The sequence below is a fragment of the Quercus robur genome, chromosome 8, assembly GCF_932294415.1.
Source record: "Quercus robur chromosome 8, dhQueRobu3.1, whole genome shotgun sequence".
Lineage (NCBI taxonomy): Eukaryota > Viridiplantae > Streptophyta > Magnoliopsida > Fagales > Fagaceae > Quercus > Quercus robur.
Window position 1 is genome coordinate 64612931 of NC_065541.1, and position 60948 is coordinate 64673878.

A 60948-nucleotide genomic window follows, 5' to 3' on the forward strand; every position below is an offset into this window, starting at 1 on the left:
CACTATTTTTTACCCTAAAAAAAATCTGATTGATTTTTTTTCCTAGCTAGCCTGGAGTCTTTATGTTAATACTTACTTACATATCATTTATGTTGGGCTGGCTGTGTTTGGTTTCTAAAATACTGGAGTAATGTAATATTGGATTGGTTTTGATTAAGGTATTTGGGTTAGAATTCATTTTTTTTTGTTTTTTTGGTTATTAACCAAATCCAAGTTAGTTTAGGTTGTAATGAAACTGTAAGTGGTATGTCAGTATAGACTTTTTTAATATTAAATAATCACATAAGAACTATTAATTATTGTTATTAAAATTCTATTAGATATCTCCTCATTATCAATAATTTAACTTGCTTTGTTCATTGAACCAAATTTTTTTTTTTCAAAAATTCTGCTTATTAGTTATTGATGCAGTTCATAAAAATACTATAATCCAATCATTTATAAATTTGATTGTGATAGTTATCTATGTATATAATTTGAAATTCATACCATGTTCTTTTCATTTCATTGTTTACAAGTTCTTTGAGGGCTTCTTTTTTTAATTATTTTTCCTGGGGTTGTGATGTAAAAGTCAAAGAGTTCACAAATCACAATGATTGAGGCATGTAATTGCGTTACAATGAATATCATAATTTAATGGTAAGTTTAGGGATTTTCCCCTTTATTTCTATTGTGTCATACTATGTGCTTGATATTTTGTTTCTAGATGGACACATTGTAACATATGATATATATTTTTTAAATTCTATAAAAGATAATTGGAGTTGATTTTAAATGGAGTGATATTGTATTTTATACATAGCATTCCTGCAAGTAGGACAAATGAGGGGTTGTACAACACACCCTTGCACTAATATATATTTTACTGTGAAGGATACTTTGATGAACATTTTCTTTCATTCTTTTTTTTTTTTTTTTTTTTTTTCCCTCTTTTTTATATAGGTTTGGGTAGAGTTTTAGACTTCCATTTTCTTTTCTTTTTTTTCTAGCTAAAAGTACTTGCCTCTTTGTAGTAAAAAAATTTCAGCTAAGGTTTTGGACTTTCTTTCATCAAGCCAGTGAGTTAGGTAGCTTAGATTGGTGCAAATGCGAGTTGGGTGTTTTGTCATTTGATGAATTGCCTTGAATGTGTTTGATTATTGTTGTCAATTAGAATCACATTAGAGTTTTGAATGAGATTTACACTACTTTGACTCAAAAGAACAAAAAACTAAGCCCTCTCACAATAGAGTTTGATTATTTCAATGAATTATGTAGACTGCTTAATCTATCCTTTGGAATTGTTTTCCCAGTTTCAGGCTTCTTTTTTTTTCTTCTTTCTTGGGTAAACAATATTGAACTTCTTCTTTTCTTCATTTGCAGCTTCATCTTGATGCCAAACTTAGGATTTAATGTCAAAATCAAAGTTTGAGAGGGAATTTGCAGCTTGAAAGTGGATGGATTAATTGCATTTTGTACGTTAATAGCAATTTCCCATTTTGATTTGCAAGGACATTCTCACAAATTTAGAGACTACTATATGTCCCTCTTGGCAAATATGTTCTGAGTAACCTACTTACAATGAACATAAAGCATAATATTATATTTGTATCAACAAAAATGGTGTCCTCACACACTTTATATATAAACGAAACTGAGGAAACATGAATTTTTATAGTTATATTTTTTTCAACTTCTTTCATTCCTGTTGTAACAGAGAGACGAAACTAAGTTAAACATGCAAAAGGTTAAATTTTATTTGAATATTCATGTTTTATCAATAATTTTGTTGTGTCTATTGCTATGAAACAAATTGGAGAGCTTGAAAAGGGTACTCTTTTCATCTTTGATCATTATGTTTTTAGTTATTTTAATTTTTCGACCAAGTCAATATAGTGTATATAATTGTATTGTGGCTGTTTGGATCAGTTATATATCTGCTTGAATGCATAAAAATTTTCCTTATAATGTCTATTGAATTTTGCATAAGAATTTGTATCATGACTATAATATAGTGATGTCAAATAGGCTATTGTTTTCTTCTCATCATCTATTAAAGTTTTTTTTTTTTTTTTTTAATCTTTTGAGTAGTTGAATGCATGCTCAGCTGCTTAATAGAACACTATGGAGTTTTACCCAAGAAATATGATAAGTTAAAACATGTTTTCTGAAATAGTATGCCATGGTTTAGATATATAGATCTAACAATCTAAATTTTTTTATAAAATTCTTCTCCTCTCTTCCCTTTTTTTTTAAGAACCATAATGATATCAAATTCTTATAACTTTATTACTTCTAATGAAACCATTTTTATAGCTATACACGTGATCATTTTCACCTCTTATCTTTTGAAAAATATTCATATCCAAAAACAAACAAAAAAGGAGGAAAATTCTTTCAGCAGAACAAATTATAGATGGAACATATATACTTGAATGCATGCAGTGGAAACATGAGAACTAAGTTTATATAAACAGTAAGCTCATTCATACATAAAATGATCCCGCGTGTTGCGTGGGTTAAAAGCTAGTTTAAATAAGCTTTATATTTCTTTAATCATCTATTACAGTTGATCTTTTTAAATAATAAAATTTAGATCATGCTTACTATGTAATTTGGAAATTATGTGTTCTTGTCATGTAGTTTATCATAATTTATTACAAACAAAATGAAAATTCAATGATCTTGACCAACTTTGGCATCATAATTCATAACAAAGGAAATGAAAATTCAATAATCTTGACCAACTTTACAAGTATATTTTTGTAGGTTTCCAAATTGAGGACGGTGATCTTGCAAATAATTTCCTAAGAAACAAACAAGGGCGGCAAAATTATTCACAACATTTACATTTATAGATTAATATGGTAATCTATTAATGTGAATCACACATATAATATATTTGATGGTATAACTCAAAAAATGTGGCACCCATTTCCCATTCTATATAAACTCCACCCCTCAACAGTTTTGCATTATTGGTGCTTGTTCATCCGTAAGTCTGAAGACAGACCTTTCATCATAAACTGAAAGTACAACGAGGCCATAAGAGAATGGCCTTTTGCCCAGCTTCGCAAGAAGGGCAGCCTAGGAAGACCCAACCTTGTCACCCTTCTTAATCAGCTCTGCGAGGGTGATGATTTTAACAGTACCCTTACTGATTTTGGTGCTGAACATCCCCCAATATCAATAAGGAAATTATTAATGACATCAGGACAAAATGTTTCATACAAATAGAAAACTCAAATCCATGTAATAATTGTTAAATAACTATTTGGTTTTAATAACTATGTCAAAGTATGAGAGTAAACTCGATCAAATCGAGTCGAGTTAAGCGTAAGGGTCGATGAAACCGAGTTCTAAGGTAGAGAATTGAATAATAGTTATCCATGCCTATTCAAGGGAAAAAGAGAGTAACAATCCAAGACTTCTTTGGTAACTTATGGCGTGTTGCGAATTGTATGATATTTTGTATAAGATTTTATTCTCTTTTAGAATTCTTTAAAAAAATAAATAATTTACTTTAGCCTGATGGGTATTAATTATTCATTTAAACAAATTATAAATGGGTTATGGGTAATTTTTTTATAAGTAAAAAAATCATTAACTTTCAAGAAAACCAAAACAGCCCTCATTGCTTTGTCGAAAAAAAAAAAAAAAAAAAAAAAAAAAAAAAAAAAAAAAAAAAAAAAAAATCAACCAATCAATCAAGCACCAAGTAGACCCTTGAAGGATGTATGGTGTGGATAGAGTTCTCTTTAGGTAATGTTTCCCAGAACCATCTAGGATTAGTCATGATAAGCCTCAGGGCAGATCTCATAAAATACTTTTTCCACTTTTTGACAGTACAAGCATATTTCTTTTCTAGTACAGTGTCTACATATTTTGCATTCTATTGAAAATCAATCCTATTACAAAAAACCGAATGTAACTGTAATTCTTTCATTTGAATATAACTATGATTCTTTCATTTGAATGTTTATTAAAGATTTGACACAGTATCCAAAATTCTCAGAATATTTAAGGAAGGGCCACTGAGAATTTTGAATCCAATCCTGAATTAGAGGACCACTTTTTTTGTTATTATTATTTAGTATTACTACAAGACAGATATCATATCATCCTATTTCCGTTGTTCGGGTGTGTAAAATAATGGGCGAGTTAAAAACGCTACATTCCTATTATAGAGGGCCTTCTTCATTTGGGCACCTTCAGGTTATTTGCTCTGTCTACCAATCCGATTGGGAAATAAACAGATTTTTCCAATAAACAGATGCGGAAAATTCTGGGTTCACAGGGGTGGCATAGATGGAAAATAACTCAAATAGATCAATAACCACTACAAACTCAGGAAACACTAAAATAAAACCAACTAAGCACATCCATGAAAAAAAAAAACTGCAAAACAACATCAAAATTAATAGTTCTCTCAACTGGAGGAAATATTTTGCAAGTCCAAGTAAAATGGCATATTAAACATAAAAATTATCCATAAAACAAAACATTTCTAAAGTAAACCATCAAGGAATTATCACCACTGAAACAAGGTTTAGTCAAATAAACTAAAACCCATGTCATCATCCGACTCCTCAGCCGGCTCTTCCTTCTTGTCTTCCTCCTTGGCAGCAGCAGCAGCTGGGGCACCACCAGAAGCAGCTGCTGCAACAGGGGCAGCAGCAACAGCAAACTTGCTAGGATCCTGCATTTATTCTCAAAACAATTAATCTATTGAACTAAGGATGGGACTTGACTATATGTGAAAGAGTGAGAGCCTAACTAATGCTGAAGAATCAAATACCTTTAGGTACTCCTTAACTTTCTCTGCCTGAGGGAAGGAATACTCAGTAGCAACAGCAACTGCAAGAACGTTCTTGTAGGCATTGGCGAACATGTGTGGTGCAGCAGCTAGGGTTGGATATGAGATAGCAAGCGACAGTGATGTCACCATAGAGACACCAGCAAAGAACTTCCCAATCAGGTCCTCATCAGTAAGATCAAGGACTTCAGGGCTGAAGACAGACCCGTCATCATAAACTTGAAGAACAACGAGGCCATAAGAGAATGGCCTTATGCCAAGCTTTGCAAGGAGGGCAGCCTCAGAGGACCCAACCTTGTCACCCTTCTTAATAAGCTCAACAGGGGTTATAATTTCGACAGTTCCTTTATTAATCTTTGTTGGTATATTCAACACCTGAAAGATAATGAGATAATGGTGTAAGGACAAATGTTTCATACAAATAGAAAACCAAATGAATTTTAAGACAAGATTACAAACTTGGAAAAAGGACGTCTGCGATGGATCCAGACCGGTGTTGCCCGGAGGGACAACAACATCAATTGGTGCTACCAAACCAACACGAGCAGGAGCCCCAACCTGTTTAGTTCAAAATTGTTACAACCAAGTTAGTTAAACTTCAGAATAGGATAAGGCATTTAGAACATGATTTTAAGACATCCTCAGCCTCAAAAAGAATGATTCAGATTTCAAAAATAACAAAAACAAAACAATCACCTTGCTCACTAAGCAAATGGTTAAATGGAACAACCAATAACTTAAGCTCATTCAAGTGTTACTTGATTAATTTATTCTTTTCTGTATATAGTAAATAAAGACCACGATTCACAAGTTGTTAGTTCTTCTCACATCTATGCTTAATATAGATAACTACCTTATAGTTAAAATTACACTATTTGAATAGATTAGATAAAAAAAAAAGTTTCATTTATAGAATTTTTAACAGGTTATAGCTTATCAACAAAATGGGCTATTAATATTATCAATAAATTATAAATATTAATTTGATATCTTATCTACAAAATAAGCAATCCCCTATCAATTCTATTAATCATTGATATGTAGAACTCGGCTTGTTTAATATTACAAGCATATATAGTTAAATATATGTCATTCACAAGGGCTTGCTCATAAATTAATTTTCTCCTCAAATAAATAAAACTAAGGAACCAAACATCTGATTAAAAGTAAAAAAATTTACCTTGTACTTGGCGACCTCTTCACTGACCTCCTTCAAATCACCCTTGGTGAAAATCAGACCCACGTTGCCCTAATAAAAATAAAAAAACCAAACAAAACAGAATTTTTAACTATGAATGAAACAAACAAAAAAAATGAGAAAGAGAGAGAGAGAGAGAGAGAGAGAAACTTACGACAAGGAGAGGAATGAGATTGAGGAAGGCATTGTTGCCAGTGTTATCAGCATGGATCCTGATAGACCTCTTCATCATGGTGTTTTTACCCATGAGAACCACCGAGTCGCCACGTAGACCCTTGCGAATATTCTGTAGCTGGGTGGATCCGACGTTGTCGGCCGCCACAATAAGGATCTGGTTGTACTCGTCCAGCAGCTGGCATAGCTTGGAGTCGTATGCGATCTTCTTCTCGGCTTTTGATGGCTTGTGCACCATTGTTACGATGGAGATGAAGAAAGATGTTTTGGGTTTTCTAAGGCTAAAATGAAAAAACCTGCGAGAAAATGAGCAAAATCGAGGGCCAAGACGAAGCTCTGTGCTCGGTCAAGGCGGACAGCGAAGCGGCGCCGTCTCTTTAACCTCTGATTCTAGTAAGAGCTTTAGGGTTTGGGGAGGTTTTCTGAAGTAAAAGAAGCTCGTAGAAAATGAAGAGTAGAGAGGTTGGGATTATATATGTGGTGGGAAGTGAGATGAGGATTAGGGTTTTTGAGGATGATTTGGATCTGACGGTTACGATGTTTTCTTTGTTTGGATCTGACGGTGATTAAATGGGGTCTTAATTTGGGAATTTTAGTGGGCTTGTGGTGTAAATTGGGCCTGCAGAGTGGCTCAGTGGGTCTAGCATTATTGAGAAATTACGTCTGGCTTGACCAAGCATTAGGCCCAATCTCAAGACAGAAAATGATTAGGTTTTGAACTAATGCTGTAGCACTCAGTTTTGTTATCGAACCTTTTTTTTTTTTTTTTTGGGAGTCGATTTTTTTGTTATTGAATTTTTAATCTTGTGTCAATTTAGTGGGCTTCATTTAAATATCGAGTGGTTGAAAATAATAAATATTTTTATTGTATTGTGAATAGTTATTAACATGTAGCTAATTTTTATAGTTAATAATAAAAAAATATCAATGGGTTTGAAGAAGGAACAACGTATTTAATTGTAATAGTTAAATTTGCGGTATTCAATCAGATCTAGTGAAAATCTCTTGATCTCCAACGAAATATACTGAAAGTATTCTTCGTCGTCATTTTTATTAGGTTTTGATTAGATCCAACAGTCACTTGTGAATAACTAAATGGTTGAACAATTGCTTCTCTTTAATCGACAGCAGGTCTTGTCCTTTACCTCCCAATGTGATTGAGTCTACTCCAAGTTCAGTCCAAAACTAATTCAAATCAACTCGTGAACACCTCTAGAGAAATCACTTGTGAGTTTCCTATATGTTACATTTAAAATTTTGCTTTGGGTTCATATCACATTACACTAGTTATTAACAAATTTATTAGAGTAATGAAAGATGAAATCATAAGTGAATACTCTTTATTGGCAATATAGTTTTAGTGAATGAAATTAGACATAGAGCCAATACATAGATGGATGCTCTAGAATTTAAAGACTTTTGGCTAAGTATGTATAAAACACAATAGATGAAATTGAAGTTTAGTAAATTGAGAGAAAATAATAAAGGAGCTATAAACTTGATGATCAATAGATAACAAATAGAAATTATTTTTGATATCTTACTTCAATAATTTACAAAGATCGAATAATATATGAATCATATGTTAAGAACATGGTAGGCAACATAGAGAAATGCATCGAAAGTATTATATGATGAATACTTGTTAATTTAAATGGAAATAATTACAAAATTACGATGTTTTGATTCAAGAAAGATAAGCGATAATAGGTATAAGAAGATCTAAAACAGCACACAAAAAGTTTTTTATTTTTTTAAAGAAAAATAAAAAGAAAAACATAATGCTAACTATTGAAGCAATGAACAATATAATTTTGGGGGACAAGATCTTTTCCTTTTGAATTTTTCATTTCCATCCCAATCTTATTTAGATATAAGACGTGTGGAATTTAAAAATTAAATGTGAGGATGTGCGACGCGTGATTATTATTAACTTATTAAGGGTGTATTTGTTTACCAAAATCTAGTTTTTTAAACCCTTAATTCTTCATAAGTCATAACTTTTTGAAAACAAGATTTATGAAAATAAAATAAAATAATAAATTGGGCCTAATAAACATAATTAGGTTGTTAAAATGTTGTTCCTCAAAAAAAAAAAAAAAAAAAAAAAAAAAGAAGAAAAAAAAAAAAGAGAAAGAAGTTGTTAAAATGTAATTTTACCAAGTAGGTGTTGAGGGGTCCATTCTCCATTCCAACCCGTTTAGGTTGTTATGTAAAAAGAAATCGAAGTAGTTAGATGAACAGGGCCACGAAGCCCAAATCCCACACCATCACCAATCCAACACTGCGAAAATTTCACACGAGTAGCTCCGGTCAGCTCGCGATACCAACACCCACTCACCGACACCAAGCGCTAATCACGTGCATATATATATATATATTGTTCTATTGCGTCCGACAACAGTTTCATTTCCGACCAATACAAGAAATGGCGTCCACGTACAGAGATCGGACGGCGGAGTTCAGATCACTATCGGAGACTCTGAAGAAGATCGGAGGAATCACAGCCGTTCATCATCAACAACCCGAAAACGACCTAGCTTCATCGAAACCATTGACAACACCACTACCACCACCAGCAGTAGCAGCAGCAGCAAACTCTTCTAGATCCGAATTCAAGAAGAAGGCCTCGCGGATCGGGTTGGGGATCCAAGAGACCTCACACAAGATCACAAGGCTCGCCCAATGTAAGCTTATCTGTATTGTATTCTATACTGCAATAGTTTATCTGGTTGCTGCCAAAATTAGTTGGTTAAAGTTAAAATAACAAAATAACAACCAAAAAAAAAATGTAAACGACATGTCGTAGAAGGTATAACCTCTCTGGTTCAAACTTAGTCTTATTGGTTTATGCTAGAGATAGATCAAATTTTAGTACATATGTTCTTATGTTTTGTAAATCGATGTGTTATGTTATCCATTACAAGAAAGTAAGCCAGCTTGTTGTAATAAAATTGATAATAGCTTTAGCATTTTCCATAGGAGAAAGTATCTTACGCAATAGGTGTGAAACCACTTCATGAAAGAGATCTTATAAAACTAGAAACATAAGTTGTATAAAATGTTGTGTCAACTTTGTTCTCCGATGTAGTCGAGGGGTTGGCAAAAATAAAAAAAACGTTTCAATGAAGCCTTGACAGGGCAATGGTTATGGTGATTTGGGAACGAGAGAGATATGCTTTGGAGGAGGGTGATAGAAGTTAAGTATGGATGTGATTGGGGGAGCTGTTGCTCTAATTCAGTACCTGGCCCGTATGGAGTGAGTGTGTGGAAGACCATTAGGTAGGGTTGGCCTATGTTTTTGCATTATATTCAGTATGAGGTAGGTGATGGGTTTAGAGTGAAGTTTTGGCAGGATGTGTGGTGTGGGAGGAGTTCTCTTTAGGTATGTTTCCCAGATATCTAGGATTAGTCATGATAAGGAGGCTTATGTGGCGGATCTCATGAAATTCTCTAATGCGGTTCTCTGTTGGGATTTGTCTTTTATGAGAGTTGTTCAAGACTAGGGACTGGAGTCGTTGTCGAATGTTACGGATGTTATTTATAGTGCTCCTTTGCGTGGGGGTTGGGATGATAAGATGTGTTGGAGACTATCCAAGAGTAGAGTAGGGGCTTTGAGGTTGAAGGCTATTACTGGGTTTGACCCATTCTATTGTTCATTCATTTCCTTGGAGGAGCATTAGGAAGCCGAAGGTCCCTTCTAGAGTTGCATTCTTTGTGTGGATTGCGGCATTGGGGAGAATTTTGACAATTGACTATTTACGCAAAAGGCATATTTGGATTTGGATTGGTGTTTTATTTGCAAATGTAATGGGGAGAAAGTGGATCATTTGTTGCTTCGCTGCCCTATTGCAATGGAGTTATGGTCAATGATGCTTGGATTGTTTGCAGGTTCTTTGGTGATTCCGAAGTCTGTTGTTGATTTACTAGCATGTTGGCAAGGGAGGTTTGGCTGACATCACTGGTGTTGTTTGGAGGGCTGCTCCTCATTGTATGATACTATGATGTGGTGCCTTTGGAGGGAGAGTAACAACTGGTGCTTTGAGGATTCTGGTGCTTGGATTGTTTGCAGTTTCTTTGGTGATTCCAAAGTCTGTTTTTTGATTTACTAGCGTGTTGGCAAGGGAGGTTTGGCTGACATCACTAGTGTTGTTTGGAGGTTTGCTCCTCATTGTATGATACCATGATGTGGTGCCTTTGGAGGGAGAGTAACAACTGGTGCTTTGAGGATTCTGAGTGGCCTTTACCAATTCTAAATTTATTTTTCTTCCAAACATTGTTAGACTGAATGTATATTGTGGGAACTATGTCTCTATGTTTGGTTTGTGATTTGTTTGATCATTGTAATTTGCATGATTGATTGTACCGTTCCCCAATTTGCATGATTGATTGTACTTGGGTGACTTTTTTTTTTTTTTTTTTGGTTTCAATAAAATTTATTACCAAAAAAAAAACACAGTTGTGTCAACTTTTGAACATATCAGAAAAAAGTAGTTAAATTATTTATCTATTTTATTGTTGACATGGCACTAACCACATTTATCGTTACGTCAGATTGTAAACTTTTTGTAGTAAACTTGGTAGTAAATTTTAAGTATTTTCCCTTGAAATGTAGTCCTATGATTTTTGGACTAAACACTTTGTGTAATTCACCGTTGTTGGGTTGACCATAATGCTTTATGATTATAACATTTCATTCCTTGTTTCTGCCCCTTTATAACTGTACTGAGTTATCTAACTTTGCTCAAAAGAAAGAGGATGCTAAAGAAAAGAAAACTTTATAGTGTCTAGTTTGGCGAATGCTTATTTTCCAGTTGGATCCAAAAGCAATTAAGATCTTATAGAGCTGGATGATACTATGCTGACCCTAGGTTTTGCTTTGTATGTTTATATTGATGTGCAGTGGCGAAAAGGTCAACAATGTTTGATGATCCAATTGTGGAAATACAGGAATTAACTTCTCTGATAAAGAATGATATTACGACGCTGAATGTAGCTCTTTCAGATTTACAAACCATTCAAAACATTGAAATAGCGGATGGGAAGTATTCTGAGGATAGAGTCGGACATTCCACGGCAGTTTTTGATGACTTGAAGAGCAAACTTATGGGGGCTACAAAACAGCTACAAAATGTTTTGACAACAAGAACAGAGGTTTATTTCAATAAGCACCTACCTTTATCGTTTACTCTTTTTTTATTTTTTGTTTTATTTTAAACATTTGCAACTCTTAATTATTTGAAAATTGCCCCCTACAGCATATCAAGGCTCATGAAAATAGGAAACAAATGTTTTCCAAGAATGCATTAAGAGAGAACCCTTTTCAGCATCATGCAAAAACTGTGACTGAGCCACCCCCTTGGTCCAATTCATCAAATGGAGATGCAAATGCACAACCATCAGCGTAAGTATATACTATTTAAATTTAAGGTGCACATCAATTATTATATTGATTTACCACTTTCCCTTTGCCTATCTGCTATAAAGAATTCTCACATAGGCTCAGATACTACCCTTTTGAAAAATACTAGTTCAGCGTAAGTATATACTATTTAAATTTAAGGTGCACATCAATGATTATATTGATTTACCACTTTCCTTTTGCCTACGTGCTATAAAGAATTCTCACATAGGCTCAAATACCACCCTTTTGAAAAATACTAGTTCAGCGTAAGTGCATACTATTTAAATTTAGGGTGCACATCAATGATTATATTGATTTACCACTTTCCCTTTCCTATGTGCTATAAAGAATTCTCACTTAGGCTCAGATACCACCCTTTTGAAAAATAATAGTTTCTAGTGTACTAGAATCTGGTATTTTGGTAGTGTAGAAGCTTCCCTGAACACTATATTTATCAGCCATTGGATGGGCTAACAATCTAAACAAGTATAAAAATACATGTAGTTGCATTGCTGACCAGTTTAGAAGCTCTAGGTTTATAATTTTCTAGTAAAGTATTTAATGATATCTAGGAGGAACTCAGCTGGGACAGAAGATATGAAGAAGATATTAGTCAAGATGAAATTTCGTCTTTAAGATGGATTGTCATCACTTAGCAGTGCTGAATACTAAAAGTTTACTGTCCAAAGGAATTGTCATGTATTAATTGGAATTTAGGATGTAATAATATTCTTTCTGTTAGGCTAGATTTAGGCTGAAGACTTTTCCAATCTCATCCCAGCTCATCCCTTTACTACTTCTGTCAATGCCAAGGGCAAGTGTACAACCATTTTGTTTTGACATTTATTTGTTTTGAAATTTTGAATCCTGTCAAGACACAAACTTGTTGCTTGATAATTAAAACTAGCATAACACCTCAAACCATCTTACTGATCCTCATCTTCATGTGCTTTTGAAGCTGTCCTAGTTTATGTTTACAGATGCTGCTTCAGTAGATTTGCTCAGGGTATAGTTGAACAATAATTTAATTGTATGCTAGTCATATCATAAAGGTTTAATACAAAAAAGTATTTAAGCATAATTTACGTGTCTGATATGGCAGCAGATCCAAATTAGAAGGGTGTCATAATGAACCATATATAATCCGGTCATTGTAATTCTGTTTTAGGTTGAAGGTTTTAGATTAGACTTAATCACAGAAGTCTTAGCCGTTAGAAATGATAAATCTATCTGTGTAGAAGTCTACGAGTGTAACTGTCTTTCTTAATGCTTGATATTCCATTTATTTATGAAACCTTAATTGATGTCAAACAAATTTACCATTTCTAGAATAATAGGGCTTCCACAGGTTATTGCTGATAAATGATACTTGTTATATCTCTCTCTCTTCAATCAGATTGCCACAAAATGGAGTTCAAGTTGGCAGCCAGCTGAGGTGTGTTTCATGTGACTCTACCACCCTAGATCAAGTTTGACCTTTTTACATTTTGTGTAGAGCATGTATTTTTGTGTTTGACCATGTTATTTGATATTTGTGATCTCCACTCACGGACACATTATAACGTTCTTTTTGTCATTGGTCTTGCATTTTTTTTTTTTTTTTACTTATCAAAAAAATCCATGTAGAGAGCACTTTCTGGAGCCATTTAAGCTGGCTTTGAATGGCTTGCTTCTGGTTTTTCTACTCTTAGTTTCTTTGTTAATAGTTGAGCAGTCCCCCCCCCCCCCCCCCCCAACCTCACATTTGTCTTTTCTCTCCCTTTCTCCCTGGGAGTTCCCCTGCTTTCATCAGCCATCCTGGTGCTGTCTAACTTCTGCCTTTTTTTACTGATACTATTGAAAAGGCTCTATGTAGGGCCTTCATTATTTTGTACAACTTCCCCACTTCCAAGCTCGCTTGATTATCAAAATGGCAACCACCAAAATCATATTCAATAATTTTGCATATTTAGTTTTTTTTTTTTTTTAATTCAATAGTTACAATGACCCACTAGGAGATTTCAATTGAGCTACAAGGCTCTTGGCAATTTGCATATTTAGTTTCATGATTTATCTGTTTCCCTACCATGGCAATAACTTGAGTTTGCTTTTGTAATGTAACTGATTTTACATATATGATATAATATTGCCAAATCAGACGAAGGTTAGCTGTTGAGAATACTCCATCCCAGCATATGGAAATGTCAATGTTACAGCAGGTGGTTCCAAGGCAGGAAAATTATGCACAAAACCGGGCAGTTGCTCTTCACAATGTGGAATCCACTATTTCAGAACTCAGTGGGATCTTTACACATTTGGCTACAATGGTTGCACAGCAAGGGGAACTAGCAATCAGGTTCGCCTTTTTGCTTCAATGTGTGATGTCTTGACTAGTTGCCTTATAGTTTGGAATTTATCTGTTTTAGATGTATTAAATTGGAAAAAAAAAAATGAAAACCATGGAAAGTATTTAATTTGGTTAGATTTCAAACTTCAAGTCCTGTAGCATTTGACCATCCCTGATTGTTATGAGCAGGATTGATGATAACATGGATGAGTCACTGGCAAATGTTGAAGGTGCTCGCAGTTCTCTTTTGAGGCATCTTAACCAAATATCATCAAATAGGTTGCTTATGATAAAGATATTTGCCATTTTGATATTTTTCCTTGTGTTATTCATTTTCTTTGTGGCATAAATGTCATTATGGGAACCAACATACAATTCTTGCTGCATGGGGTTTCCAGGCTTTCTCCATGTCCATCTATTGGCTAACTTGTCAGGAATAGGTTACCTTTATGTGGGAATGAGTAGGCTCACTTATTGTGTATATTTACTTGGCATTTCCATTTTACAATTTTTTGCTATATCTTGTAAAAGCTTCTAGCTATCTCTAGAGAAGCATATATATAGCAGTATTTGTTTTTGAGTTGTGTGCATTCATCAAGTGATTGAGCTTGGAAATGTATATGTGATTGCATATTAATATTGATACGAAATTTTGACAACATTATGTGATATTGTCTTCAATCCTTATAAATACCAGTGAGCATCACTTTTTTATTTCCTTCTTGAGATCATGGGGGTTGTCTCTACTATACTCCTTCGATAAAAATGATTGGGTCTGAATTTAACTCTCTCCTTCTGACGATTGTATCATTATGCAAGCTGATATATGCAAAATACAATGACTTCAGGGTAGTTTAGTGGTTAGATGTTTCAAGCTTGCTTGAGGAATAGTCTGTGAGTTTGGATCTTCTTTGTGCTCATTCGCAGTGGGCAGTGACCTGGCAGTGCAAGATGAAACTTTTGCATCTCAATTTTCAAATTTAAACCAAGGATAGCAGGAAGAACCTTTCAGTCCTCAAGTAGTTAGATAGATGGTTCTCATGTAGATAACTTCAGTGACTTGTTTTATTTTAATCTTATAGCCAAGTGAGCAGATTACCGCAGCATTCACAAAGCTCTTTTGAGAGTTTTGAATCTGCATCTTAGGCATAAGATATAGATTTGGATTTTCTGACACAATACATTTATACGCGTTTTTAATACATTTTTTGTACTTGAATATACCAGAAAATATCATTTGACGTAAACATCATTGGCGTATGACTTATGAGCAACCTAAAGCACACATGATTTCTTCTTCTTCAGATGCAAAAACTTTTGAGCAGTTTTGTATTTGTAATTAGTAATCATGTAGTACATTTGTCTTTATTATAGAAACTGATATTTTTTTTTTTTTTTTTTGAGAAACAGAAACTGATGTATTTTGAGCCTAAGATTGGCTTCGATCTCTCTCTAACCTAATTCTTTTGTTACCTAAGCTGAGGCCATCCAGGGTCTCAAGCCAAGTTTGGCCAGTCAGAGAACTTTATAAAACATATTAAGGAACCTAGTGCATAGTAGTATTGAAGAACTGAGAAACATGTTTGTGGAGCAATTCTGGGTCATCAGACAGCTATATCCCTACACACATCTACTTTTTTTATTTTTGCACTGTTTCAGGAATGAGTTAAACTGTTTGAGGTGGAGTTGTCTAATCCTTTAAATTTTGTAATTATCACAATTTCATAAAATAGTGTGCCTTGTGTGTGGGGAACAACTTGGACGGGCATGCTCACCCATGGACTAACATGTTGAGTCACTTCTTAGATGTCTCCTCCATTAAAAAGCCTTGGAATCAATCAACTCCTGAATGGGCTTTTTTACCTAGTGCTAGCAATTACTTTCGGTGGGCTAGTGACTTCTGAGTCCTTGAGTCCTCTTGTCATCATTTCATCATTTGGGCACGTGAGTAGGATTTGGCAAGTTACTGAACTTGAGCAAATAGAAGAGTGTGTTTGGAGGAAGCAAGAGCTTTACAGTTTATAGCTCAACTTATTGGCATTTTTTGGTGTTTCAAAATATTCAGAGTTTAAAAACCCTTGACCCCCATATCAAATGACCAAGAAAAAGTGTTTGTTTTGAGTAGTTTATTTTTGATGACTTATTTTGTTTAAAAAATAAGCTCTATTTAGGAGGGAACGGCAGAAGGTGAAATTTAAGAACTCATTCTTAGCAAAATTAGCTAAAAGATAGGCTTTGGTGAACACACCTTAAATGCTTTTGGATTAAATGCTCTCTAACCAGCTTCTTGTGCACATAAAAAACCCCAAGGTATGGCTGATTATAATGTGAGATTTTAAGATATTATATTTGAAATAGACTCAAGTTGTGATTGGCAAGTGCTTTTGGAAAACCGGGTTGCTAATTGCTATTAGTACCTCAAGGTTATGTCTTATTGCTTAACATCCTAGTACTAGTTTCATGCTTCACTAAGCAGCTATAGTAGGCTTATATTCCTATTCTTTTTTATTATTAAATTAAAAAAACAAAATGAAATTGGAATTTTTTGGTCCTGTTAATATATTTATGCAAATCATTTTTTTTTTTTTTTTTTTTACAGAAACTAGAATATCAAATTCAAAAAAAAAAAAAAAAAACTATATATACTGTATAGTATTTAGGTAGCCGCCAAATCACATTTTCGTGTGGTATCATTTGAGCACAGCATTCTAAACAGATGGTGGAGGAATCCACTCACATCCTTTTTGGCAAAGAATATTCTTTTCCATTTGAATGCTTTGCCAGTTTCTTAATGTCTATTATTGTTTGCCACATCTAATAGTGGAGAAATGAAAGAGGAAAAGAACGTGCTAGACAAGCCAACATTCAAAACTGTGACTAGCTTTTCTTACGCATATCCAAAGGAAAACTCTATTTTACATGATTAAAGAAATAACATTTTGTTTTGGTAATCAAACAGGCTTTGGCAATTATGAATTCATGAATTACATATTGGGAGAGATATATATTAGGGACTTCCTTTTCCGAGCAACTATCTTTTTTGCTCATGAAAAGGATAATAATCTTTACCAAAGCCTTCAAATATAGAGAAAGAGATGAAGTAAAAAGCTGGATATAAAGGTGAAAGTTGATTTTATACGTAAAGAGCAGAAAAGGAAAAAGACCCAACTTTTCTTTCTTTTGCAGTGTATAAGATAAGGCTTTTCCATGTTACTAAGAATCTTTATTTTTACGAAATTTCTGAAAGAGTTTAAAAAGTATTGTGGCCCTTAAGTTCTTCTGTCTCATAAAGCGTTTCCAATAATCTTATTATCTTACATTATTGTTGATGACTCAATTTTTTAGTCTCCTAATCCTAAGTCCCAACAAAGTCGCGGCTAACCTGCAAAAAAAAAAACAAAGTCGCGGCTAAACAATGATGGTATGAAATGGAAACGGATTAATCAAACTTCTTTCCAATTATTGTGAAATGGAGATTTTACATTTTATTTTTCATCTTTTTAAAGTTATCACTTAAAATCTTATTAAACTTTGAGAGATAGTTTCAACTTTTTTTTTTTTTTGGTAAACAGACGATTCAATTAACAACTAAGAAAAAACAAAAGGATCAGGACACAGCCTGTCAAAATACATCCCATTGAGGTCATCCTCAAAAACACTAAAAATGTCCACAGGCGGACTAAGAAAGGAGGAAAAATCAGCATCAAGAGTAAAGCTCAGCCTAGCAAGACTATCAGCACATCTGTTCACTTCTCTATAGCGTCTGCTCTTGCTAATTGTTTTTTATCATCAAATCAAGATACCCATTGGTTTTTAGTGTAGTTGATGGTTAAGTTATAAATTCAAATACAAAAGACTTTACCAGATGAACTTACTAGAATCCACAAAATCCTATTAAATAATGTAATTCTATATTTACATTATAATTTATAAAATTTTAAATATTTATAATGAAATAGTCAATCTCCAATCTCCATTTAAAAATATCCTAATACCTTTCTTAAAAAGGCTATTTTGGATCACCCACGGCATAAAAATGTGGACACTGGACACTGGTAAAGCCGAAGCCGACGTGGGATAAGATTACAGTATTTATTTGGAGCTGAAAAGACAAAATAGGAAGCTGGGCTTGGAAATTGGGTCGGTTTGGTATCAGACTATTGGTGTTTGTTTAAGCCTGAGTTGAGATTGAGACAACTAAAGTTAAGTCCAATTATCTGTGACTGTGAGGTAACTAGCTCCCCATGCCAGACCCAGGAGGAGGATAAAGGAGAAAACCACAGCAACATAGAACATTTACTTAGGTAATTATATAAATAAAATAAAATAACCAAACCTAGGTAGGCTAGGTTGTAAGTTTCCAAGGGTTTGAACTTCATGTTGTCTTCCTTCCAAAGGGAGTTAGGGTTGTAAATGAACCAGGTATTAAAAGTTTAAGGTTGTTTATTTAGTTTTGTTTCAAACACGAATTAAGGTTGAGTTCATCACCTAATTAGTTATATGATCAACCTTATTTCAATTTCTTGCTAAACAAATTCTAGCTTGTTTTTTGAACAACTTGTTTAACTTATTTATTTCCCATATATGTTGAATACCACAACAATCATTTTTTTTTAATCCATTCACAAACCTACACTAATAATTAACAAATAAATTATTGTTGAAATTATATTATTTGAGTTAAAGAAATAGAATCACTTTTGTTACCAACTTATAAAATTTACATTCACGAATTTTTTATGGTATAAATTTACAACAAAATAGGCTATTTATATGATCAATAAATTTAAAATAATAGATAGAATCATATAAAAAATGACTTGATTTATTTACATTCTTAAAGGAAATCATTTTGTGAATATATTCTTTCAAATTCTTCGAGATTTAGTCTACTTAGTGTAATATCTTGAAACCCAAACCCCCACCCCTCGTCCTCCAAAAACAAAAAACAAAACAACAAAAAAACAGGACTAGTGTTTTTTTTATTTCATATAAGAAGACTAGTTATGGCATCCCCAACTCCAAATTAAAAAAAAAAAAAAAAAAAGAATCCTTTTAGATTTTTTTATTGTAACTCCAATCAATTTTTTTTCGTAATGAAAAAGTAGTCGTATCAATTTATTAAAAACTAGAGAAGTGATATGTTAAAGTAGAAATAATAAAAATATGGAAGGAACCACGCCAAAAAGCACGGTCCTTCATATGCAAAGCAGGCTTTGCCAAAACGTCCGCAATTCTATTGCCTTCATGATCCACGCGTTTAACATCTAAACCTGGAGTTTTTTCAGGTTACTCTACACTTTACATATGAACTATCCTACCTACAAGCGAATGTTGTAGGTTACTCTATAATTTCACGGTGAAGCTACCTTAAAAATATTGGAGGATTTTGATACACCAACCGAAAAAGAAAAAGAAAAAAGAAAGATCATTATTTGGGATTAATCATTTCTAGCATAGGAATGACATTATCATAGCCTTTCCTGATTACACTTTTTTCCATCTTCTGGTGGTAGGTAAAGGACCCCAATTAATTATTAATTAAACTTATGCCAAAATGGAAGTAAAAGATTTGAGTTTGGCATCAATCATTTCCAGTATAGGAAAGAGATTACCTTCCCGGATCATTCCACTTTTTCCGTTTTCTGGTAGTAGGTTAGGATCCTAATTAATTATTAAACTTATGCTGAAATTGAAGTAGTGAAGTAAAATAAAAGTTAAAATTTACTGTTTTTTTATTATAAAAAAAATAAACTTCTGTTGAAATGGACGCAGTGAAGTAAAATAAAAGTTAAAATTTACTGTTTAAGGAAAAAAAAAACATTTTCAGATACCATAAACTTAGCCTAAAATCATTGAGGTTAGATACTAAAAGATTAAGTGTTAGTTTGGCATGAGTTTAATGTACAATTTTGTTAATTTTCAATTTTGTCTAAAAATAATTACACGGGATCTTATATCTTGTCTAATATGAAAAATTATTGTGAACTCTTGGAATATGTCGCAATCCCTCCTCTCACATGAACGATAAGTTTCATGTGTATTTAATTATTGGGGCTTGCTATTTATACCATAGGAGGGAGTGCACCATTATTGTACTCCCAAAGATTTGTATAATTATTGGTTGTTCAGGCATATTAGACGAGTAATTCATAATATGACTTACTATTTATATGAAAAGAATGAGTAAGTTATTGTTGTACCAAAATGTATAAATTTTCAATACACAAGATTACTAAACGAAAATCTTGCTTAAACATAATGGATTTTTTTTTTTTTTAATGAAAGAAAAAGATAGGGGAGCAATCAAGGTGACTTCCCTATCTAGCCGTTATTATAGTAGTATTTTACTTACTGGGTCCAAGTGCACACATACGTTACGTGAATTGATATTTCTTTTATTTATATTTATTTATTGGTATGGTAAACTCAAATGCAAGTAAAGTCACCAAATGTTAGACGTAAGTCCATAAATCAAGTCCTTATATCCATGATAGATGGTGGAAGATGCCCATTGAAAAGACTAATGGATACTGATACCATGGAATTTTATCCCACTATGCCTAAAAGAAGCACAGCCTTGTGCAGTGTTTGATAATGATGCATTAGATACCCACTATAATAATAAGTAGACATATCGGAGACAAGCCCTTCAATTTTAGAATGCTAGTACAACAAAGAAAGAGGCAGAGCTGTTTGTTGTGGTCGCCATGTGTGAATGGTGGGATGAGATTTTGTTATGACTTTGTATCATTTGATGGTCCTTGCCTGCTTTGTTTTCTCTGTGCATATCAAATTTGATGTTACATTTCCTTGATTTTTGTGCAATAATGATGCCGCATTTGAGTTTCTTGCTAAGAAAATTTTGCTCCATAATGTCTGCTCATTAATCTTCTCAGAAGAAAAATCTTCAAAATGTGATTATTTCATGAATTCTCACACCTCTTAGATTAGGACGTGACTCACATTAAATTGTCTTCCAAAGGTTTATGAAAATCATTATCAAAGATATTACGAGATACCCAAATGCAATGAGCTCATCAACAACTAAGTTTGTGAAAAAAAATCTAATCACAAACATGTATGGTGCAAAATATTAATGTGTAATGTACTATCAACAAGACAACTGAATTATAAGAGGCGGTTTAGTTGGTTTGGATTTTCTTTTTACTTTAGTTAGATTTATGTGACCTACAAGTAACTTTTTTTTTTTTTTTTTAGTGTTAGTCTGTTTAGTTCAACTTATTTTCATTTTAAAAGAAAGAATACATTTTTTTTTTTAATTTTCATGAAAAACTATTATAAATTACAGGATACCAAAAAAATATGAACCAATTTTATACCAAACAAGAACTTTTCCATTAATTCCTAATGACTTTGTTAATTTTCTTCCCTAAGTATAATAATACCCCATGTCTAAATCATACTCTAGATCTAAAACCTACAGAAGCTAGTGGATGCCAGTAGGCCACACAGGCATTAGACTCCATCCCTGCTGGTTTTATATTTCTTGTCAATATATTCAAATAATTTTTTTTTTGGTAACGAAATAATGTAAATTAACTATTGTGCACTTCCATACTTCAACTTTTTAAAAAATCTTTCCATTTTCTTTTTACTCTTGAAATTTTCCCAAACAAGAGTCTAAATAGAGGAAAAGCTCTCCGACAACAACAAAGTTTTTTTCCAAAGGAATCTCCTTCAACTTATCATATGGTGAATAAAATAACTATCTACGTGTATTATTTAAACAAATCATATAAATCATTTAAAAAGCTATATGACTAAAAGTACACATGGATGGTCATTTCAATTACCACATAATGAGTTGAAGAAATTTTCTTTCAAATCGGTTTGGAGGTAAACTCTACCCCTCCGATAATGTCATCAAGATCTCTACATGACATTATTTGTTTCTCAAATATCCTCAAGTTTCTTGAGCTTAAGCTATATGACTCTACACCAGTTTCTTCTTCCTCAAGCTTATTATTATTATTATTATTATTATTATTATTATTATTATAATATATCAGTAATACTAATTATACAAGGTATGATAAGTTGTAAATTTAATTTGGAGAAATATTGCTTTTATAAAAATCCACTACTGATATACATATTTATTCACATCAATAACCCCCTCAATAATTATGGGGAAAAAAGTTTTAAACATTTGTATTCTAAGTATCTATTTTTTGATAGATAGGTTAATATCAATATATGGTGCCCATTCAATGAAAAAGTGTTCTCAATTACCATGTCAAAACACCTCTTTGGTGTAGGCAGTATGCATTTTAGATTTATTTGACTATAAGAGACACCAGTTAAATAAAGTGAAACCCACTTGTTTCTAAATATATTGATGATATATTTTCGATAACTCTATAATATATTATATGCAGTCATATCCCTTTTCTTTCTTTTCATGTGTCTCCTATTTCATTATTTCATTAGAATGCTCTCTATTTGTTTTTAAACAAAAATATCTATGTTTTAAGGATTACAAGTTAATTACAACAACTACAATAATTAAGAATGGGCCCCTAGCCCAAAATTTTCATAAGCTTAATCCTCGGCCCCATACCATACCAGTGATTAGTGATTACTAGTTAGTCATGCTGGTAAAAATTAATGATAACCTGTGACCGGAAAAAAAGAAAAAAGAAAAAGGAAATTAATGATAGCCCATTCTCTTATAAAAAAAAATGATAGCCCTATTCCACATGAATATGAACGGCCAGTGCTTTAAATCCAACCTATTTTTCTGTTTGATTACTAGACAATACAGTGTAATAAGAACGTGCCTCTTAACGTCCTTTTTTTTTTTGGGATTTTTTAATCCATAGAAATGTTTCTATTTTTCGTGTTTATTTATGACTATAAAATGATATCGAAAACCCATTTTCACCATTTGATTGTTACAAAAAAATCATTAAGTTTTCATGTTAGCATGGTGGCCATAGTGAGAGCTGTGGAAAAATTAGAACTGTAAAAGTAATTGCAGTGATAATTCAATAGTTATAATTTGAACTGTGAACATTTCTATTAAAAAATCCAAAAAAAAAAAAAAAACTGTTACAAGATTCATAACAATGAAAGAGTGACACATTAGAGAAATATATATATATATATATATATATATGTGTGTATATATATATATATTAACTCTTTTGGATTTTTTTTGTTGCTTCGGACAAGTTTTCTCTTGTCAAAATGGTCACTCTGATCACTCGCACCAACCACACCATAAAATATGAAAGACATTTAATTTTTTTGGAAAACAACTTGCGGTAGCTTAGCTATGAACAGAGATCATGTCAACGTAGACATCGCCAATCGCACAGTGCCACCACCAATAATCTATTATGCCAATGATTATTACGATAAATAAAAAGTGTATTACACACCTTTAAATTTGATAAATTGATGAAGCACTTTATTTTTTTAAAAATGGCCATGATAAAAGTTTCACGTCCAACCCAATACATCCTCTTGTCCTGTGTTCATAATTGTCCCAATGCGAGTGTGTATTTATAAACCAAAATTTGGGGGCATTGGAAATGGTATGAATAATAAAAATTGAATAGAATTATGACACTGCTACATGATGATTTATTTCGCAGCATTAGATACATAATTGAACCTTTAAATAAATCAACTTTGTGGGGACTTGGAACTAAAGCATGCCCTAGGATGCTTGTTCAGTGACTCCAATCAAAACAGATTCTGGGTGGGACAAGTGACTGAAAATACCAAACAGTGAAGCTTGCAGCTCACATTTATTTATTTATTTATTTATTTATTTAATTCTAAATCCAAAGCTTTTTGTAGAGTAGAAAAGGCAAAATAAATCCTATCTTTTTCTTTTCCAATGGTATTTCAAGTAATATTCTCTCTCTTGTGGGTACCCCAAAAAAAAAAAAAAAAAAAAAATTCCTTCTAATCATTATGGTATGTTTAGACCATTTTTCTTTCGTATGAAAACCGAAACAAAAACACCCCACCCGCCAATTTGTCATGCAGAAATGATTAGAGATATAGTGGTAGTTGCAATTTGCTGAGATGGTAGAATTGGAAGCGTCTAATCCTTTAATTAAGACCAAACAATTATAAATACGCAAACAGAAAAGAAATTGGGTTTGTTGCCCATGGATTTGAATCTAAACACGCTGTTCTCCGCATTAATTATTATTTATATGCGTGGAGTTCAAATTTTACTATGAGATAATCATCTTGGTAAGACGAGCGAGTTAATTCATATTTTAAAAGGAATCTCATACAATCTCACGCGACTATAAAGAAAGAACGTATGATAGAGGTTTCATATCCCACATATGATATTTTGTAGCTCAATTAGCATTTCTGGTAAACGCTTAGGGTTTAATTCTTCTTTTTTACGCCATAACTATTGAATATTTTTTTCAGCGCTATACAAGTTACCATTATTTATAACTTTTTTATGAAGAATAGGGCCTAGTAACTCATCCCATTAATCATTACTATCCCACCAATCCCGAAGTTAATTGTTTATTGTTGGCATGTTTAGGAATAGTCGATCATAGTGCTTTAGAAAAAGGAAAAAAATGGGGCTTAATTTTTGAATGAAATGCTGCATCACCTTCCTTTTTATGATGTTTAAAATTGCATTGAGAAGCGCATTGGATGGTGAAATGGGATTTGATAGGTGCATTAAGATTAGGATATATAAAATGGTCCTGTAAAATCACCAAGATGGGGAGCCATGCAAATTACCATATAGTATTATTTATTAGTCAACAGTCAGAGAAAAAGGGAGACAAGGAGCATATTAAGGAAAAGTTAAATAAAGAGTAGGAACCGAGTGAGAAGTTGGACCCTCCACCCACTAAAAGCATGTTTATTTTAGCTCATGATAAGGGGAAAATAGACGTTAATGGAGGTTTTAATAAAGATCAATTCACCAATTAAATGTTTTGCTGAAAAACTTTTGACTAATTAAGACCCCTTGGTCACTAAAGAGCGGTTCAACCAAATTCTTCTAAGCTTAGTGTTATATGTTTTTTTTTTGGGGTCAAAGTTCAAATCCAACAAATCCCTCGTATTTTCACAACATGTGTTATTCCTTTTGTTATTTGGCCCTCCATTATGTTCATGTGAATGCACACCATGATAATTAATGCTAAAGAATTAGGGAGAAGAAAAGAAATGAAATCAAAAGGACGCCGCATATTGCACCTTGTTTTACTTTATCAAATGATACAAATGTGAACATTATTGGTGATGGGTACTATCTAAGGTTGATGATATCCAAATAGAAAAGAAAAATAAAATAGTGTTTAAGAGAAAAAGTGGAAGAAATAAAAATACCATGATTCGGCTGGGTGACAACCAAAAAGAAAAGAAAAAAAAGCCCAAACATTTACATTTTAATTATTTTAATTTGTGTTACAATAAACTCGAAATAGAACATATTTAGAATTTTCTCCAAAAAAAAAAATGAAGAAGTATATAAGATTTATATTTAGTTTGTGAAAATAGTTTTTCTTATTAAATTTAACTTGGTAGAAGATAGAGTTGTTTTCTACTAAAATTTTATGGAAAACAACTCAATCTTACATGAAACCAAAAAAGAAAATTAACTTTATCTCATGCTAAATTAAATAAGGAAAATAGCTCTATTCCATGCAAAACTAAATAAGAGAAGTCAAAAGATAGCCTCTTAATTCATTTTAAGGTTACTAACAAATATAGAAAAATGATATGGTTTTCTATTAAATGATTTTTGAAAAATGATTCAATTTATGAAAAATGTTAATGTTAAAACAAATGGAGTGTTAGTATAATAACCCTTTAAAACTAGGGTAAGTTGTGGTTTTCTAAAACAATAACTCAAGGAGTCTCAACTTTTTTCACATAATATTTCACAATTATCAAGTTGAAGTTAATAAAGAGATGTCCGTGTTGATCTAGATAAAAATCAATAAAACCCATATAAGTATTTATAAGAATATCTTAATATAGTAGAACCTCTTACTGTCATCTTTTTTTTGTTTGGTTTTGTGCATGCATTCAAATATTAGCAACACTACTTAAAGGCCTATTTTTGTTCATTAAAGTGGCAGAATGTTGTTTTGTTTTATTTTTTATATAATAAATTGATAATACATGGAAAATCTTGATGGAGTAGCACTAATATTTGTTATTTTTGATAGAGTGGCAAATTGACATGGTTTACAAACTTTAATTAGCACCAAAGTGTTTTCTTTTTTTGAAAGAAATTGAAAATGATTTTGATCAACCATCACAAAATTATAAGGCAATTATATAATCTACTTTTTTAAGGGCCAGTGGATTGAACTTTAATTCATCTCTTTGAGGGGGAATTAGAAGTACCACTGAACCAAGAGGCCTCTGACAACATATCACTCTCTCTTGAATATTTGAAAAAATAAAAGGTTAGAAGCTTTAAAATGTTATATTTCTCCTTAATAAAAATCTTATATTCTAATTTCGTGTTTCAATTTAATGTTTCACTACCTTAACATGATACATTTTCCCCTTTTATAAAGTAATCAAATTTTAAAATAGAAATAAATCAAACATAATAATTAGATACATTTTCCCTTTTATAAAGTAATGAAAGTTTAAAATAAAAATAAATCAAACATAATAATTGGTGGAACGTAAATATTAAGAGGGAGACAGAATTTTGATTCCATTCCTCATAAGTCAAAACTACCAAGGCAGATTGTAGGGTACCCAAGAAACAAAAAAGCAACTAAAGAAACTAGTTGAAGCTGAAGCTGTAATCTTCAACAGAGACAGCCCAATCTTCAAACAAAATTTTGTTGTTTCCTCTGCGGTGGATTTTCATTTTATCACGACTCAAACTTTCTAACTTTTGTGAGTTCGAATGCTCATTCAGTCTGGGGTTAGTGACTCGCAACTAGACAGTATGTCTGTGCCGAAAGCATAGTGGTCACTAAAGAATAAAGATTGGAATTACATAGTTTTCACTTTTCATTTTCCATGTGTTTATATTTTAACCTTTATTATTATTATTTTACTGGTTGAGGTGGGTCGGATTTCTAACTTCATTTTGTACGAGCTGTCCTGTTATTAAGCATCACAGTCCTAGAATAATTGGACACGACTTACAAGGATTGGAATTGTGAATAGAGTAATACTTGGGGTTTAATTATTTTTTTCACGGTTACCTATCTGAATGATTGAGACACAATAAAATAGACATAAATGAGACATCCAGGTAAATATGTTCTTGATTCTCGTTAAAAACAAAAGGGGTTAATATGATTTTGTAAATGGTAAAAAATGTTAAGACTGAATGACAGGAGGATAAAATCACTATGTCATGGATTGCGACACAACATTTTTTACGATTATTAATAGGATGGGTCGAGATCATTTTACCTTTTTTTTTTAGAATCTAGATCATATTTATCTGGATGAGCACAAATTCTTTGTATATTTTTGTGCTTCACTTTGTATAGACGGCATGATTGGTAGAACCAAAAAAAAAAAAAAAAAACAACAACAACAATAATGGAATTGATTTATATTCTAACTTTTTTACAAGTTTTAATAGGGAAATGTTAACCAATCCCTTTTAGAAGCTATTTTTAGAAACATTTTTTTAGGAGAATGATAAAAAAAAAATGTTGTTGATAATTTTTTAGATTTTTCATAAAAGTTATGTCTAAACTTTCCTTTTATGTTTTATTAACAATTGTGCTAAGGACATCCGTTAACATGACCCGTTTTAATATAATATGATGCTATTGATGTATAATAAAAGTAATAAAAATGAAATAGACATATGCCCACATCATGTCGTATTCAGTGCATTGAAACACTAGATGCAAACCAAACCCTAAGAGCACTTACATCAATAAGTGCAAAATGGAAAAAAGTGCAAAAATTTACACAATATAGCCTATAACTCACACGCATTAGATAATGTATTATTGTGTAAATATCCAAACTTACTACAGTAACCGTGTATATTTACATGGTTACTGTCACTTTGCAAATCAATATATCATAACACTATAAATGTATTTGATTAAAATATACTACTTTTTTATCATTTAATTTATAAATAAAATAATTTAACATGTATTTGGTTGTAGTTTATTAGATTTTTTTAATGTATTAAAATTTGAATGATTGTTTTTCTTTTGTTTAGAAATCTTTAAATTATTAGTATTTTAGTCATTATATTTAATGGGTGATAAATTAATTTGAAAAATTTAGGTTTATGGACAAGTTTAAGACTATTGACTCGTTCTTTAAATAAATAAAAAAGATAGTAATTTAGAAATAGTTCACTTTTGGGTTCTTATTATTAAATTGTATGTATATTACTATTAGTATGGATATAATTAATATATACATAGAGAAAAAAAAATTATTGTCTAATATTATGTTTGACCCCCTATAAATTCCTGGTTCCGCCATTGATTTGTGATAATTGAATATATATATATAAACAGTGAAAAATGTGGAAAGATTTGGGAAATTGAATTCTCATAATTATTTTAAAATAAAATTACAACTTACCCACATGTGATTTGATTGAAATTTAAGTTGTAAATTCCTGGTTCCGCCATTGATTTGTGATAATTGAATAAAAAAAAAAAAAAAAAAAAAAAAAAAAAAAAAAAAAAGCAGTGAAAAATGTGGAAAGATTTGGGAAATTGAATTCTCATAATTATTTTAGGATAAAATTACAACTTACCCACCTGTGGTTTGATTGAAATTTAAATTGTCCATCTGTAGTTTGAAATTCCATGATACAAGTGTTCCGCTCGTTTATTTTTGATCTTGTATTTTTATGTTTTTTGAGAAGAGAGACATAAAAGTGAAACAAAATTACATTATTTAGCTATGTTTTTAACATAAATGAGTAATGAAAATCTAACTAAATTACCCTCAAGTGAATAAAGTGTTAAATTCAAACCATAACCAGCTAATCAAATCATATAGGAATAAGATGTAATTTGCCAATTATTTTACTAAGATTTGGATCTGCCCCTGTACATAGAGCCACAGGGTAATCTAACCATTTTATATAGCATACTCTCCGAGACAAAGTGACAGAGGGAGAGAGAGAAAACAGAAAAGAAAATAGTAGAACAAGTACATTGATAGAAGCTAAGCCAAAGATCTCTGCTAGCAACTGCTAACAGAAGACACAGTGAGACAGAGTTAAAGAGAGAAAGAAATATAAAGATTTCGTGCTGTGTGGTATTCACTTTGTATTCTCGGTTTCTTAAAGACTAGCATCAACGGTTGCTCTCTGTACTGCAAAAGTACCTCTCTCCCTAATTCACTCTTTCAGGTGCTCCTTTTTTGTCAGATCCCGCTTCTCAAAGCCCAGGAATCAAGCTTCAAGAACCAACTACCTTGGCTCACTCTTCCTTCGTTGTATCCAACTCAAAGTTTCCCTTTTGAGATAGTGGCACTATTTTCTTTATTAGGTTCTTTCTGTGTGTTGCCTATTCCTACGGATAAAGCCACATTTAATAAGTTGTTTAGGTGAGCGAGTGAGAGAGAGAGAGATAAGATTGTGTGACAATTAAGGCACTGACTGACAATATTGGAATTGTGTGTGACTTTTACGAGTCCAATGCACTACAACTCTACACAGATTGTAACTTACTTGGCAAAGCTGTAACAGACGGCCAAGCCAATAAAAGAGTCGTAGTTCTATTACCCTTCACTCATTTTTGTTTCTTCAAAAGGCGAAAAAACGAGATAAAGCCCAATTTCTATGCTGCTCGAGCAGTTAAAGAAGGCAGCTGATTGCGGACTGTCACACATTTGTCATTAAAGTGTTGCTGGCTCACTCTTCTTTTCACAGTATAAATTACCTACTAGTTGTGACTGACCTCTCAAGCACAAAGCCACAAAGACTGAGATTTGGGGTATCTTCTAGTCTTCAACATAGCAAGAAATGTTATTTTTTTAAAGAAATATTCTTGGGTTTCAAGTTTTGAGCTTTGTCTGATTTTACTTTTAATATATGTTGCAGATCTATTTGTTGAGTCTGTAAAAAATGTTGCCTCAGAAGCAAGCAGAGGAAGCCATGGTCTCAAGCTCCAACTTGACTCAACATGATGACAGGGACGAAGAGATGCCAAATGAGTCTGGTTTGGGGCTCAAAAGCCTTCTCTGGCATGGTGGTTCTGTCTATGATGCCTGGTTCAGCTGTGCATCCAATCAAGTAATACAAAAAAAAAAAAAAAAAACCCAAATCATAATTTGGATTCATAACACAATTTTCCTTTAGTTTGTCATGAAAAGATTGGCTTTTGATTGGTTTTTTGGTTATTGGTTATACAGGTTGCTCAGGTTCTGTTAACACTGCCATACTCTTTCTCTCAAATGGGTATGCTTTCAGGGATTTTACTGCAAATCTTCTATGGTATGATGGGAAGCTGGACTGCTTACCTGATCAGTATCCTATACGTTGAGTACCGGAGCCGAAAGGAAAAAGAGAATGTCAGCTTCAAGAACCATGTTATCCAGGTAAGTTTTTCAACACCACCACCATCAATCACCAAAAGCAATACAATTTCCACACAAGTCAAATTTACAGTCTGAATTTCAATGCAGAAAATGACCTCTTCTTTTTTTTAATAACCTTTTGAATATTTGGACAGTGGTTTGAAGTGCTTGATGGTTTATTGGGTCCGTACTGGAAAGCCGTTGGGTTGGCCTTCAACTGTACCTTTCTCCTATTTGGTTCTGTTATTCAGCTTATAGCTTGTGCAAGGTCTTCTTTTTATTTATTTCTTTTCCTTCAATTTATTTAACTCCAAAGGGATAATAAGAAATGGGTTGTGCTTAAATTACTTAAAATTTTTGTTTTGTTTTTTTGGCAGTAACATATACTACATAGATGACCATTTAGACAAGAGGACATGGACTTATATCTTTGGAGCCTGCTGTGCCACCACAGTGTTCATACCCTCATTCCACAACTACAGGATTTGGTCCTTTCTTGGGCTTGGAATGACCACCTATACAGCTTGGTATATCACTGTTGCAGCCCTTGCTAATGGCCAGGTAATTAGGACTTGACTAGTTTCTGGGTACTGTTTATTATGTGTTATACTTAGATTTCTCAATTAAATTCAACCAAAAGTTATAATTATATGGAATTGCATTGACTAATAAGTCAATAAAATATGTGGTTGTACTGAATTAACCTAATAATACACATGATTGAATTAATTTAATTGAAAAGTTTAAAACACAACACCTATGGCTATGCCTATTCCTAAGTTTTGACATTTTATTTTTTATTTGTGCGCTTGATTTAATCATAAGCTCCTCATTTTTATTCATATATGTTTTTATTTTTTAATCTGGTTTACAGGTTGAGGGTGTAACACACTCTGGCCCAAAAAAGTTGGTTTTGTATTTCACAGGCGCTACCAATATACTGTACACTTTCGGCGGGCACGCCGTCACTGTGTGAGTTTGATACCTTGATTCAATTTTTTTTTTTTTAATTTATTTTAAGAGATCATATATAATGCTATTTTCTTTTTCAAAAAATCAGAGAAAATGTAAGGTAGAAATTCATTGCATGGCGGTTCCTTTTAGAAGCTAGCAGGCCATTAATGGGTTATGAGAAAAAACTCAAAAAGGACAAAATTATGAAATAAACTATTTATTTGAGCCATTAATGATCTCTATGTAGTAAAATCTTAAATGCACGTTTGGAGGCTAAGTTATACTAAAAGAGTTGTTTTTTCACAAAAATAAAAAAGAGTGACATTAATTTTTACAAATTGATATATTCATTTTAAAACACAATAGAAAATATAATTTTTAAAAATTCATTGCATGGCGATTCCTTTTAGAAGCTAGCAGGGCATTAATGGGTTTTAAGAAAAAACTCAAAAAGACAAAATTATGAAACAAACTATTTGTTGGACCCATTAATGATCTCTACTCTACGTAGGTTTTTTTTTTTTTTTTGGGGAGATAGAATGATCTCACTTTAGGGATAAATTTAGTTTTACAAATTGATGTATTGATCTTTAAACATATTACAAAAATATAATTAATTTTCTTTATTAATATTATTAATATGATATTCTTCGTATGAATCGTTACATCAATTTGTATATTTATTTTTTTAAAGAAAGTTAGTAGTAATTTTAATATTTGTTTAATCTTAAAAAAAGAAAAAAAGAAAAGAGAGATCTTGATTGACTTAAACCCTATGCTTTGTCGTTTATAATAGGTAGTGAAAGTCAGGTTCCATCAATAAAATAAAGGTTAGCATAGCATAGGATCTGGTCTTACTGCCATCAGTTAATACTGATGACTGATCTCAAAAGCTTTGTCAGTAGGCTTTCATTAAAAATTGCTATGCCATTATAAATGGGAATTCGATGTTTATGGGGTTCATTTAATGGGTGTAGCAAGAATCGCGCGTTAAATATTTCCAAGTGGGTGGTTATGTATAGTTCATTCAATTAATGGGGTTTCTTAATAAAATAGTGAATCTTTCTCTCTATTTCTTTATGAGGACTTGATACGATTTTATTGAAATCCATAATATTTGTAAAATTTATTAAGTGTTCCACACTTAATTCATTGTATCCGGATCAAGTCAGGTCAAGTGCTTAAGATTTGGCATTAACTCAGTCCTCTGTCTCTCTACCTTTTTTTTTATCTTTCTAATCCTAGTCAAATTCAAAGTATTAATATATATATATATATATATATTATATTCCCTTATCATCTCAAATATATATATATATATATATATATATATTATATTCCCTTATCATCTCAAATTAGATATCACTTTTTACTACTCTCAAGTGTTGCCCCTTCTCATTGATTCTTATCTCTCGTTCTTATAATAAAGGTTAAATGATTAAATAAACTACTTTCTAACAAATTAAGTTTTTGGGATCAAGTGCTAGTTTATCATGGTATTATATCAAGTAATAGTTTTAATCATATCTTCATTTTACCTTCCATTTAATCCCTCACAGTTTATTCATTTATTTGATGGGTGGATCCGTAAGTTACTTTACCTAAGGAAAAAAAAAAGTCTTCATCAATCTTTTGGGGGAAAATAAAAGGAAGAGGGAATTTATATATGATAACTGGCATGTGCGATGGGTGGAACTAAACTTTCTAGGATCATGTTATTTACAGGGAAATCATGCATGCAATGTGGAAGCCTCAGAAATTCAAGTACATATATCTCATTGCCACTCTCTATGTATTCACCCTTACTCTTCCATCTTCTGCTGCTATGTATTGGGCCTATGGTGACCAACTCCTCACCCATGCCAACGCCTTCGCTCTCCTTCCCCGGAATGCATGGCGTGATGCTGCAGTCATTTTGATGCTCATTCACCAGGTCCATACATCTTCCCTATATGACTAAATTGTTGTTACAAAATTAGGCTAATGTACTAATTTAGCCTAATGTTACTAAAGGAATTGCATAGAGTTTTTATTGAAAGAGCTATAATTGCTGCTAGATAATAGAGACATGCATGTGAAAGACCTCAGTGAATACTCACAAATTAACTGGTAGTATTTAATAAATGACCCATAACATGATGCTAAAATAGCTATTAATTTTACTATAAGGCATTAGTTTAAGAGCTATTTTTAGAAATATTTTATTGGGAGAATGATTAAACAATAAATGTTGTTAACAACTTTCTTATAGTTTCTATAAAAATGATGTTAAATATTTCCTATTATGATTTATTAACAAATGCCCTAAGGCATCAGTAAAAACATGAACCATAAATGACCCATAACATTATACTAAAATAGCTATTAATTTTACTATAATCTTGCAATCTAAAATGACAATCAATGTAATTGATGTCATGTCACTTACTCACTTTAATAACATAAGAAATAAATGTCAAAATTACTTTTTTGTTATTGTAAACACATTAGTTTGATAGACTTATATGTTAGAATTTGTAGTATTCTTAACATTATTCTTTGAAAACTGGATGTTTTCCTTGTACAAAATTTACATGTTTGAGCTAATGTATTACATGTGTGATTTGGCAGTTCATAACATTTGGGTTCGCTTGTACGCCATTGTATTTCGTGTGGGAGAAAGTTATAGGAATGCATGACACAAAGAGCATATTTTTGAGAGCACTGGTGCGGTTGCCTGTGGTGATACCAATATGGTTCTTGGCCATTATATTTCCTTTCTTTGGTCCAATTAACTCGGCTGTGGGGGCTCTTTTGGTCAGCTTCACCGTCTACATCATCCCCTCTTTAGCACATATGTTAACTTTCAGATCTGCCTCAGCCAGACAGGTAAAAATGGTCCAATCTTTCCACTTCTTATCATCATTTCTAACCATTGTGACCACTCTTAGTCTTATCCAACTGGCATTGTCTAGTCCACCATGAAGTTCTTTAGTGCATTTCCACCTGCCTCACTTTGAACCCATAATGACTATAACAAATGTGATGGATACACATGCTTGTAGCTTACATGGTGACCAACCAAATAGTTTCCATGTTGATGTTGGGGGGGTTGGGGCACATTGGTCATTTAGACAGTTATGTTGGGTCCTAATTGCTGTTTAGTGTTTATTAGTACTTGTTTAGGTAATTTTATTGACTGAATTATTAGACACGGTTCTAATTTTAACTTCCTAGGAATTTAGTGGAATCCATGCTGGGTCTATGAGCTGTTAATCACAAAATCAGGGCCTACCTAACTATAGTCTATGGGGTTATGGCTATAGATTTTCTGGTAGCCTGTCAGTTAGTCAGTGTCAATGTTAGTACTAATTACTTTCTAAGATTCTTTAGAACTTCAATTCTAAACCCTTTTTTTTTATCCTCTTAAAAGATTGGAAACTCTGTAGTTTTACACCGTTTCTTGGAGTAAAATTCAGAATTTGTGTATGGCATACAGTAGTCTCTATGGCTTTGCCTTTCTTACACTCACAATTTGTCTACTAGGGAGCACATGGAAGAATCCAAATATGTGAGGATACAAAATCAAAGGGTGTTACCTAAAATGAGAAAATAAAAGGGGATAGTTTTAATTGATTTAAGGAATCTGCATATGAATCCAGCTTTCAATTTTGGCTCTGAAGTGACTTACAGTATCATTAGCAAATTCTAGCCCCAATAATTCTTTTGGAATTTTATGAGACAAAGATGAGTTTGGTGGCATCTCCTTGTCATTCAGTTATTAGATACCATCACATTTCTACTTTTACGTCTTGGAATGCTATTTGGGCCAAGCTATCTAATAACTATATCTGTGTTGACCCTACTTAGTTCATCAGTCTTGGTCGAAAATACAGCTTCCAGTGACTGCAAGCTAACACATGGAACAGACTCAGGTTATAAATAAAAGATATAATGTAATTAATTAAGTACAGATTGGATTAACAATTTGAAAGTAATTTCTTTTAAAATTGTTTCTGCAAAATCTTAAAGTTTTTTGCTCTCGAAAACAACAGAAATACTAGCAATGTGCTAATCAAATATTCAAATTGTGCCTAAAGCTTTATGGTACACTTCTTTTTCTAGTCCTCTGATATTTAATGGAGTAACTTTCGTGTATGCAGAATGCGGCTGAGAAGCTTCCATTTTTCCTCCCTAGCTGGACGGCCGTGTATGTGGTGAACACATTTATAGTGATATGGGTGCTGGTAATTGGCTTTGGATTTGGAGGATGGGCTAGCGTGACCAATTTCATCAGGCAGGTTGACACTTTTGGACTCTTTGCCAAGTGCTATCAGTGCCCCGTCCGAGCCCCAACTGGAAGTCACTAATGCCACTCATGTATTATATACATAAGGAGCATCAGCATTTCCCCCTAATGTGGTGTGCTGTGTTTTCCCCTTCTTTTTGTTTAACCTACAGTGTTGTGAATGGTGATGTTTCTTTAGTAATTTTGATTCCTTCTCTTTTAATAAGTGAAGATATGTTCAAAAGATGCCAAGGGAATGCAAAGAAAGTACATTTATATTTTGCAAGATCTCCAATGTTGGTTTTTGTGAATTGTGGTAGGTTTCTAAATACTAAAAAATGTTGTGCCTCCAATTTTTTCAAAACACCATCTTTGATTATAAGAAAACTCTGTGGAGCACTGAATTGAGGTATCTGCTTCACATGGCTTGCACATTGACAAACTTCTGTCTAGCATCCAGCTCCCTAGCATGTGAGTCACATGAATACAAAACTGTATGATTATGATTAATAATCTATATTATGCCCCCTTTGACTGGCTCTTTTTTTTTTCTTTTCTTTCCTCAATTCACATGAACCCATAACTTGTATGTCGTTTTGCTGCATAATTTTGTTCTCTTATAGGGTTGACTAGTCAAATTACAATGGATTAAACTTGGGACCCTTGTTGATGTGGATGGTGGCTTGAAAAAGTTGTTTCCATGTGTTTGGTTTTTGTAGCTTTCATCTTTATCACCATACTCTGAATTGCTTCTTATCAAGCCTCGTTTATTTATTTATTGCATCTACTGGTTATGCTAATCATTGGCATGGGGATACACAAAGACAATGACAAACCAAAGATGATAGAAAAAAAAAAGTTATTCTTTTGAGTTGGGAAGGAGCAAAATGGTCCAACTGCCAATGACATATTATACTACATACATTTTGAATTCTCCAAGGAACTTCTATTCTTCACCATAAATATGGAGGACCAGCATATCCCCCTCACCGACAGTCCTTTAAGACCAAATTGTAAATAAAATCATTTAATGTCGTTTTCAATTTCACCGGATTGGATCTTCTCAAATAGTCAAATTAACTTGAAGTAGAGAGAGTTCATTTCGTGGTTAGTAACATTTAAAGTTTTAATAACAATTTTTACAAGACATTTTGTATCCCTTTAAATTTCTGATATTTAATTTAAAGATACATTTTAAATGAAGAGGAGGCAGTCATATGTTTTCCAAAAAAAAAAAAAAAAGGGAGGCAGTCATTGTTATGCTCTTCCCATTGAATATGGCCTTCAAATGCACAAATTATCTTTAGAATAAAAAGGTTACAATCCCTGCCATAGATATCAATCTTTGTTTTTTGTTTTTTTAGAGCTTTTAATTCCTTTACACATCTATAAGATGATGACAGAACAACTTTTGGAAAAGTTTTTAAGGAAACGAGAGGGCATTACCTGATTGAGTCACTCGTTTACGTCCTGTTCTTATCTTCTTTTCTTTTCTCCTTACAAAAGCATATTTCTTTACACTAACTAAAGTGTGAAAACAGCAGTTTTCAACTTTTTTTTTTCTTTTCCATTGTTGTGAGGACAGATGATCCATATTATTGAGTATGAGTTATTAACAGTAAGACTATCCACTGTTTAACACACAAAGTTTTGTCTCATCATCATCTTATTTTATTCAAATTTTTCTCATTAGTTCAAATTAATTGGTCTTTTTTCTCAGAAATACAATAAACAAGTCCAACTGAGATTCAATATGAAAACGTGTGTGATAGACATTAACATGATAATGAGGATTCTGGGCTTCGAGCCTTCAATGAAAATACGAAGCCCTGGCCCTTTCTTCTTTTCTATGTTAAAGGCCTGCATTGGGCTTGGATGTTATAGGGAAATGTAGCCCATATTACATAGGGGAGCTGCATCCATTGTGAAGTGAGGAGTGCTACGTACACAATATTTTCTATAAGTTTGGGAAGAAAAAAGAGGGTTGTTACATAATTTCTTTGAGTTTTGACAAAGTACACCAAAACTGATTGAAGTCTTGGTCTAATGATAAAGAGCTATCATCATTAATAGACGCTATAGGTTAACTCTTTTTTTGTTCTTTAAAAAAAAAAAAAAAAAAACTAAAGAAATGCAGCATTATTATGGCCCAAAAAGTAAAGAAAATACCCTCATTGGTATTGACTCATTGGATACAGTCCATGGATAAGGGGCTTTTTTTTTTTTTTTTTTTTTTTTTTTTGGTATAAGCCCCAAAACACATTCACTATACCAGACCTCCAAGTCCACCAAAAGTAAAGACCCTCATAAACTACTAGTACTAGACACCAGAAACCCAATTACCTCAACTAGCAGCATACAAAAATTGTAGATTACAAAGGACCCGTGGCTAAAGAAGCAAAGCCGCTATCAAATTTGGGCAACTCATTTTCCATCTTTGCTACCTCTTTAAGCACTTCCACCTTAGCAACCTGCTCTTTCTCAACCTGTATCTTTAGGCCCAAAATAACACTTTCCAACCTACTCATCTCCATTCTATGAGACTCAGCCTTGACCTTCAATCTCCTGATCTCCAACTGAGACAGTTTTTGCTCAACCGTCACCTCTGTTAACTCCACCAACCTTTTCCTCAGCTTAAACACATTGTAGCCTAAACTTTGAAGCTCCTCCATAGTCTTCCACAGCTCACTGGCTCTGACCCAGAAAACATTTGCCGTCAAAGAATGTATTTCTTCAACTGTTTCTTCAAATGCTCGATCCCACCCTGCCATTAAATTCTTCCTTGCCGCTTCAGAGTGACTACGAAGCTGAAGAAAATGAGGACTGTGAGGAATGCCTTTCAGGATTCGTGAAATGCGTATTAGTGGTAAAGGTGGACATGAAACTGATTCAGAATTTTCTTCTCTCTCTTTCAGGGTGTTCTGCTGATTGAGTCCACTGTCTTTTCCTGAATTCTCTGCGTGATCTGAGCCTGCTACTTCAACCATTTTTTCTGCATCGCAATGTTTAATGTTCAGACAAATTAACTCACATGCAGTCTCTTTTTAAATGAGTTAGAAATTTAGAAAAGTGACCAGTTTGAAGTTACATTCGTCAATTAAAATACCATGATAAATTATTCATAAAAAATCAACTATTTATTTATTTTTATTTTTATTTTTTTTTTGTGTTAAAAGGGATTTTATTGCAAATTGAAAGTACAGAACAGAGACTTCAAAGAGTTACCAACTACAGACAACATAACTTGACAACCACCGCTACATCTAACAAAGCTATATCATCCCAAAATCTTAAAATTTTAGAAAAAAAAAAGAATTCTACAATACACACCAATTTTAATAGACTTAAATAAATAAAAAAAATGTACCATACTACCAATAATTAATTTGGTATAACTTAAATTAATATATTGTTTTATTTAATATATACTCTATATTGATATGTGACTAGTTAAGATTAAGTAGAAAAAAAAAGTAGATATGCTATCAAAAAAAAAAAAAAAAACAAAAAACAAAATTAGGCCAAAAATACATGGTTGGTATATAAAGTTTAACTCATCACTGATTTTTTAGTCCTTGAAATTCAAAATACCTATTAAAAAAATTTATATTTATATTTATATGCAAACATAATCATAATAATTGCCTATTACTAATTTCGTATTTACCATAATTATCAAATTTTATATTTATACAAAAAAAAGAGTGGAAAATCTTTTTGTTTTTTGAGATAAAATTTCCCAATCTAGCAATGATCATGAATTCAATCATTATTCTAAAATTAATAGTAAAATTTAATTTTTTAATCACGATTCTAAACATAATGGTAGAAACCATAGAATGAGCTAAATTTAAAAACATAATGATTATAATCCAAAAAGTTTTAAAATTGTATGCAAAATAAATACACGCAAGCATTGAAATTACCGGGAGTAGTATGAGGAAGAACTGATGAAGTAGCGAACGAAAAGGGATTGCAAAGCGGTGTAGTTGGAGTGTAATTTGACAAGTTTTGATTTGTTGCAGAAGAAACTGTGTGAGCCCCGAAAGATTGACTTCTAGTTTTACCTCCTTTCCTTGTGACTCTACAAATCCGACAGTCTCTTTTGTCTTTGACATCAATGGTTCCTGATTATAGTAAACGTTGTTACAATTAGTTTGCAACTTTGCGAGAGAGAGAGAGAGAGAGAGAGAGAGATGAAGTGATTACCAGAAGAAAAAGAAAGAGATTGTGTTGCTGCGAAAACGAATGAGTTTGTGTCTGCCATGGTTGATTGGTTTCCAAGTTCAAGAGAGGCAATTGGTATATCAAAGAGCATATATAGTACAGAATGGTGTCCCAAGGCTTAGCTTTGCAAAGAAGGAAAACACAGTGCTAGCATGTGTTTTCTTTTCCCATAAGCTTTTATTTCAAGTGTGATAAGTAAAGCAAACATTGGTTTACAGTCTAACATTGGAGGACCAATGGTTGAGCTCAATTTCAACCGGGTCTTTTGCTAAACTTCTTGTAATACGTACCAACTTTTCGAGAGTAAAAACTGAATAGAGAAGGAATTAAGGAGATGATAGCAATCAACCGTATTTGAATTTATCTTAAAGATTATGGTACTTGATTGAGACTAATCATATGATCCTTATCAGTTATTTGAATTTATATTCTAGATAAGAAAAAAGAAAATGTTAATAAATATCCTTAAGGGCGTCGATTTATGAATTATTTTAAAAAACTTTCTACCAAAAAAAAAAATTTGTTCTGACGACTTTTTATATTTAAAAGTAGTGTTAAAACTTTTCTAAAATTTATTGTTTGCATTATTTATTTTATTTTTTTAAGAAGTTGCATTATTTCTTTTTGTGAAAGAAAATTGTATTATCGATATATGTGTAATACGTGTGGAAAGTATGTGAAAATACATGTAAATTTTCTCTTAACTTGAGCCAACACTATTTCATAGCTGTATAATGGTTAGGAAAGGTGACCACTTAGAGTTTTGGACCTACATTTATGAGTTTCATGGAAAAAAAAGAAAGCTACTTTAACTTTTATAGGGAAAAAAAATCACATTATCTAAAATAAAAAGCCGCCGCCCACCACAAAACAACAAAAGCTTAGGATATATATATATATTTTTTTTTTTTGAGTGAGTTTTAACTTATAGCATCCGCTCCTGATGATAACTCTTTATCATCAGACCAAGACACCAATAAATTTTTGGTGTAGGCGGGAATTGAACCCCAGATCTCTTATACAACCATTAAAGACTTTACCAGTTGAGCTAACTGAAACCCACCAAAAGGTTAGGATATTGTTATGCAAATTATATAGGTGTGGTTGATGAATGAAAAGGCTTTAGGCTCAATTGATTCATATTGTTGCTTAATGATAAAAGATTGACTAGTTAAAAGTTGGTTCTAAATTAATAAGTTTAAATTTTTTTAAGAATACAAATCTTTTACCTCACTTTTTGTATTTTATTTTATGCTCCACCAATCACGATATGTCATGTGGTTAGTATTCTTATTATTATTATTTTCAATTTTAAACTTAAGATTATTTTATAAGGAAATTTAAATAGATACATGATAAATTATGATGGATGAAACATAAGTGGAACTCAAAAAGTCGGATAGAAACTTTATATTCATTTTTGGGGTTAAATGTTGTCCTATATGTATTGACTACTCATCTCAATTAGGGCTTTCCAAGGTTTTTTTGTTTTTTTGTTTTTTAATATAAAATAGAAATCCTATTCTAGCAAAGACTTGAACTCAAGTGTGTGAAACTCTCACTCTTAAAGACTTCAATCCTGACCCTTATCCCTTACCTCATAATAACTTTGTATTTGTGAAGTAACAATCATACTTAGGTTGTGCAATTGTGGTTTTCCAAAGTATCAATTTAATCTCTCCAACACATATATAAACAACTAATTTGGAGTATGATTTCCTAAAAATAAACATGTTTGCATTTTTGTTAAGGACATTTAGGGCTATTTGGTAATGTAACTAGAACAACCGTTTTCAATGATTTCCTAAAAATAAACATGTTTGCATTTTTGTTAAGGACATTTAGGGTATTTGGTAATGTAACTAGAACAACCGTTTTCAATGTTTAAACATTATATATATTTTTACACACTTTTTCATCCACATATATTTCAAAAAAATATAAACAATGTTATTAGAACAACATTATCAAATGACCCTAACATTTTCCCTTTTGAGTTTAGCCAAAAAAAAAAAATCCTTTGATAAATAGGAAAAAGAAAAAGAAAAAAAAAACATTTTTTATTCCGTCCCTTACATCCTTTCGAGCTGGAATCACAACTATTCATCTGGGCCGTCCAGTCATTCTAACAAAACCTCCATTGCCGGGTCCACTGCAAAATAAACGGTCCAGATTGATCTAAAAAAACAAACAGTAACTGCTCATGATCCTAGGCGTCTAGTGAATCTTTCTCAGCAACGGAGCTGACTAAAGACACCGACAAATGGCTCCAACAGGCGGTGGAAGAACGCGACAGGTCCGATACGTCAACGTTTCATTTCTTTCCTCCACTCCACTCACCCCCCCTTTTTTTCTTCTTTCTTACAAAATTTTCTCGAGAAAATTTTCAGGTGGGTTTAAGACGCATCGATGCTGCACTTGATGCTTTACGTCCCATGGGTTTCGCTGAAGATTTGGTTCGCAGTACCATTAGTGAACTCCTCGAGGTCAGGGTTTTAAATTGGTCGTTTGGCTGCTGAGAAAACTCGGAAAAAGAAAAAGAAAAAGTGTTTCTGGTTATTGTGTTTAAATATTTGGATATGGGTTCGGGAAATGTGACATCTTTTTGGAAGTGGATTTAGAATGATATTGCAAATATATTTGTTTTCTGGGCAACCAAACAGTGATTTTTAACGTTTATTGTGTTTTGTGTGATATATGAGGAATTAGGATTTTGGTTCAGGCTTATGGCGGAGATGAAGGGTGGGCTTTTATAGAAGAGGCTTCATATAAGTTGGTTATTGATACCATTTTACCAGAAAGTGAGGAATCTAAGCGGGAAGATACTCAACCGAAACTTGTTGGGAATTTTTCAACCAAGGTAATGGAGCTTTTATTTGTTCAACTCTCTTTCATGTATTATTTTATCAATTTAAAAATCTCTTTACGTAGTAGTTGTAAAGTCTCTTGTGGTGAATGAATGATAAAAAGTAATTATCAAGAGCAACTTTATAAGTTAAAACTATCTCTAAAAAAAAACTTTTTGTTTGCATATATTTTTAAAAATGTAAATTTAATGTGGTTCTTTATGTTTGTATACTTTTTGTTAAATTTACTTAACTGCTCTTTTGGTTTGCTTACTGCTGAGGAATGAAAAGAAAAGAAACAGGGAAAATTACATTATAAACCATACATCTTAGGGAGCGTGTCAAAAGTTTTAAATTAAAAATTGAATTTTTAGACTGATTCAGATCTTATAGTTCTGCTAGTTTCAAATTGAACCCATAATTTTAAAATCATATTAATTTAAACCCTATAATTTTGTTTGATTGGGGATATAAATTGATTGAAATCATATAAATGATAGACTGTGTGATAATATCACACCTACCAGTGCCTTCTTCAGAACCACATCTAAATGATAATCAATACCATAGCATAGAAACTTATAATAATCAAGGCTGGCATGATTTCAACAAGCTTTTCTTACAGCCATGATAGATAATTCCTGAGTGAAAGCAGTTTGTCCTTTATTCAAAAGTCCTAAAGATTGTAGGTTGTTATGAAATTTAGTTCAAATAACATTTCCTCTTTTCAATTTTCATAGAGAATAGAGTTGCGGATGAAGTCATGGTTACAAGATCCACTAGGTGTGTGTGTAACTTATTAATCAAAGAAGTCCTAAGAGAACAGAGAATAAGCTTGTTCTGTATATGACATAACTATTCTTAAACAATCTTGTAAAGAACTGCTTTCTTGATCACCACATTTTTGGTAAGTACTTTGCTGATCATCCCATGAAAGCTCATTTAAATAAGTTGTTTTACATGAAGGACCATGTTAGATGTTTTAGTTCAATATATCCTGTCATTGCATGTTGTTTTCATAATGCCATTTTGTGCTTTATATGTTTTTAATAAGAAATTTAAAATGTGTATGGTTTGTCCCGTAGACATAACGATATGATAATGGGTTCAGGATTTGTGCATAACTCTATTATTAATTACATACCTGATTGGACTGTTTAAAAATGGAGGAAGAAACATAAATTTAGATCTACAAGAAGTAAGTTGGAGCACATTCTTCTTTAATGTGATTGTTTGTAGCTCCCATGTTCACTACTTTGTAGTTTGTACCTGTTTCCTAAGAATTGATCTTAGAAGTTACCAACACCAAGACACATACCAAATCCGGTCAAGGAGGTTTCACCACATTTCTATGTGCCTTTTTCTTACTCTATGCTTTGAGAGTGGTTTGGTTGTGTTACAGCTTGTATGGTGGATTCCTTCTCTTTCTTGATTGTATTGGGCCATCCCTGTAGACTTGTTTATTAGATATGATTTAGCTTTATGATCTATTTTTATATGCATTATGTCATATGAGGTTCAAACATTTCCTGCAGACATGTGACTACATGTCTATTTCCTTTCTAAACTGCAATTTGAGTGTTAATGTAAGTATATAGTTCCAAGTAGCTGTCCCAAGACTTGGTTTATTTCAGCATGTTATTTGTCTATGAACAGTAATGTGATGCTATCTATTATTACAACATAATTCCCTGAATTTTGAAGGATTTTACTTTAGACGAGCCTGGAGTACAATGTCATTCCCCAGATGTCCATTCTATGCAAATCCATTCCTTGCACAATCACTCCCCGCCCCCAAAAGACATCATGAATCGTTCTCTAAAGGATGATGCATCACAAGAGAAACTCAGTGCACCGATTCAGTCCCAATTTTTTGATTCCCCACCACTTGTTGACATTAGACCTGTGACAGATGATACCTTACAAGATAGGCTTGGAGTACAGATGAACTACTCCCAAATTGTAAATCACTCTCTAAAGGATGATGCATCACAAGAGAAACTCAGCGCACGGATTCAATCCCAATTTGTCGATTCCCCACCACTGGTTGACATTAGACCTGTGACAGATGATATCTTACAAGATAAGCTTGGAGTACAAGTGAACTACTCACATATCAGTCCTGTAGTAGCTGACTCTGCAAGTATGAATCCCCCACCACTGGCTGACTCTTGTTTTGTTGGAAGGCGTAAACCTTGCTATGGGTGGATAAGCAGTGATGATGATGAAGATTTTGTGTATTTAACGCCAGCCACATAAAATCATCATTGCCTCTTAATGATGATAAGATGGTTTAATTTTGTTAAAATTTTCTTAATGGGTTGGAGTTGATATCTTATGCTCAATTGAATGTGGATTTGTGGGATGTTCACCATTGTCAATTGTATATGTTAATGTGATGTTCCAGGTGTCTGCCTACGTGGCATGGAAATAATAGTTTATTCAGTTCATTAGATACATTAGCAATTTTCATCCAACATTTAACAGTATGGACCAAGTTGACATAGCATTGAAAGGTTAAGGACCAAATTGACACAATTGAAAGGTTAGGGACCGAATTGAAATATGGTGCAAATTGCAATGGATAAGGACTAACTTTGTAATTTACCCAAGATTTTAATATGATGTTACTTTAGATTTTCCACTTCTTAAATATTGCAAATTTTCCTACAATTTTATTAAGGACAAAACTTATATGCACTTACTTCAGTGTTCTAACATATAATATAAGTTTTCCAATTAGATTCAATTGTATGATTTATTGACCAATACAATACAATTGTAGTTATGCTCTTATTTACTTTCCCTCCAAACTCTCAATCATAATACAATAAAAATTCTAGTGCAATGTCTTCCTTGATTTTAAAAGGTTACAAACAATATAGGATTGGGTTAACTATTTTGCTATTTAAGGGGATTGGATACTGAAAGTCTGAAACACATTTTCTATAATATCTTACTAATGTAACAATATTGATTCTCAACACTGAGTAGAAGTTAACTAGTTCTATACATGTTCTATGTACGCGCTTATATTTATTGGTAAATTAGACATGAAAATTAAAGTGTCATTTGAGTGAAAATTCATACCCGAGATAAAATGTGGGATATGAAGTTATATATAATAATTTTTTTTTTCAATTTGTTTATTTTACTTTTTATATTTAATTCCAAAGTATATTTTAGCTATCTGAGTATCTATCAAATAGTCTTAATTGATCTAATTAAACTACAAGTAGTGCTAAGAGTTTAGTGGTTATTTTTTCCCATTTTGGCAGGGTTTATTTCACACTTCCACACATGCCCAAATTGGACAGAACAGGTGACTTCAAGTCAATTCAATTCGCATAACGTGTTCAACAAGTTTTTTATTTTCTTATTAAGAACACAGTGTTGTTAGACTTTGACTAGAATCCAATTGCACTGCAACGCATGGCAATCCATGGCCCAGTGATTACATGCTTAGAACAATATTTTATTAGTCTCTGACATGGCAACAGGCAAGTTTGCGCATTTGGTATTCGGAATCGGCACAAAGAGAGAGAGAGAGAGAGAGAGAGTCTGTGTCTGTGTTGTGTAGCAAATACTAGCAATGGCTCCGAGAAGAAAACACAAGGCTGAGTTTCTCACCCGCTTAACATTTTCTTGCACTTTCTCATACTTTCGCGAGCTTTCACACTTTCTCACATTCACATTTTCCTTACTTATCTCTTATTTTCTCAGCCCTTTCAACACTTGCCCACCTCTTCTTTTCTCTTTCCCTTCAAATGGGTTATCTTCGACTCACATCAATATTCTCTCATATATCTTCCCAAGTTCGAAGCTTTTTATAATTTTCTCCCCTGTTCATATTTTCTTAGCAAAATTTTCGCTTTCTCAAACTATTTTCTATTAAGTTTTCTTTCTCACTTGCATTTTCTCATTTCCTTCTTTCTTTGGTTCTCTTTTGCAGGATACACGCATGGATGGGGCCCTTGAACATATGCGTGAGTTTGGATTTTGTGATCAGTTGGTTAGAGAAACTGTGAAAGAGCTTCTGAAGGTGGGTTTTTATTTATTTGTTTTTTGTTTTTGCTAAAGCAAGGACATTCATGGGGTTTAGTTGTATTTGACATAAATAAGGTGTATTTTACTTCAGGTTTATGGAAATGATGGGTGGTACTTCTTTGAAAGTGATTCTTACAAGGTTCTACTTGACGCCCTTCTTGAAAAACAAAAAAATGGTGAGCAAGGGGAGGTAAATATTTACTGTTCTCTGCTAACTCTTTTCTAAAAAATAATAACTTTATATGGTTGAAATTTTAGTTATAAAGTAGATATATGCATGCTGGATATGTCAGTTTAGTTCTTGTTTTCCTGTGACAAATTAGGAAAAGAAAATAATTTGTTTTTAGAATCCAGTTCCTTGGTGATTGAAGATTTCCAATTAATTGAGCCTATCACACATGTGGCTTAACAGGGCAGAACTTAAAAAATCTAAACAACCTAAGGTTAAAAATTCAATTTTCCTCCTTGGCAACCACACCTAGGGGTGAGAGCTTCATTGCTGGAATGATGGAGAAACAGGAAAGAACTTGGATATCAAATGGTGCATTAGGACTTAGAAATTCAATCTTCCCTTGTTTTGTGTAGACAAATTTTAGAGTTCAAATATTTGTGAAAAAAAAAACTTTATTATTGTTAATTTCCCAAATATGCGAGTTGAAACTACATCCAATCCAGTGGAAGTTAAGTTTGTTGTTCTTTCTAGTCTTGTGCAATCACTATTTACTAACCATAAAAAAGCCTTCAGATTAACTAAAATGCAAAGAAGGAACTCTTCCTACTCCAATAGGTGCTGCAAACTTGCTGTTGCTGAAATTCTTTCTATTTCCAACAGGCGTGCATTTTGGAATTTCAAAATCTTAGGAAAGAGGCCACTTTGTTAATATCATCAATGTTAAAAAGAAGTATAGTGCATGTCTATCATGTTTTAATGTTTTAAGCTTTGAGGCCTAGGATTAATACAATGGACCTGTGTCTCATTGCTTTGTAAGTTTGTTTGAGATTATTAGAGTTGCTACCAATCTTCCTAACGAATGCTCTGGTTGACTCTTTTGCATTTTTCTGCGTTGTATTATAACTTTAGGGTCTATTGATGATAACTTTTATATAGCTTGATTTGGTGGCTGATCTATGTTGTGAACTGCTGTTTTTTATGCTCTTGAACTGAAAACATTATCCTGTTATATTAGTGCTAAGTTGCTTTGAAAGTCAAAAGAAATGGCCCTTCCCCCAAGTGCTGTTACTGTTCTCATATTATTGTATTTGTGGTATTTTTATTATTATTATTATCTATTATGCTACTAATTGTGTGTGTGTGCGCGCGTGTTTGGCTTGTAGTCCTGCTACTCTTGAGATTAAAAGCTGACTTGAACTTTGACCTAAAGTAATTAATTCTACAAAGAATATTCATGATGCTAATTCTGACCTTGAATCTCAATAGCAAGAACATTATAAATACAATTGCTTACTTTTCATGCACTCATAAGTATTAATATATTTTCTTCTGAAGGATGCGTCACAAGATGATACAGGAGGCAGAGATGATATCAAGGCACTACCTGCTGGGCCCTCTCCATCAAGTGAACCTATTCATCCATCCCATTCTAAGCTGGAGGCTGAAAATGCTACAATTCAAACTAATGAGGCTTTAGACTCTGCATCACAGACTATTGAAACCCCGGGTGCTCCATCATTAACTAATCAACTTGGTAATCAACTTCCAAAGCATTTCTCAGAATTTAACTGTGTTACTGATTACTAAGTACTAACAACAAAAACTGCCCCCCTAAATATTCTCATTTTTCAGTTAATTGAGTGGGGCCGAACTGTCTTCTCTGTAAAGTCAAGTCCCATGAATCTATTTTTAGTATAACTTAAGGGTGGTCATCAACTAGTGATGTAATCTTGTTTTCAATTTCCTTCCATTCAACCAAGCAAACTTGGAGATAAAAGTGCTTTAAAATCAACAGATATAGCTTCTCATGAATTGATGATGCTGTAACATATTTGCACCAAACATCGTTTATAATTTCCATGTTAATTCCATTGTATATCGAATGCTCTTGTTATGCAGATGGCAAGGAACAATCCTCACTGGAGGAAGGAGAAATAAAGGACTCTGGTGGTAGTAAACATCTTGGGAACAATCCTACCTGCTCTCCTCCTGGTTTGCACACCCCACAGCGGGTGGATACTCTACCAGCCTGTACACGTAGACCTTGCTATGGGTGGATCAGCAGCAATGAAGAGCAGGGTCCTTTGCATGGAACAAAAGCGCCATTTCCAAAAGACATAGCAAGGTTTCTTCTTCGAATGGATGGGCGAAGAAAGCGCAAGACCAGGTGGGATGTTAGGCCTGAAGATATGTAATGTAGCTGCCTCTTTTGTACTCCATCGACTAGATTTTTGTAGAAGCAGAAAACTTGGCTGCACTTGTGAATCCTGAATTGCAGTTGATCCTAGATAACAATAGGGTTTTATTTTGTAAACCATCACGGATAGACTCAACTGTAACTTGACTAGCTTTTTAGGAATATAGTTTAGATTTAGCTAGCATTTTCTTGAATTGTGACAACCTATGTATATGTATCTCCACTAAATTTATTAGAGTAACATTGCGTTTGACATTGGCTGAAAATGCAGCTTGTATTACTCTTTAGCTTATTTTTGATACTATTCATGAGTCCTATTGCATTTTTTGATATTATTTATGGGTCTCAATGTATTATTTCAACTAGATTTTAGTTTTTTTTACAGTACTTTTAGTAAAAAGTTTTTAGTTTCAGCTAAATAAGTTGTTCCTAAATGGACACTAAATATAATTATTCAACTAATTGATATGAAATCAAAGCAATCCACGGGACAAAGGGGAGAAAATTATCCATATTTGAAGTGTCTCTTTGGAAATAGATTATTTATATGAAATTGAAAATATTTTGTTGAAAGTATTGTAAGTAAAGTTGAAATAGTACTGTGTGATTTATGAATAATGTCAAAAAGTGTAATAGGTCTCATAAATAATAGTAAAAAAAAGATTAATAGAAAAAAAAAATTGAGACTCTTAAATAATAGTAAAAAAAAAAAGATGAATAGAAAAAAAAAAAATGGCTATTAGATTAGGTAGCCTCGGTAACTACATTTATTTCTATCGTTACAAAAACAATTTTCACAGCGATATTAGGCGTCTTTTAACAACTTGAATGCCGTCACGAAAAGTGAACTGGCTCGATATAAAACAGCCACGTGGACTAAAATAGATACCGCCAGGATATCCAAGCGATGTACACGTGTCCATTTATAATTCGTTAACCGACGGTTCTCTTAGTCCTTTCTACGATGTCCAAAAAAGCGAAATTATCATTACGCGGGCAACGAACAAAAAACAAAATAATATCAGATAATTCAGTTTGCCTCTCTCTTTAGCTATAGCTCTCACAGTCTCACCGGATAAGCCTTTGGCTCTGAATTCTTCAATTTTATTAAACCCTAATAATTCAAATCTCTCTTTCTTTTCTATGGCGCTAGGGTTTCAATTGGATTGAAAAGCCCTCTCTACGTTACGCTCCAAGAGAAAAATAAAAAAAATGAATTTTCCGGCAACTTTTCGCGGGAATTTCGTCCCCATATCGCAGTGCAGCTCTTGTTGTGATTTTCGTTTTCGGCCCTATTTTGCTTGCTCAACTGGTTCTCGGCGAAAACGGTGTCGTTTCAGTACCTTGAAGTCGTACCAGGTTTCGAGGTAACTGTTTCGAATGGTATAGTGATTTATATAAAGGTTATCGAATTTAATTCATTAAAGTTTTGATTCATTTTGGTTATTGATATGTTAGATTAAGACTTTGTGGGAAGCGAGAGATTGCGTGTAGAGTGACTGATTCTGAGACACAGACTGACCCAGATAGCAATGACGATAAGGTACAACTTTTTAATATATTTATGATAGGTTTGGTTTGAAATTTACCATATTGATGTACCATATTATCAGTAAAACTTAGTTACAGATACTTAGGTGCGTGATAACTTATGGGTTGTATTAACCAATGTGGAAAAACCAATGTTATCTTTTTCAATGACAATTAAATTTAACCATGTGGTTTATTGGTTGACACAACCATATTGTTGAATTCAATTGGGTAACCATGTTGATTTTTCCCATTAAGTTAGGTCACTTATGGTTGCAATAAGTTTAGATTTGAATTTGAATTTCGTTTCTTTGGGATTGGAAAACTGTGCTTTTATTGTGGAATTGGAACTTGGTGTTATTAAGGCCTATGGTGAATGATGCAATTTAATTGCTAATTTGGAATTAGAGCCCACACAATCAACTAGAGCTTGAGTTTAAAATTTTGACTTGATTTTGTTTTATGCAACAGGTGAAAGCATAACCGATCTTTTAGAACACTCAGTGCATTTCCTAGAGGGTACTCTAATTATGACTGCTCATATTAAATCCAATTATGGTTGCATGAAGTGATGCTATTTTGTTTTCGAAGTGTTTGTTTGTAACTCTTTTTCTTTATTTTATTTTTTATTTTTTAAGTTTCCAAATTGTGATGTTCAATGCATTATGTAAGGATTTAATGACGAATTTTTTTAGAAAGTGATATAGAAATCATGACTAGACATTCATCTTGTCATGCACTTCCTTGTAAAATTTGTTCTTTACATAATTTCTATTCTTGGTTCAATAAAACAGAATTGTTCTTTTCAACATTGTTATACCCTTTATGGATTTGGATATTATCTGGTTATTTCTAGGAAAAAGAATTACATAAAGATGGAGAAAAGTCACCTTCCACTTCTTCCTTTGTGCAAAATGACCCCCAGCTTGATTCTCAGCCTATTAATGGGGAAAAAATAAACAATAGTGATGAGGAAAATCAAGCTCAAGGTGGTGTACAGGTACTTTTCCCTAATATATGGAATCACTACTTCACCCTTGGAATAGTCTAATTGTTATATTTACTTCTTGATCAGAATATGATTGCATTCCCAAGCAATTGGATGTCATTTTCATATTATGCGTATTTTCCTTTTCAAATTCTGCTTTTTTAAAGGGGAAATGGCCCCTGGCCACTTTGTATACAAAAAAAAGGAAGAAGAAAAGACTCCTACATGCAAATTAGCCCTTTTACTTGCATTCATGACTTATGTACTTTGGCATAAATCTATCTCCTCAAGGGTTCATGTAAGACCTGCAATTTGGACATGGATTTAGCATTTGAATCCCACTATGAAACTTCCATCTTTAGGCTGATTATAAAGTTTAATTCCCAAATAGAAAAGGTAGCATATTTAGGATTGGTTCTCATTGTAGGATTTTCTTTATTGTCAGAAAGTTGTTCTAGTGAGCATGGCATTCTGAGCCTTACCGTCTTAAGATTTTGTATGAAACAGGATGTTGATAGTGTAGAAATTGCTAGTGGATCTCCTCTGCCAGGTGTGAAGGTGATTGTGATGAGCACTGTAATATTTCCTGCATAAGAAAATATTTCTGTTATTTATCTCTCCTTTATGACATTTTGTTAGTAAACAATTTCTGAACAGCCACAGCAACTGGATGAATCAATCAGGATTTCAAAGGAAACAATTGAAATTCTTAAGAATCAAGTATTTGGCTTTGATACTTTCTTCATCACAAGCCAGGATCCATATGAGGTGAGATAAACATCGATAGCTTTGAATTCCATCCCCACTTCCTCCCATAATGGCAGGTTGTCAACTTCCATTTGAAGGGAAGTTTAAAAAATACAAGTTGCAATATCTATTAGGAACTTCACTTGATTCAGGTTCATATCAATGTTTTATTGGGGATTAGAAATTCTTTTTGGAATTATGTACCTCTCTCAGGTAACTTTGAGAGGAATCAAAGGATTATGCTACAATAGATGATATTGATAACCATTGGAAGTCGTGTTGTACTCTTTCTAGCCCCAGTAATCCTACATCTCTCTCTTGTTATATATGGCTTAGTTTTTTTTTTGGATAAGTAATAAGATTATATAAATCAGGAAGAATGAGTCTCCCAAGTATAGTTTTTTTTTTGATAGGTAAACTCTATTAGTATCTTCATCATAAGCATGTTGAGATTATCGTGTTACTTTTGCTAGGGTGGAGTCTTGTTTAAAGGAAACCTGCGAGGACAGGCTGCAAAAAGTTATGAAAAGATAAGACAGAGAATGCAGGTACTTGTAACCCCCCCACAACAACCCCCCCCCCCCCCCCCCCCCCCCCCCCCGCCTCCCTTCTTTTGTTTACATTTATGAAGGTTCTTGTTGATTCTTTATTCAACTCAATCTCTACACCATCTATTTTAGGATAAATTTGGGGATCTATATAAGCTTTTTTTTCTCATCAATCCTGAGGATGATAAACCAGTTGCAGTTGTTGTTCCACGAATGACCTTGCAACCAGAGACAACTGGTAGTTATTCAGCTCCTGCATTGAAGTTACTTTTATTTTTCTTTTAAATTTATTTATTAGAATTTCCATCACGTGCTGTAGGGCTGAATGGCTAACAGACAGCCTATGATTTTTGTACTATAATGGACTTGGTAATATGTTGCAGCTGTCCCAGAATGGTTTGCTGCTGGGGCCTTTGGATTGGTCACAGTGTTTACCTTACTGCTTCGAAATGTGCCTGCATTGCAGTCCAACTTACTGTACGCAATCCCTTTTTGTATGTTTTATATGATATTCTTAAGTAAATGCAAAGCATGGTTTGTTTTTAACCCTCAAATCAATATTACTTTCTTGTTCATTTTTCCATTTTAGATAGTAAGCTTTTCAAATTTTATTAAATGCTCGTCATATTTTAGATATAGATCTTTTTTTTTTTGTGAAGTAAACAAATTTATTCAAGGCCGGTACTTCCAAGATGATATTGCTATGCAATTATGTGATTCCTTTAAGCTGAGCTTAATTTTAGTCTGTGAGGATGATGACTTCATCCGATATTTCTCTTTTACTTTGTTGCTCTTTTGCAAGGACATTTCCACTTTGTCATTATTGTTCTTTTTGTTAAACCTTTGTTTTATTTAATTGGAGAGTTTCAGTTGATTATCTACTTGAAATTTTCAACTGTGAATTCTGATTGGCTGTTTTGTAATCCTTATATTGATGTAAGTCTACATTAGCTGTATATTTTTTTTCTGACTATGAAGGTTATGATATTAATTTCTCAGATCAACTTTTGACAATCTCGACTTGTTAAAGGATGGGCTACCTGGTGCCTTAGTAACTGCACTTGTCCTGGGGGTACATGAAGTCAGCCACATTTTAGTTGCAAATAGTACTGGAATTAAGCTTGGGGTGCCCTACTTTGTTCCTAGTTGGCAGGTGATATATATGATCGTCCCGTATTAATTCTTTTCTATAAACAAATATTTTATAATATTTTATTTTATTTTTTGCATTTAAGTTGGTGGATCTTTGTTTCCATCTCTTAGGTGAAGTTTTCAAGTCTGCACAAATCCGGATCTTTATCCCATTTCTCCTGACATACATATCACTAGAAGCCAGTAGTAAAGCTGCATTTTGATTCAACTTGACTGGAGAATGACTTCTAACTGCTGCTAGATTGGCTTTAAAAAATCTAATTAGGAAACTATCTTCTGGAACTGTAATCTTCTATACCCAGCAAAATATAAGTGCAGCATCTGACTTTATTTTTTATTTAGTCTAGTTACAAGTTGCAAGAAATGCCGAAGAAAGTTTAAACAATGGATAATGGATGTGATTTAACTTAAGGTGTAGTTAGAATGAGTATATTAGTTCTTCATTTCTTCTGACTTTTCTGCTAACTGTTTTGAAATGGAATTACTTTAACCATCATGCCCAAAGATATTTGTACAGCAAACTGGTCTCATTATTACCGGTCAGATTGCGACTGTTTTGGCTGTTAAAGCCATGCTTTCTTCTGTAAAGTGGGCTTTCTTTTTTGTTTTTTGTGAGTAAATTGTGTATTGAAAATCTAACGAGTTGTTTTGGTGGCAGATAGGCTCATTTGGTGCTATTACAAGGATTGTAAATATTGTATCTAAGCGTGAAGATCTTCTAAAGGTTGCAATAGCAGGACCTTTAGCTGGGTTTTCGTTAGGTCTTGTTCTTTTGCTTTTAGGGTTCATCTTACCACCAACAGATGGTCTTGGTGTTGTTGTTGATGCTTCTGTATTTCATGAATCGCTTCTTGCCGGCGGCATTGGTAAGCTCTTACTTCGAAAATATGTTGCATGCAGAGACTGAGAGATGTAAAGACATTAAATCATGGGTTGGAGGAGCATCTCAATTTTCTTTTTTCTTTTTTTCTTTTTTTTTAAATTCCTGAATATGCCAGCAATCATATTTATTTTTCAAGTCTTGTGCATTCTATATTTCAGCAATCATGTTATTGTTTTCATTAATTTGGAGATACATCGTTGTATACTTAAATTGACTCTTGCTTCTTTTATAGCAAAGCTGCTTCTTGGCAACGTGCTCAAGGAAGGCACTCCCATATCTGTTAATCCTCTCGTGATATGGGCATGGGCTGGACTCCTTATTAATGCCATCAACAGCATCCCTGCAGGAGAGCTTGATGGGGGGAGAATCTCTTTTGCCATATGGGGAAGAAAGGTATGCAATTTGAAGTTGAATATATTACTGGAAATTCATTTTTACATGGCTAATAAGCTGGCTAAGATCCTTGACACACCTAAGCTACTATGAAACTTCAAAATATAGAGAGTGAAAAATTGCTGAACTGATTAAAAATAAAAACATTTGCCAGGCTTCATCTCGCATCACAGCTGCCTCAATTGTGCTGCTTGGATTATCGTCACTCTTTAATGATGTGGCATTTTATTGGGTTGTTCTGATATTCTTCTTACAGAGGGGGCCAATTGCTCCACTTTCTGAGGAAGTAACTGATCCTGATGGAAAGTATGTTGCCCTTGGAGTACTAGTTTTGTTTTTAGGTTTGTTGGTATGCTTACCATACCCATTTCCCTTTACAGATGAAGTAATTACAAGTTTCTAGTAACACTTCCTTATATAATTTAAAAGATCTTATAGAATTAAAGAATCCATTTTTGTAGGATTTGTCTTAGAAAATTACTCAAATGTATTGGTTTGACAGAAATAATATTTCATAAAGATGTCTCCATGCTTTCTTAATTTCATCATTAATGAAAAAAAAAAAAAGGTCTCTCAAGATTTTTTCTTGTGTCTATAAGCCATTTTGGATATTATGGTGGAAACATGGATTTTTTTAGAAAATAACTATAAAATCCAAACAATATCATTAGTTAGGAAACGTTTCAAACTAATTTGGTTTCTAATAATTCGAGTCTAGAGGACTCGATTTTTGGGTTATAAAATTGAGTATATTGTACTCGAGTTTCTTGTTTTGCCAGCAGCTGAGGTGGCCAGAGAGTCCACGTAGGCCAGAAATTGAGCTCATTGGAGTCGGTTTGTAAGCCAAGAAACCGAGTTCATTGGAGTCGGTTTGTAAGCCAAGAAACCAAGTTTATTGAACTTGGTTTGCAAGCCCAGAAACCGAGTTCATTGGATTCGGTTTGTCAACCTATAGATCATCAAGTGCAATTGTGTTATTGACAAATTTATAACGTTCAATCAACATCAATCACAAAACTTTGCGTATGAAATGTCAACAATACTAACCTCAACCAAATTTGCATATACTCACCTTTAGTAATCTTACAAAAATAGTCATTACCAATTTCATATTCTTTAAAAATTCCAAATTATTCTAAGGGCATGACTTTCAAAACCCATTCAAATAAGTTATGATGAACAAAAATATTATATACCAACCAGTTATCCATTGAAATCTTTGTTACAAATCTTAAACAAATATATCTTGAAATAATTTATGGTAAAAAGACTACTATCTTAGGTATCAAACTCATAATCCATTTCATATCCATGATAAAGACCTAAAAGTACTAAATATTCCTAACAATTGATCACAATATTTAGTACTAAATATTCCCAATAATTAATCACAATATTAATTTTTTAAAAAAACTTAGCATATTATCACAATATTTACACTAACAAACAAAACAAATATTCCCATATGTTGTAATAACATAATAATCACAATATTTGGTACTAAATATTCCCAATAATCACAATATTAGTTTTTTTTTTTAAAAAAAACTTAGCAAATAATTTAATCACAATATTTACACTAACAAAAAAAGATTTCCCAATATGTTGTAATTTAATCACAATTATTTACTAAATATTCCCAATAATTAATCATAATATTACTAGTCATTATAGATATTTTTTCTTAAGTAGATTTATGATCTTATATAAATGTGTCCTAATATTAATTTCAAAAAAAAAAAAAAAGCAATTAATCACAATATACTAACAAATAACAAAAACAAAACTTTTCCTAATATGTTCTAAATTTTTCTTAAAAAAAAAAACTAGCAAATAATCACAATATTGTAAAAACATTACTTGAGAGTGTTGTGTGAGATAAGTGTTCTGTGAGTGCAAGTGAGAGTTTAGGAAAGTTGTTTCATAGAGCTGAGTTTTTGAAGAGAATATAGTATAGAGCTAAGTTTCTGAAGAGAATATAGAGTTGAAGGACCCATGGCAAGGAGGAAAACAGGTCCCAGCTGGGACCCACGGCAACACATGGAGGGCTGGGGACTATTCATGAAAATTGAATCCTCTAGACTCGATTTGGGGTAAGCCCACATGACCCTTGATGCTGTGGGATGAGACTGATGATGCTGTGAGATGAGACTGATGAGACTAGGAAATCGAGTTCCTTGGACTCGTTTTTTATACATAGAAACCGAGTGCAGAGGACTTGATTTATATGTATAAAAATCAAGTCCAATGAACTCGGTTTCTGGGCTTAGAAACCGAGTCCAATGAACTCGGTTTCTGGCCTACTTGTACGCTCTAGCCACTTTAGCTATTGGCAAAATAATAAAATAACAATCCAAAAATCGAGTCTTCTGGACTCAAATTGTTAGAAACCAAATTACTTTGAAACGTTTCCTAACTAATGATATTGTTTGAGTTTTGTAGTAATTTTTTAAAAAATCCCTGGAAACATTGGTTCTTGAAGATTCTTTTTGCCTTTTATTTCCCCCCATTATTTTTTACCCTTTTTTTGGGTCAATAACGACAAATTTATTAAGAAAAGGCAAAAGATGCTCATCAGAATCAACAAGGGAGCAAAGTGGGACTGTGGGAGAGGTGATGAATTGGGGTCCAAGTCTGTCAAAAGGATGTCCAACGGGCTAAATTATGGGCCAAACAATTGTTAGCTCTAGGAAAAAAAATAAAAAAGATCAAGCAGGAAAATCACAATTAGGGCTTTTTCATGAGAATCTCTACAGATAGAGGCTAGGAAAGATCTCGTGTTAGTATCGGCATCAAAATTGAACTTGGATCAGCCTATGGGAGGAGACTAGGTAGGAGGCTGCTTTGGATAGTAGTAGAGGCCCGGGCTTCTACGTGTGAGTCAGAAGCTTTATTGATCCCAATGGTAAACAAGTGTATACAAAATTTTATTATCCTTTGGGTACAGTTTATTTAATTTTTCGCTGTAAATGTGTTAAAGTATAAAAAAAAAAAGTAAGAAAAAGTGAGGTTTTAAAAAGTTGTACATAAAAGCTAAAGACTAAGCTTATAAGCTAGCTTTTTGTTTATTTTAGGTAATGTTTGGAGGTTTCACACTACATTTTGGGTCTGTTTGGATAGAACTTATTTTGCTGAAACTGAAAACTTAAAACTGAAAATACTGTAGCAAAATAATTTTTAAATGTGTGAATAGTGCTGTGGGACCCATTTTTAATAAAAAAGTTGATAAAAAGTGGAGTTTGTGGGACCCGTGAACAGTGCACAAGTGCACTGTTCACAGAGGACCGGGTCAACAATTGCTGCTGGGGAGAATAAAAAAAAAAAAAAAAAAAAAAAAAAAAAAAAAAACGCAGAAAACGTGAAACGTAGACGCGCAACGCTCTATACAAACACACACTTTATCTCAACTTTATTTCAAACTAGTCACTAACCCGTGCTATGCACAGGATTTTATCTCAACTTTATTTCAAACCAGTCGCTAACCCGTGCTATGCACAGGAACCTACCTATTTGAAAGGTAGACTAAAATAATTTTATAAAAAATTCAAGAAACTACATCATTGCATGAATTGCTCTTATATGACTTTAATTTGTGTTACAATTTGATGAAGAAGATATTGATTGAATGTGCAATAGCTTACAAAAAATTTATTTAAATACTGCAAAGAAAATAACTCAAAAATTCATATATTAAAACTTTTAAAAGACCAAAAAATATTAAAGAATCAGATGATTCACTGCCTCGAAATTATTGAAACAAAACAAAATATATATGATTAAACAATAGAGAAATATAAGAAAAAGATGGGTTACATTCAAAAGAATAATTTCAATTATTGCAAGCTTTTTTATCTTGTAAAAAAGGGCTAAAGAGAGTTTAGTGGTTTATGTACAAAAATTACTTTTTAAAAAATACATGAAAAACCATAATATATATATATATATATATATATATTAACAAAGCAGAGGAGAAGAAAATAATATAAGAAGAGCTCATACCTCTACTTGGCTTTAAAAAAAAAAAAAAAAAATTGGGGTTTGCTTTGCTTTTATAGTGTTCATGATTAACTTCGCAAATTTGGAGATAAATTATCAATGTTTCAGTTTGAGTTTAAGTTGGACTTGTTAGAGAGATAGAGTTTCACTCCTTATTAAGTTTGGATTAAACAAAAATAATTTTGTTTTAAAAAAATGATAATAATGAGTTTGAGTTTAAGTTAGACTTGTTAGAGGAATAGAGTTTCACTCCTTATTAAGTTTGGACTAAACAAAAATCATTTTATTTAAATAAAATGAACAATTCATGATCAATTAGTCCACAAAAGAATAAGACCTAAAATCGAATAAATATCAATTAATATAGATGTCTAAAAACCTATTGTAGGGATGATAGGCCTAGGAACGTATATTGGGTTGTGGGCCCTGTTTGACGACATTTAGTAGTCCAAGGACTAGTAAACGTTGGTGTAGAAGTATGGGCTAATGGATGGAGGAAGGTGTTTAGTCATAAGGGTTCAAGAAGGTGGTTTGAGGACAAATGCTTCCTCGGCTTAGTAGGGTAGAGGTCAGAAGGGCCATCAAGAGTAACGTTCTGGGCAGTTTTAATGATAAGGATAAGCATCAGGAAGGAATAAGACAAGGGGAAGGTAAGAAATATATAAGGGAAAGCTAGTACTGTCGCATTAAATAATATGTAACTAATTCTCTGACCGCATTAATGTGGAGGTGATACCTGAATAGTGATATTCAGCCTTACAGCTATCTCTAAGACTTCAGGAAGGTATTGATGGGACAGGGGTTAAAGCTAGCCATCTGATCTGTACGTGGAGAGCTGAGATGGAGAAAAGGAGGGTGATATAAAGAAGAAAAATCCCATTACGAAGGGATCATCAGAAAAATCTGTAGAAAAAGACTGTAGCACTTAGGACTGGAATTGTAATCAAGTCTAAGAAAAATATATTTAAGAACTACTCTCCTCAGACTTTGCCGAGGAAGGATTCCTTTGCAAAACACTTGTTTTTTTTTTGTTTTTTTTTCATTTTTAATCCATTGTGAGCGTTGTCCAATTCATTGAAATCTAGTTTTCAGCCCATTCTCTACAATTCATTGTATTGGGCTCTTTAGGCCTAAATACTTTTACCTTTTGGGCCTAGGATCCAAAAACCGCCCTTACACCTATGAATAATATAAAAACTAAAAAAGAAACTTGTTGAAACTAACCGCTCTACTTGAATATAGCAATATTATAACTTCGTAAAGATAGTGGAAAAGAAGAACATCCCTGGGCACATCCCCATGTGCACCCATGGCTCATTTCCTGTATCTCTTGTTGGCTATGGACAGTAAGTAGTAAGACTTTGCAAAATCTATTTTATTGTTCAAAACCTAAATTAAAAAAAAAAAAAATTAAACCAACAATTCATTAAAAAATATGATAAACTTACAAAAGGAGGATGCGGAGGAGAGAGAAAGGGAAGCAAATTCAATGAAGAGGGCAATCAAAGCACCAACGCTACAACACCACCTTAGAGAAAACAAAGAGGGAGAGTGGAAAAACAACCTTCACCTAGGAGAGAGAGACAGAGATAGTA

General features: G+C 32.9%; 7 protein-coding genes and 1 long non-coding RNA gene across 11 annotated transcripts in view; 6 read left to right on the top strand and 2 right to left on the bottom strand.

Annotated features, from left to right (window-relative positions):
* Positions 1–1743, top strand: part of LOC126697686 (uncharacterized) — a 5559-nt gene extending 3816 nt beyond the window's left edge. For both annotated transcript variants that reach the window (XR_007646242.1, XR_007646241.1), the window contains one exon: positions 1363–1743. This is a non-coding gene — a long non-coding RNA (uncharacterized LOC126697686). The remainder of the gene's footprint in view (positions 1–1362) is intronic.
* Positions 1744–4378: 2635 nt separating this feature from the next.
* On the bottom strand, positions 4379–6626 carry LOC126697684 (60S acidic ribosomal protein P0-like). The gene is made up of 5 exons (XM_050394763.1): positions 6148–6626; positions 5976–6044; positions 5255–5353; positions 4778–5170; positions 4379–4678 (listed from the first exon to the last, which is right to left on the bottom strand). The coding sequence occupies exons 1-5, from the start codon at positions 6403–6405 to the stop codon at positions 4529–4531; spliced, it is 969 nt and encodes a 322-aa protein (XP_050250720.1). The 5' UTR covers positions 6406–6626; the 3' UTR covers positions 4379–4528.
* Positions 6627–8333: 1707 nt separating this feature from the next.
* On the top strand, positions 8334–14643 carry LOC126697687 (syntaxin-31). The gene is made up of 6 exons (XM_050394764.1): positions 8334–8854; positions 11071–11321; positions 11426–11571; positions 12968–13006; positions 13709–13906; positions 14087–14643. Exons 1-6 carry the CDS (start codon positions 8404–8406, stop codon positions 14244–14246), a joined length of 1245 nt encoding a protein of 414 aa, XP_050250721.1. The 5' UTR covers positions 8334–8403; the 3' UTR covers positions 14247–14643.
* Positions 14644–28982: 14339 nt separating this feature from the next.
* On the top strand, positions 28983–35908 carry LOC126697689 (auxin transporter-like protein 1). The gene is made up of 9 exons (XM_050394765.1): positions 28983–29823; positions 29931–30122; positions 30242–30427; positions 30562–30674; positions 30784–30967; positions 31281–31378; positions 33086–33293; positions 33971–34228; positions 35503–35908. Exons 2-9 carry the CDS (start codon positions 29955–29957, stop codon positions 35707–35709), a joined length of 1422 nt encoding a protein of 473 aa, XP_050250722.1. The 5' UTR covers positions 28983–29823; positions 29931–29954; the 3' UTR covers positions 35710–35908.
* A 1928-nt stretch (positions 35909–37836) lies between these two features.
* Positions 37837–40158, bottom strand: LOC126697690 (uncharacterized). The gene is made up of 3 exons (XM_050394766.1): positions 39837–40158; positions 39554–39754; positions 37837–38619 (listed from the first exon to the last, which is right to left on the bottom strand). Exons 1-3 carry the CDS (start codon positions 39943–39945, stop codon positions 38000–38002), a joined length of 930 nt encoding a protein of 309 aa, XP_050250723.1. The 5' UTR covers positions 39946–40158; the 3' UTR covers positions 37837–37999.
* A 1757-nt stretch (positions 40159–41915) lies between these two features.
* LOC126697691 (probable inactive histone-lysine N-methyltransferase SUVR1) lies at positions 41916–45153 on the top strand. Of its 2 annotated transcripts, none has more exons than XM_050394768.1 (4): positions 41916–42150; positions 42245–42340; positions 42564–42714; positions 44405–45153. In XM_050394768.1, exons 2-4 carry the CDS (start codon positions 42264–42266, stop codon positions 44957–44959), a joined length of 783 nt encoding a protein of 260 aa, XP_050250725.1. In that variant the 5' UTR covers positions 41916–42150; positions 42245–42263; the 3' UTR covers positions 44960–45153. The 2 variants fall into 2 exon arrangements, with proteins under 2 accessions (XP_050250725.1, XP_050250724.1); XM_050394767.1 differs by having other exon boundaries at positions 42577–42714.
* Positions 45154–46185: 1032 nt separating this feature from the next.
* LOC126697692 (uncharacterized) lies at positions 46186–49382 on the top strand. 2 transcript variants are annotated; one of them, XM_050394771.1, is made up of 5 exons: positions 46186–46316; positions 46653–46742; positions 46839–46937; positions 48255–48453; positions 48819–49382. In XM_050394771.1, the coding sequence occupies exons 1-5, from the start codon at positions 46293–46295 to the stop codon at positions 49112–49114; spliced, it is 708 nt and encodes a 235-aa protein (XP_050250728.1). In that variant the 5' UTR covers positions 46186–46292; the 3' UTR covers positions 49115–49382. The 2 variants fall into 2 exon arrangements, with proteins under 2 accessions (XP_050250728.1, XP_050250729.1); XM_050394772.1 differs by lacking the exon at positions 46186–46316 and having other exon boundaries at positions 46722–46742; positions 46839–46923.
* Positions 49383–50105: 723 nt separating this feature from the next.
* On the top strand, positions 50106–55897 carry LOC126697693 (probable zinc metalloprotease EGY2, chloroplastic). The gene is made up of 12 exons (XM_050394773.1): positions 50106–50483; positions 50575–50659; positions 51503–51646; positions 52142–52192; positions 52292–52402; positions 52855–52929; positions 53062–53167; positions 53313–53406; positions 53929–54082; positions 54740–54947; positions 55197–55357; positions 55512–55897. Exons 1-12 carry the CDS (start codon positions 50329–50331, stop codon positions 55758–55760), a joined length of 1593 nt encoding a protein of 530 aa, XP_050250730.1. The 5' UTR covers positions 50106–50328; the 3' UTR covers positions 55761–55897.
* Positions 55898–60948: the final 5051 nt, after the last annotated feature.

What these genes read in the sequence shown, in the direction of transcription:
- LOC126697684 (XM_050394763.1), bottom strand. Translation starts at nt 6,405, where the DNA reads ATGGTGCACAAGCCATCAAAAGCCGAGAAGAAGATCGCATACGACTCC. An exon ending in ATCTCATTCCTCTCCTTGTC is followed by an intron (nt 6,045 to 6,147) that starts GTAAGTTTCTCT and finishes TATTTTTATTAG; the next exon opens with GGCAACGTGGGTCTGATTTT. An exon ending in AAGTTAAGGAGTACCTAAAG is followed by an intron (nt 4,679 to 4,777) that starts GTATTTGATTCT and finishes GAATAAATGCAG; the next exon opens with GATCCTAGCAAGTTTGCTGT.
- LOC126697687 (XM_050394764.1), top strand. Translation starts at nt 8,404, where the DNA reads ATGAACAGGGCCACGAAGCCCAAATCCCACACCATCACCAATCCAACA. An exon ending in GATCACAAGGCTCGCCCAAT is followed by an intron (nt 8,855 to 11,070) that starts GTAAGCTTATCT and finishes ATTGATGTGCAG; the next exon opens with TGGCGAAAAGGTCAACAATG. An exon ending in CAAGGGGAACTAGCAATCAG is followed by an intron (nt 13,907 to 14,086) that starts GTTCGCCTTTTT and finishes TGTTATGAGCAG; the next exon opens with GATTGATGATAACATGGATG.
- LOC126697689 (XM_050394765.1), top strand. Translation starts at nt 29,955, where the DNA reads ATGTTGCCTCAGAAGCAAGCAGAGGAAGCCATGGTCTCAAGCTCCAAC. An exon ending in TCAGCTGTGCATCCAATCAA is followed by an intron (nt 30,123 to 30,241) that starts GTAATACAAAAA and finishes TTGGTTATACAG; the next exon opens with GTTGCTCAGGTTCTGTTAAC. An exon ending in GGCGGGCACGCCGTCACTGT is followed by an intron (nt 31,379 to 33,085) that starts GTGAGTTTGATA and finishes TGTTATTTACAG; the next exon opens with GGAAATCATGCATGCAATGT.
- LOC126697690 (XM_050394766.1), bottom strand. Translation starts at nt 39,945, where the DNA reads ATGCTCTTTGATATACCAATTGCCTCTCTTGAACTTGGAAACCAATCA. An exon ending in ATCTCTTTCTTTTTCTTCTG is followed by an intron (nt 39,755 to 39,836) that starts GTAATCACTTCA and finishes TACTATAATCAG; the next exon opens with GAACCATTGATGTCAAAGAC. An exon ending in TCTTCCTCATACTACTCCCG is followed by an intron (nt 38,620 to 39,553) that starts GTAATTTCAATG and finishes ATTGCGATGCAG; the next exon opens with AAAAAATGGTTGAAGTAGCA.
- LOC126697691 (XM_050394767.1), top strand. Translation starts at nt 42,118, where the DNA reads ATGGCTCCAACAGGCGGTGGAAGAACGCGACAG. An exon ending in CCATTAGTGAACTCCTCGAG is followed by an intron (nt 42,341 to 42,576) that starts GTCAGGGTTTTA and finishes ATTTTGGTTCAG; the next exon opens with GCTTATGGCGGAGATGAAGG. An exon ending in TTGGGAATTTTTCAACCAAG is followed by an intron (nt 42,715 to 44,404) that starts GTAATGGAGCTT and finishes TGAATTTTGAAG; the next exon opens with GATTTTACTTTAGACGAGCC.
- LOC126697692 (XM_050394771.1), top strand. Translation starts at nt 46,293, where the DNA reads ATGGCTCCGAGAAGAAAACACAAG. An exon ending in CTGTGAAAGAGCTTCTGAAG is followed by an intron (nt 46,743 to 46,838) that starts GTGGGTTTTTAT and finishes ATTTTACTTCAG; the next exon opens with GTTTATGGAAATGATGGGTG. An exon ending in AAAATGGTGAGCAAGGGGAG is followed by an intron (nt 46,938 to 48,254) that starts GTAAATATTTAC and finishes TTTCTTCTGAAG; the next exon opens with GATGCGTCACAAGATGATAC.
- LOC126697693 (XM_050394773.1), top strand. Translation starts at nt 50,329, where the DNA reads ATGAATTTTCCGGCAACTTTTCGCGGGAATTTCGTCCCCATATCGCAG. An exon ending in CTCCTCTGCCAGGTGTGAAG is followed by an intron (nt 52,193 to 52,291) that starts GTGATTGTGATG and finishes ATTTCTGAACAG; the next exon opens with CCACAGCAACTGGATGAATC. An exon ending in ACTTTGTTCCTAGTTGGCAG is followed by an intron (nt 54,083 to 54,739) that starts GTGATATATATG and finishes TTTTGGTGGCAG; the next exon opens with ATAGGCTCATTTGGTGCTAT.